Raw genomic sequence first — 72,089 nt, forward strand, 5'->3', positions numbered from 1 at the left:
TTACACAGTAATCAGTGCATTTTTATAGCACTGATCGCTGTATAAATGACAATGGTCCCAAAATAGTGTCAAAAGTGTCCAATGTGTCCGCCATAATGTCGCAGTCACAATAAAAATCGCAGATTGCCGCAATTACTAATAATAAAAAAAAAATTATAAAAATGCCATAAAACTATCCCCTATTTTGTAGACACTATAACTTTTGTGCAGACCAATCAATATACGTTTATTGCAATTTTTTTAAACAAAAATATGTAGAAGAATACATGTCGGCCTAAACTGAGGAAAAAATTTGTTTTTTTATACATTTTTGGTGGATATTTATTATAGCAAAAAGTAAAAAATATTGCTTTTTTTTCAAAATTGTCGCTCTTTTTTTGTTTATAGCGCAAAAAATAAAAACCGCAGAGGTGATCAAATACCACCAAAAGAAAGCTCCATTTTTGGAAAAAAAAGGATGTCAATTTTGTTTTGGTGCAATGTCGCACGGCCGCGCAATTGTCAGTTAAAGCGACGCAGTGCCGAATCGCAAAAAGTACTCTGGTCAGGAAGGTGGTACAATCTTCCAGGGCTGAAGCGGTTAAAGACTAAGCCTTTTTCTGACGCTTACAAGTTAAAATCAGTATTTTTAGCTAGAAAATAACTTACAACCCCCAAACATTATATATATATTTTTAGCAGAGACCCTAGAGAATAAAATGGCGGTTGTTACAATATTTTATGTCACACTGTATTTGTGCAGCGGTCTTTCAAATGCAATTTTGTTGGTAAAAATACACTTCAATTAATTAATAAAAGACAAAACAGTAAAGTTAGCACAATTTTTTTGTATAATGTGAAAGATGATGTTACCCCGCGAGAATCGTGCGAGAATCATGATCTTTATTCTAAGCAAAAAAATAGTGATTCTCATTAAACATGTGCACAGCCAAAAAAATTCGTTCATTTTCGTTTTCGTTTCATTAGTTTATTATTTTTTTAGTTTTTCGGGTCATTCGTTATGATCGCGATTCGTAAATTCGTTCATTTGTAAATTCGTAAATGCGTTCATTCGTACGTTCGTACATTCGTAAATTCGAACATTCGTTCATTTGTACATTCCTTCATTCGTACATTTGTACATTCGTACATTTTACATTTGTACATTCGTAAATTCGTAAAATTGTAAATTTGTAAATTAGAAAATTTGGAAATTTGTAAATTCTAAGTTTGAAAATCCAAAAACTCGAAAATTCAAAAATCTGAAATAGTAACTAACTATTAAATTATAGGTATTGTAATTTCCTTTCAAATTTGACTGTCAGTGAACGTACCAAATACGAATTTATCCGAAGTTACGAATTATCCAAAACAAATGCTGCACCTAAACAAATGGAACGGAACAAATTAATAATAAATAATAATAATAAAACGTTGTTATTATTATTATTGTTATTTATTATTATCAATTCATTACGTTCCATTCCGTTTTTTCGGATCATTCATAACTTTGGATAAATTTGTATGTGTTTCGTTCACTAACAGCCAAATTTGAAAGGAAATTACAATACCTATAATTTAAAAGTTACTAGTAATTACTAATAGTTAAGTTATTATTAGTTAACTATTATTTCAGATTTCCGAATTTTCGAATTTACAAATTTACGAATTCACTAATTTACTAATGTACGAATGCCCGAATTTACGAATGTCCAACTTTATTGAATTTACGAATATTCGGAAAAAATTCGTTAAATGGGTTTTCGTTAATTCGGATATTACCGAATTAACGAATTTGTCAAAATTCGTTAAAAAACGAATTCGGAACGAAACGTATTGCACATGCCTAATTCTCATTTTGGCCAGAATCGTGCAGCCCTACTGAGTAGTAATTACTACTTTAATTAACCCCTTAGCGCCGGCGCCTCCTTGCCCTTTTAGAGGTTTTAGACTCCGGGAGGCAGAGGCGGGAAGTTCAGTCATGTGACCACCCTGATTGGCTGTCACAGTGGTCACATGATCGGAAAGCCCCCAATTGCTACTTTCCATTACCTGCCAGCAACTGTGCTGGGAGCGCGCAGGGTGCGTGCTCTCAGCACCCCATTGTTTACATTTTGGTATACATATATGCTCATATCATCCAACTAGAGGCCACATATATGGGTACAGCCAGTGTAAAGAGGTTAAATAATCTACTGTATACATTTTATTTACACACCAATATTACCCTATGCATGTATCATGCACACAGGCTTTTTTGTGATTTGCATTCTTTAATAAAAAAGCAGAACTTAAAGTGGTTTTAAACCTTTGTTTTTTTTTTTTTTAAATAACAAACATATCATACTTACCTTCACTGTGCAGTTTGTTTTGCACAGAGTGGCCCCGATGATCGTCTTCTGGGGTCCCCTGGCGGCGCTCGCAGCTCCTCCCCACATCGGTAAACCCCCTGGGAGAAGCGCTCTTCCGGGGGTTACCTTGCGGGCGTGCTCCCAAGTCCAGCATTTGTGTGCATAGACACAGAATGCCGGACTCGGCCCCGCCCCCCAGTGCCCACGTCATTGGATTTGATTGACTGCAGCGGGAGCCAATGGCTGCACTGCTATCAATCTATCCAATCAAGAGCCGAAAACCCCGGGCAGAATGAAGGGCTCAAGTGAGTAAAACAGGGAGGGGCTGGGGGGCCAGTCATTGTCAGAAGTTTTTTCACCTTAATACCTAGGATGCATTAAAGTGAAAAAACACAAGGGTTTACAACCCCTTTAAAGCAGTTCTCCAGTCTCCTGTGTGAAAATTAAGAGTCAGCAGCTCCAGAAACTGTACTTTCAAAAAAACAACCACTCACCTGTACTATGATCCAGCGTCGTGCTCACCCGAGTCGGTTTCTGCACTGCAATTCGAGCCCCGGCACTAACATCTTAACTGTGGACAGCTGACCGTGATTGCTTGCAGCTTCGCAGCTGGCCGACCACTGCGCATGTGCAAGCCACGCTGCGCCTTGTGAATGGTCCCGCAGTCTCTTGGGACCTGTGATGTGTCCCAAGAGCCTACGGAGATAGGAGGGGAGAGGTGAACTTCCGCTCTGATCGCCTAGGCGGTTAGAGCAGAAGTGGGAGCGGATACCTGTCTAAATCAAGTACCCACTCCTCCCCCCCAAATAAACATGCCAATCTTGGGGGTGAGGATGAACAGCGGAACTTCCCCTTTTAGGTCTTCTGCATTAGGCAGATATAAAAGGCACAAATGCATGCACGCAGCTCTGTACTAATTTTTTGGATGATATTATACCCCCAGGCTCAACTGGCACAGGGATTTTCCAGCTTCTGGTTAATTCTGCACTTTACCCTTGACACACAAAGTAGCCATCACTTAACAGAAACATGCACAATTCACACCATCTGTTGTTGCCATTTTAATGTTTCATGAAAAATTTCTGTATCGTTTGCTGCAACTCCCTAACAGGTATGTAACTGTCAGGACCCAGGTCTGAACCTGCAATCTATTTTGTGTCTGGTGGTGTCTCTTCTTGCTGAGCCACCTGGGATGCTGGACAGCTCCTTGGACAATTCCTTGAATAATCCTGTCTTGAACCTTATTTCTCTTGAACGTTGAACCCTTTGCTTCTCCATTAAACTTCCTGTTTTAGCCATGCCTTTGCACTTCCAACCAGATTATTTGTGCTCTCTCTAGCTAATATCTCACTCTTGTCACTCCTGTTGCAGTCCACATCTCCACTACCATTTTTACCGATCTTTGTCTTGTTCCTCGACTACACTATTGCTTGATCCCAAACTGTGACCACTTGTTACTGACCTTTGGCTTGTCTACTCACTATACCTCTGCTTGATTACTACCTGCTTTATCTGCTACTGGACTTGCTGGTGGGGCAATCCTGGTAAAAACACACAGCAAAACCCATCTCCACCATGAAGAGAGCTGGTTATTGCTTAGACTTCGCACCTCGGGTAAGCCTGGGTCATACACCAGGGTGACCTGCTGCTGTACTTATCCAGCTGGTTGGTGGGAGCCTCTCTACTGCTTTAGCTACTGACTTCTGTGCCTTTTCCCTGACCGTGACAGTAACAGAGTTTACAATGTAGTAGCTTTTGTTCAAGGAGGCAATACATTCTTTTATTTGGGGTTAGAGCATTTGAAAATTCAGCGTAATTATTTTAAAATATTGTTTTAATGAACAGAAAAGAAAAATGGTGCTAGAAAATATTTACAGAAAAGATATTCCAAAATAGACAAAAAGTAACAGCAAAAAAACAGGATTATGGGTGAAAAGTACTTAGCAAGGTTCCCCTGGTCCTTGGTTCCATGCAATCAGCTGCAGAATAAGTTCAGTCTGATGTTTTGAAGTCATTTCCTCTTATAATTGACCCTTAGCATTGCTTTTTACACTATATTACCCAAAGTACTGGGACGTCTGCCTTTACACGCACATGAACTTTAATGGCATCCCAGTCTTAGTCCGTAGGTGGCCCACCCTTTGCAGCTATAACAGTTTCAACTCTTCTGGGAAGGCTGTCCATAAGGTTTAGGAGTGTGTCTATGGGAATGTTTGACCATTCTTCCAGAAGCGCATTTGTGAGGTGAGGCACTGATGTGGACGAAAAGATGTGGACCTGGTTCGCAGTCTCCGCTCGAATTCATCTCTGTTGTGGGAACAGTTTTGGGATGGCCCCTTTCTGTTCCAACATGACTGCACACCAGTGCACAAAGCAAGGTCCATAAAGACATGGATGAGCGAGTTGAAGGAACTTGACTGGCCTGCACAGAGCCCTGACCTCAACCCAATAGAACACCTCTAGGATGAATTAGAGCGGAGAATGTGAGCCAGGCCTACTCGTCCAACATCAGTACCTGACCTCACAAATGTGCTTCTGGAAGAATGGTCAAACATTCCCATAGACACACTCCTAAACCTTGTGGACAGCCTTCCCAAAAGAGTTGAAGCGGTTATAGCTGCAAAGGGTGGACCAACTCAATATTGAACCCTACGGATTAAGACTGGGATGCCATTAAAGTTCCATTAAAGTTCATGTGCATGTAAAGGCAGGCGTCACAATACTTTTGGTAAGATAGTGTAAGTCAAAGAAAGTTTAGTGTACAGGTTAGGCTGAAGCCTAAAAGAAGATTTTTTTTTTTTACCATAGACAAGTAAACAATACAGGTTATGGCTCTGCTGCAAAGCTAAGCAAGAGCTGACGACCTGACCTCAACCCGATAGAACACCTTTTGGATGAATTAGAGCGGAGAGTTGCATCTGCCATTTGCAGCCATCTTTTCAGGTCCCTGAAGAGAGTGTTTACAGAATTAAGATAAAGGCTTTAAAGTGTTTTAGGATTCTCCAGCAGACACTCACTCAGTGCAATTTATTCTAACTTTATCTATGTTCCTAGATGACAATCAGCATATTGTTTAACGGAATTACAATATGATATTAGAGCTGCACGATTCTGGCCAACATGAGAATCACGATTTTTTTGCTTAGAATAAAAAGATCACCATTCTCTCACGATTCTCGCGGCATAAAATCTTTCACATTATACAAAAAAATTGGGCTAACTTTACTGGTTAGTTTTTTTTTAAATTCATTGAAGTGTATTTTTTCCCCCAAAAAATTGCATTTGAACGACTGCTGCGCAAACAGAGTGTGACATAAAATATTGCAACAACCACCATTTTATTCTCTAGGGTCTCTACTAAAAAATATATATATAATGTTTGGGGGTTCTAAGCAATTTTCTAGCAAAAAAAAAAAAAAATGATTTTAACTTGAAACCAACAATTGTCAGAAAAAGGTTTAGTGTTTAAGTGGTTAAACTTCCCTCATTTAAACACCAAAGTGTATTCCTCTAAAGGTCAAATCATTACAATGTTTATACTTAAGTTCAACTGCTAAAGAATGTTGTGATACTTGGCAGAGTGCCCGTTTTTTTTTTCCTTTCTTTTAACGGCTGTCGGCTTTAGCAGAGCAGAGAGAATTCTCTGCATAGAAAGAATCGGGAAATACTTTGTCAAGATCGCAAGGGGGAAAAAAATTGCGATAATGATTCTTAACGATTAATCGTGCAGCTCTATATGATAGATGATATGGCTCTTATGCACATTCCACTTAGGATGTTTAAAGCGGTGGTTCACACAAAAATTGAACCTCCGCTTTTTGGAACCCTTCCCCCCTCTGGTGTCACATTTGGCACCTTTCAGGGGGGAGGGGGGTGCAGACAGGGCCAGACTGGTCTACTGGGATACCGGGAAATATCCCGGTAGGCCGCCTGCCCTGGGGCCGCTTTGAGCGGCGACTGCAGCGCTCTCCTCCATCTGTCCTCCGGCGCTCGTATATCACGGAGCTTGGTCTGTGTGCAAGGTCATGCCCCCCTAGACCGGCTCGTGTGATAGTAGATTGAATCAGTTTTTCCGCCTATCACACGAGCCGGTCTAGGGGGGCGGGACCTTGCACACAGACCCAGCTCCGTAATATACGAGCGCCGGAGGACAGAGGGAGGAGAGCGCTGTGTTACCCAGAAAAAGGTGAGGCTGACATTAGTGGGCACGGAGGCTGCAATTGGTGGGCAGAAGGGCTGCAATTGGTGGGCAGAGAGGCTGCAGTTGGTGGGCAGAGAGGCTGCAATTGGTGGGCAGAGGGACTGCAATTGGTGGGCAGAGAGGCTGCAATTGGTGGGCAGAGAGGCTGCAATTGGTGGACACAGAGGCTGCAATTCGTGGACACAGAGGCTGCAATTAGTGTGCAGAGAGGCTACAATTGGTGGGCAGAGGCGCTGCAATTGATGGGCACAGAGGCTGCAGTTGGTGGGCAGAGGCGCTGCAATTGGTGGACGCACAGGCTGCAGTTGGTGGGCAGAGAGGCTGCAATTGGTGGACACAGAGGCTGCAATTAGTGGGCACAGAGGCTGCAATTAGTGGGCACAGAGGCTTCAATTGGTGGGCAGAGAGGCTGCAATTAGTGGGCAGAGATGGTGCAATTGGTGGGCAGAGGCGCTGCAATTGGTGGGCACAGAGGCTGCAGTTGGTGGGCAGAGAGGCTGCAATTGGTGGACACAGAGACTGCAATTAGTGGGCACAGAGGCTGCAATTGGTGGGCAGAGAGGCTGCAATTGGTGGGCACAGAGGCTGCAAGTGGTGGGCAGAGAGGCTGCAATTAGTGGGCACAGAGGCTGCAATTGGTGGGCAGAGGCGCTGCAATTGGTGAGCAGAGAGACTGCAGTTGGTGGGCAGAGAGGCTGCAGTTGGTGGGCAGAGAGGCTGCAATTGGTGGGCAGAGAGGCTGCAATTGTTGGGCACAGAGGCTGCAGTTGGAGGGCAAAGAGACTGCAATTGGTGGATGACACAGAGGCTGCAATTAGTGGGCACAGAGGCTGCAATTAGTGGGCACAGAGGCTGCAATTGGTGGGCACAGAGGTTGCAATTTGTGGACACAGAGGCTGCAATTTGTGGGCAGAGAGGCTGCAATTGGTGGGCACAGAGAGGCTGCAATTGGTGGGCACAGAGAGGCTGCAATTGGTGGGCACGGAGAGGCTCCAATTGGTGGGCACAGAGAGGCTGTATTCATGGGCACAGGGAGGCTGCATTGGTGGGCACAGGGAGGCTGCATTGGTGGGCACAGTGAGACTGCATTCATGGGCACGGTAAAGCTGCATTTGATGGGCACAGTGAGGCTGCAATGGTGGGCACAGTGAGGCTGCAATGATGGGCACAGTGAGGCAGCATTGGTGGGCACGGCGAGGCTGAATTGATGGGCACGGTGAGGCTGCATTGATGAGCAGGGTGAGACTGCACTGATGGTCATGGCGAAGCTGCATTGATTGGCACGGCGAGGCTGCATTGATGGGCACAGGGAGGCTGCATTTGATGGGCAAGGAAGGGAATAATGACGTTATGATGTTGGGCTGGTATAATAATGCTATGGGGCTGGTACAATATTTTTTCCAGGGCTGGTTTTTATTCCCAGTCCGGCCCTGGGTGCAGATAAAAGAGATGCTACTTTGGGAGTGAAATGCTCCGAAGGCCTCAATACCACTCTATCGGGATAGAGAACTAGGTACGGTTCTGTTATCAGTAGTGCTTTAAGTTCCGAAACTCTTTTTGCAGATGTAATGGCGATAAGGAAGGTTAACTTTAAAGTCAGGTTCCAAAGTGAAATTGATTCAACCGGAAAAAAAGGAGGTTTTGATAATGCGTCAAGTACTGTAGAGAGATCCCATGCCGGAAAAGTGGGTTTCCTTGGAGGCCTGATTTTTAGGCAAGCCTTCATGAACTGGATCACCAGAGGGTGTAAGGCCCATCTAATGCCTGTTTTAGCCAATAGGGCAGAAATCTGGACTTTAAGGGTACTTGAGCTTAATCCTTTGTTAATACCCAGCTGAAGGAATTCCAGAACTTGCGGTGGCTCAGGTGATACTGGGTTCTAATTTTTTTGTTGAGCTAGCGAACAAAACCTATTCCAGACTTGTGAGTACGTTTTGTTGGTGGTGCTTTTTCTTGCTTGTAAAAGGGTTGAAATTACTTCCTGCGAGCATCCCTGCTCTAATAGCCGAGTCCTTTCAATTTCCAAGCTGTCAAGTGTAATTTCTCTGGTGCTGGGTGTAGAAATTGACCCTGAGATAGGAGGTCTGATGTTACTGGGAGAGGCAGTGGATGTTGCAGGCTGAGCTGTAGTAGGGTAGTGAACCAAGGTCTCCTTGGCCAAAGAGGAATTACTGCTATTACTGTGGCTGACGATCTCCGAAGCCTGGATAGGAACCTCGCGATTCAGGGTACTGGTGGAAAAATGTAGCCCAGCTTGAAATTCCATGGATGGGTCAGACAATCCATCCCCTCGGCCAACGGGAAAGCCGCTCTTGACAGAAATCTCCGACATTTGGTGTTCGCAGGAGTAGCTGCTAGGTCGATCTCCTGTATTCCCCAAGTTCTTGACAGGAGGGAAAAGCCTGTTGGCTCAATGACCACTCGTTGTTCGAGAGAAGTTCCCTGCTCAAATAGTCGGCCAGCATGTTCTGGGCTGCTGGGACATATACCGCTCTCAGGTCTACTAGATGCACTTGTGCCCAATCCATGATAGGACAAACTTCTTCCATTAATGTGCGACTCCTCCTACCCCCTTGCCTCTGAATATATGCTACAGCTACTCTGTTGTCCATTTGGATTACAACGCTTTTTCCCGTCAGATATGGAGAGAAAGCCAGAAGTGCCTGAAAGGCTGCTCTGAGTTCTAGTATATTTGAAACTATACCATGAGCTTGAAACTTCCACTGCCCCTGGGCTGCTAGATTTTGGTAATGAGCTCCCCATCCCGTCTGGCTGGCGTCCGAAGTGACCACCTCTGGCTGTGGAGGAACTAAAGGTTTGTACCTATTGAGGTTGCTGGATCGTGTCCACCACCACATGGATTGTTTCACATACCTGTGTATGTAGATCGTCTGAAGCATTGCTACTCCATTCCACTGCCTCAGAAAGGAATTCTGTAAGATTCTCGTGTGCCATTGGGACCACTGGATCATGGGCAGGGTTGCAGACATGGAGCCCAGGATACTCATACATACTCTGGCTGGTAGGTGTGTAGCTGAGATTAGCCTCTGAATTTTCTGGATCAGGGGCATGATCTTCTCCTGAGGAAGCTGCACTCTGTTCTGGATGGTGTCTAGTTCTGCCCCCAGAAATACCATCTTCTGTGTGGGCTGTAGCTTGCTTTTCTGCCAGTTCACTAGCCAACCGAAATCTTGCAGAGTTGAGAGTAAGATTTCTCTGTGTTGTATCAGGACCTGGCGACTTTCTGCTAGAAGAAGTATGTCGTCTAGATAATGGTGCACCCTCAGACCTTTTTCTCTGAGGTATGCAATGACGGGTAGAAGAACTTTGGTGAAGGTCCTGGGAGCCGGCGAGATGCCGAAGGGTAGGCACTGGAACTGGAAGTGATGTTGGTTGATTGAAAAGCGGAGAAATTTTTGAAAGGCAGGATGTACTGGAATGTGAAGATAAGCGTCTGATAAATCTACGGACAGCATCCAGTCGTCTAGATTTACTGCTAATAGAATGGATTGTAGACTTTCCATTTTGAAGGATTCTAACTTGATGTTTCTGTTTAGTCTCTTTAAGTCCAGCACTGGCCATAAGTCCCCCGTTTTCTTTTTTACAAGAAAAAGAGGGGAGTAGAATCCTCTGCCTCTTTGACATAGCGGAACCTCCAAAATGGCCCTTTTCTGTACTAATTCTGTTATGTACTTCAGAAGAATCCTTCTCTTGTCTGGAGAAGACGGGAGTTTTGTTGGAAGAAAGTGGTTTCTGGCAATCTTGCTCAGGAATTTCCACTTGTGACCGAATTTGATCGTGGAAATAGTCCAAGGGTCCTTGATGTTTTCTGACCATATTTGTGTGAATTTTTTGAGTCTGGCGCCCACCCTCAGAGGATGGGCGGGTGTACCTTCAAAAGGACTTCTGTTGTTCGCCGGAAGGGGTGGCCTTGGTTTTCCGCATCCTCAGAAAGGATGATTGTGTGTTCCTCCAGTTTCTTTTAAATTCTTTACCTGGTCTATAGGTTTTGGCTTCTCTGTACCTTTCGGGAAGATTACCCTTGTAAGAAGGACCTCTTGATCTCTTAGGCCTTCTGTCAGAGGGAATGAGGCCTGATTTTTCCCCCGTCACCTTGGAAATGGCTGCATCCAATTTAGAGCCGAAGAGATTCGAACCATCATAGGGGATCTTGCACCAATTTGTCTTTGATGCTGCGTCGGCAACCCAGGGTTTTAACCACAAAGCTCTCCTAGCCATCACCGAGGCTAACATCGCCCGGGCCGAGCACCTGATAACGTCCTCGGAGGCTTCTGCGATGAAATCGCCTGCCAATTTAAGTTCCTGCAGAGACGTAATCACTTTCTGTAAGTCTGCTCCTTCTTGGAGAGATTTTTCGATATTGACAGTCCAACTAGAGATGGCTCTACCAACTGCTGCTGTGGTGACTGCTGGTCTACATGCGCCACCTGCTGTGGAGTAGGCTTTCTTGAGTTCCAGATCAATCTTCCGATCTAGAACGTCACGGAAAGAGACAGCGTCCTCGATGGGTAGGGTGACATGTCTTGCCAGACGCATCAGGGAGGCATCCACAGTGGGAGCGTTAATCAAGGGATTGACTTTAGGTTCTTTTAAAGGATACATCTTGGCTAGTCTATTGTTCAGGCTAGGCCTCTTGTCGGATCTTTCCCACTCATCTAAATCGTTCAATTCCGCAATGAAAGGGAAGGTCTCTGGGTCCCTTTTTAGGTTTGGAAAATACTTCCGGATTTTCTGAGGTGCTTCCTCAGATTCTTCCCAACCTATGGCTTCCTTGACTGATTTTGCAAAAGGTTCGACCAGAGTGAAGTCAAACCCTGCTGGTACTTGTGGATCCTCGTTTTCTGAAGGGGATTCTGGTTCCATCCCTACCTCGATTGTTGAACGAGGAGGGGTCATGGAAGTACCTGGGTCTGACCTGGCCGGCAGGGGTGTTGCTGATTCCATTATGGATTCTCGCACGGATTCCCAAATTAGTTTGGTTACTTCTCTGACGTCAGATTCTCTTTCTTTTGTGGCTTCATTGAAGCACGTACGGCATGCTAATTTGTCTGGCAAAGCGGTGGCGCCACAAACCCAGCAGGTATTAACTGCGGGACGGGTATGTTGACTTCGCCCGTGACGTGATGAAGGAGATCTTCTATGATGTGATCGGCTACGTCGAGAGTGACTGCGGCGTGAGTGACCATGGCGGGAATGACTACGGCGTGAGTGCCTGTGACGAGATGAGGAGCGTGACCGGCTTCTGCGGGATTTTCTGCTTGAGTGACTTGATCTCTCTCTGCGTCTTGATTTAGACCTGGAAGGGCTGTCAGAAGGAGTCTTGTTAGAAGATATGCTCTCTTTTTTTTTCCTCTCTCTCTTCAATACTTACCACTGAAAGCGGACAGCCTCTTACCTTACCGGCCGTGGGTGGTCTGCTTGGGCAGTGGTCTCCATGAGCAGAGAGGAAGAGGGCAGGCAGGAACAGAAGAAGTTCTGGAAGGAGGGTAGAAATATATATATATGTGTATATACATACACACACTTCTCCTCTTTTTTTTTTTTTAAAAGACAAACAAAGAATTCCAGTAAAAATCAAAGAGGAGGAAATTAAGGGCACTTACCTGGCTCCAGTGGAGTAATTTCTGTGCAATGATGTGCAGAAACGAAGGCTGGAACCATAACCAGAATACTTTCTTTCAATCTGGAGTCCTCTTTTAAAAAGACCGCCGCCGTCGCGGCAAAATTACTCTTTGCGCATGCGCAGAAGCAGCGCGATGATTCCGGCGCCATCTTGGAAGCTGGAAAAGGCTTAGAACGGCCCCATCTTTGCCCATCGCGCATGCGCGATGCGAATGAGACACGCGGTGGCCATGACAGGCTTAGAATTAGCGCTGTGGGACTACAGGTCCCAGAGGGGAAAAAAGAAAGAATAAAAAATGTAAGAGAAGATACCAAGTCCACGGATCAGACAGTAGAATGATCACTGGAGGTGAAAGTGAAAAAGAAAGAAGGTAAAAGAGAAAGCGGAGACCACTGCAATTTCTGAAGCTTCTTTAAAGCTTACGTGCTGATGCCCCTGAGACCACCAGAGCGGGGTTCCCTCCATAGAAGCTCCTTTAGAGACTGTACAGGAGGGAATTCCAAACAGGAGAGGCTTGAACCTGCTGGGGCGATGCGGTAAGAGGCTCTGCGATGTCCATCCATCTTGTCAGGTGAGGATAAAAAAGAGAATGGTGGGGGTCATCTCTCTTCAACTTTTATAGCTAGACCAATCCTGTCAGGTTGTGTAGGCGTAGTCACAACCCAGTGTGTGCTGCCATGAAGGCGTCAGGAAAACTAGACTTACAGATGTGCACTGCTTCTACAATATTTAACGACAGGGCAACCATTTATGACCAGGATGCATTAGATCCTATTGTGGACTTTGGTAGAGGTTTTATGACTTTGCAATTTTACAGTGGGGCTTAATTAGAAGTCTTTGAAGATCCTGTGCTAAGTACTGTTTATGATACTGGTTTGTGTCAATGCACCTTAAAGCTGGTCAGTTGCCCTCAGAGACATTATATTTTGGTCTGACCATTTTTGTCTCTGACTGAATTTTAGCAAAATAAAGGCATTGAGTCTACTTGCTATACCTCTGCTTGATTACTACCTGCTTTATCTGCTACTGGACTTGCTGGTGGGGCAATCCTGGTACAAACACACAGCAAAACCCATCTCCACCATAAAGAGAGCTTGTAAACACTGGTTATTGCTTAGACTTCGCACCTCGGGTAAGCCTGGGTCATACACCAGGGTGACCTGCTGCTGTACTTATCCAGCTGATTGGTGGGAGCCTCTCTACTGCTTTAGCTACTGACTTCTGTGCCTTTTCCCTGACCGTGACAGTAACAGAGTTTACAATGTAGTAGCTTTCTTCAAGGAGGCAATACATTCTTTTATTTGGGGTTAGAGCATTTGAAGATTCAGCGTAATTATTTTAAAATATTGTTTTAATGAACAGAAAAGAAAAATGGTGCTAGAAAATATTTACAGAAAAGATATTCCAAAATAGACAAAAAGTAACAGCAAAAAAACAGGATTATGGGTGAAAAGTACTTAGCAAGGTTCCCCTGGTCCTTGGTTCCATGCAATCAACTGCAGAATAAGTTCAGTCTGATGTATTGTCATTAATCATTTACTCTTATGATTGACCCTTAGCATTACTTTTTACACTATATTACCAAAAGTATTGGGACGTCTGCCTTTACACGCACATGAACTTTAATGGCATCCCAGTCTTAGTCCGTAGGTGGCCAACCCTTTGCAGCTGTAACAGCTTCAACTCTTCTGGGAAGGCGTCCACAAGGTTTAGGAGTGTGCCTCTGAGAATGTTTGACCATTCTTCCAGAAGCGCATTTGTGAGGTGAGGCACTGATGTGGACGAAAAGATGTGGACCTGGTTCGCAGTCTCCGCTCTAATTCATCTCTGTTGTGGGAACAGTTTTGGGATGGCCCCTTTCTGTTCCAACATGACTGCACACCAGTGCACAAAGCAAGGTCCATAAAGACATGGATGAGCGAGTTGAAGGAACTTGACTGGCCTGCACAGAGCCCTGACCATAACCCAATAGAACACCTCTAGGATGAATTAGAGCGGAGAATGTGAGCCAGGCTTACTCGAGCAACATCAGTACCTGACCTCACAAATGTGCTTCTGGAAGAATGGTCAAACATTCCCATAGACACACTCCTAAACCTTGTGGACAGCCTTCCCAAAAGAGTTGAAGCGGTTATAGCTGCAAAGGGAGGGCCAACTCAATATTGAACCCTACGGACTAATGCCCCGTACACATGATAGGATTTTCCGATGGAAAATGTGCGATAGGACCTTGTTGTCGGAAATTCCGACCGTGTGTAGGCTCCATCACACATTTTCCATCGGATTTTCCTGATACACAAAGTTTGAGAGCAGGCTATAAAATTTTCTGACAACAAAATCCGTTGTCGGAAATTCCGATCGTGTGTACACAAATCCGATGCACAAAGTGCCACGCATGCTCAGAATAAATAAAGAGATGAAAGCTATTGGCCACTGCCCCGTTTATAGTCCCGACGTACGTGTTTTACGTCACCGCGTTCAGAACGATCGGATTTTCCGACAACTTTTTGTGACCATGTGTATGCAAGACAAGTTTGAGGCAACATCTGTCGGAAAAAATCCTAGGATTTTGTTGTCGGAATGTCCGAACAAAGTCCGACCGTGTGTACGGGGCATTAGACTGGGATGCCATTAAAGTTCATGTGCATGTAATGGCAGGCGTCACAATACTTTTGGTAAGATAGCATAAGTCAAAGAAAGTTTAGTGTACAGGTTAGGCTGAAGCCTAAAAGAAGATTTTTTTTTTTTTTTTTACCATAGACAAGTAAACAATACAAGTTATGGCTCTGCTGCAAAGCTAAGCAAGAGCTGACGACCTGACCTCAACCCGATAGAACACCTTTTGGATGAATTAGAGCGGAGAGTTGCAACTGCCATTTGCAGCCATCTTTTCAGGTCCCTGAAGAGAGTGTTTACAGAATTAAGATAAAGGCTTTAAAGTGTTTTAGGATTCTCCAGCAGACACTCACTCAGTGCAATTTATTCTAACTTTATCTATGTTCCTAGATGACAATCAGCATATTGTTGAACGGAATGAAATTACAATATGATATTAGAGCTGCACGATTCTGGCCAACATGAGAATCATGATTTTTTTGCTTAGAATAAAAAGATCACTATTCTCTCACGATTCTTGCGGCGTAAATCTTTCACATTATACAAAAAAATTGGGCTAACTTTACTGGTTAGTTTTTTTTTTTAATTCATTGAAGTGTATTTTTTCCCCCAAAAAATTGCATTTGAACAACTGCTGCGCAAACAGAGTGTGACATAAAATATTGCAACAACCACCATTTTATTCTCTAGGGTCTCTACTAAAAAATATATATATAATGTTTGGGGGTTCTAAGTAGTTTTCTAGCAAAAAAAAAAATGATTTTAACTTGAAACCAACAATTGTCAGAAAAAGGTTTAGTGTTTAAGTGGTTAAACTTCCCTCAACACCAAAGTGTATCCCTCTAAAGGACAAATCATTACAATGTTTATACTTAAGTTCAACTGCTAAAGAATGTTGTGATACTTAGCAGACTGCCCGTTTTTTTTTTCCTTTCTTTTGACGGCTGTCGGCTTTAGCAGAGCAGAGAGAATTCTCTGCATAGAAAGAATCAGGAAATACTTTGTCAAGATCGCAAGAGGAAAAAAATTGCGATAATGATTCTTAACGATTAATCGTGCAGCTCTATATGATAGATGATATGGCTCTTATGCACATTCCACTTAGGATGTTTAAAGCGGTGGTTCACACAAAAATTGAACCTCCGCTTTTCGGAACCCTTCCCCCCCTCCGGTGTCACATTTGGCACCTTTCAGGGGGGAGGGGGGTGCAGACAGGGCCAGACTGGTCTACTGGGATACCGGGAAATTTCCCGGTAGGCCGCCTGCCCTGGGGCCGCTTTGAGCGACGACTGCAGCGCTCTCCTCCCTCTGTCCTCGGGCGCTCATATATCACGGAGCTTGGTCTGTGTGCAAGGTCCTGCCCCCCTAGACTGGCTCGTGTGACAGTAGATTGAATCAGTGTTCCGCCTATCACACAAGCCGGTCTAGGGGGGCGGGACCTTGCACACAGACCTAGCTCCGTGATATACGAGCGCTGGAGGACAGAGGGAGGAGAGCGCTGTGTTATCCATAAAAAGGTGAGGCTGACATTAGTGGGCACAGAGGCTGCAATTGGTGGGCAGAGGGGCTGCAATTGGTGGGCAGAGAGGCTGCAGTTGGTGGGCAGAGAGGCTGCAATTGGTCGACACAGAGGCTGCAATTGGTGGGCAGAGAGGCTGCAATTAGTGGGCAGAGAGGCTGCAATTGGTGGGCAGTGGGACTGCGATTGGTGGGCAGAGAGGCTGCAATTGGTGGGCAAAGAGGCTGCAATTGGTGGACACAGAGGCTGCAATTCGTGGACACAGAGGCTGCAATTAGTGTGCAGAGAGGCTGCAATTGGTGGGCAGAGGCGCTGCAATTGGTGGGCACAGAGGCTGCAGTTGGTGGGCAGAGGCGCTGCAATTGGTGGGCACAGAGGCTGCAGTTGGTGGGCAGAGAGGCTGCAATTGGTGGACACAGAGGCTGCAATTAGTGGGCACAGAGGCTGCAATTGGTGGACACAGAGGCTGCAATTAGTGGGCAGAGAGGGTGCAATTGGTGGGTAGAGGCGCTGCAATTAGTGGGCACAGAGGCTGCAGTTGGTGGGCACAGAGGCTGCAATTGGTGGACACAGAGACTGCAATTAGTGGGCACAGAGGCTGCAATTGGTGGGCAGAGAGGCTGCAATTGGTGGGCAGAGAGGCTGAAATTGGTGGGCAGAGAGGCTGCAGTTGGTGGGCAGAGAGGCTGCAATTGGTGGATGACACAGAGGCTGCAATTAGTGGGCACAGAGGCTGCAATTAGTGGGCACAGAGGCTGCAATTGGTGGGCACAGAGGTTGCAATTGGTGGACACAGAGGCTGCAATTGGTGGTGCAGAAAGGCTGCAATTGGTGGGCAGAGAGGCTGCAATTGGTGGGCACAGAGAGGCTGCAATTGGTGGGCACAGAGAGGCTCAAATTGGTGGGCACAGAGAGGCTCAAATTGGTGGGCACAGAGAGGCTGTATTCGTGGGCACAGGGAGGCTGCATTGGTGGGCACAAGGAGGCTGCATTGGTGGGCACAGTGAGACTGCATTCATGGGCACGGTAAAGCTGCATTTGATGGGCACAGTGAGGCTGCAATGGTGGGCACAATGAGGCTGCAATGATGGGCACAGTGAGGCAGCATTGGTGGGCACGGCGAGTCTGAATTGATGGGCACGGCAAGGCTGCATTGATGAGCAGGGTGAGACTGCACTGATGGTCATGGCGAAGCTGCATTGATGGGCACGGTGAGGCTGCATTGATGGGCACAGGGAGGCTGCATTTGATGGGCAAGGAAGGGAATAATGACGTTATGATGTTGGGCTGGTATAATAATGCTATAGGGCTGGTACGATATTTTTTCCAGGGCTGGTTTTTATTCTCAGTCTGGCCCTGGGTGCAGATACCTGTATAATACAGGTATTTGCACCCACTTCCAGGCATAGACTCCCGCGTCCCGTCCCGTCCCCCCCCGCTGTCTGCTGGGAAACACACAGGTCCCAGAGACAGCAGGGACCATCCAGATTGCGCAGCGCGACTCGCGCATGTGCAGTAGGGAACCGGGAAGTGAGGCCGCGAGGCTTCACTTCCTGATTCCCTCACCGAAGATGGCGACGGCAGCACCCGAGAGCCGAGGGACAGATCAGCTTCAGGTGCCGACATCGTGGCATACCTGGACAGTTAAGTGTCCATATTTCAAAAGTCAGTAGCTGCAGTATTTGTAGCTGCTGACTTTTTAAAAAAAAATTTCGGCAGACCTCCACTTTAATGCATCTCATTCACCTACTGGTCATTGTTGCATAGGTGTTCTTGGAGTCTAACCAATTGGCATTTTCTCATACATCAGTGTAATCACTTCTTAGTATGTAACTCCCTCACAGTACTAGAATATGATTAGAGCTTGGGGTTGAGTTGTATGAAAGTAAGGTTTTAGCCCGGGTTCACACTGATGTGGTGTGGGACAGAACATTCCTGTGTGAATTACATGCGTTGTCTCTGGGGAGGGGTTTGAGCCATGGATTTGTATGGCTCAAATCGCACCAAACTGGTGCAGGATCCTTTTTTGGTCCGCACCAGAATCTACAGATCCAATTCTGTACATCACGCTGCGTTCTGCAAACCGATTGCGGGGTGTCATTAACTTAACATACACTCCGCAATCGCTTCGCATGGGCGGTTTGCAATTTAGATGCGCTGCCGAATCCAAAAGCTGTGAATTCATACCGCATCGCTTGTGAACCCAGGCTTATGTCAAAAAAACGGAAAATTGTATACTCACCTTTCCGTAATTTTCCTTTCCTGACGCATCTTCATGGCAGCACACACTGGGTTGTGACTCCGCCTCCACAACCTGACAGGATTGGTCTAGCTATAAAAGTTGAAGAGAGATGACCCCCACCATTCTCTGTATATATCATCTAAGAACAGGTTGGGAACCTGTGTGCTGCCATGAAGATGCGTCAGGAAAGAAAAATTACGGAAAGGTGAGTATACAATCTTCCGTTTTCCTGACGCCTTCATGGCAGCACACACTGGGAAATAACTCTTGTGAACCCAGGCTTATGTCAAAAAAATGACTTACAGATGTGCACTGCTTCTAAATTATTTAACGACAGGGCAACCATTTATGACCAGGATGCATTAGATCCTGTTGTGGACTTTGGTAGAGGTTTTATGACTTTGCAATTTTACAGTGGGGCTTAATTGGAAGTCTTTGGAGGCTTTGAAGATCCTGTGCTAAGTACTGTTTATGATACTGGTTTGTGTCAATGCACCTTAAAGCTGTTCAGTTGCCCTCAGAGACATTATATTTTGGTCTGACCATTTTTGTCTCTGACTGAATTTTAGCAAAATAAAGGCACTGAGTTCAGTATGACCTAACTATTTTCCACACTCAGTTTGGGGGTCATCAGACTTCACCTTCGTAACAATTTATACGTGATTAAGTGCATTTTTTTTTAAATGCAAGCAGTGTAAGTACCTGAATTTGACTTGGTATCAGTCTCTTGCAGTTCCTATAGAGAGCTCAAAAAGAATTAAGGAAGAAGCAGCACAAGGAACCAATCAGGTGCGTGCATGCGCTAATAGGAGGAGAGGAGAGAAATGTTTTGTGCTGATTCTGCTTTAAGGCTTGGCTTCCACTATTGCAACCCCAAAGGCGTGTGATTTTACCGCAATTTTTTGCTGCGATTTTACCGCAATGTTTTGCCGCGGCTTGAAGCAATGCCTGTGTATTCTTGAGGTCTATGGACCTCAAGTCGCATCAAAGTGGGACCAAAGTAGTGCAGGGACTACTCTGAAGTCACTGCAACTTGAAGTCGCACAGATATGAACGGTACTTATTGGAAATCATGGGGTACGACTTGTCATGCTACTTTTCAGTCCCAAGTCACATGAAAAGTCGCACTAGTGGAAACCGAACCTTACTGTCCAGGTACTGGGTGGGATAGGAAAAAGACGTGTAACTGAAACGGTGGATACAGGTACTCACATTTTTACACATAAAAGTACAGCCCGGAACTGAGCGCAGCATAGGTGTAGGGCTAGCATGACTAGGGTGGAGCTGTGAGGCGGAGATAAAGGGGTTAACTAGCCAGGCAGTGGGGGGAGTTTGGTATACTTTTAGGAGGGTGGAGCTTAGGGGCAGGGGTCAGTTGGGAAGAAGTAGGTAGTGAGGAAGGTGAATTTCGGCGGTGCAGGTTAGATAGTTAGCATGGGGGATGTGGAGCGTTTGTTGCAGCAGCTGCGGGAGGAGACGGCGGCTAGGGGGACCGAGTGGCTGCAATCCACCTTGGCATCCTTGCTTCAGGGTCCCAGCCAGGCATCCACTAGCACGCCCGCACAGCTCGCGGAACGGCCACGCGCTAGGAGGTCGCGACCTCCCGAGCGTTTTAGTCCTGCGGCCGACGGGGACAGGGGGAGGACTGGAGCCAGTGAGATAGAAGGGGAGCCGCCTGTGAAGAAGTCGTCGGCGGCGAGTACACGGTCACGGCGGGCGCGGGGGGGGAGCGCATCAGTGGGCCCTGCTCCCGCTCCTACAGCGGGGGAAGAGAGAAGGAGAACGGCGGCCTTGGCAGGCTCCCCGCCTGGTCGGAAGGCGGCTCGGCGGGGGAGAGAGGTCGCGACGGGTGACGGCTTGGCAGACAAGGCGGCCGGGGCCTGTATTCCAGAGAGGAGAGGCCGCAGCAGGCTGGCGGACGTTACAGGTGGAGTTCGGGGGGACCATGTCGCTTCACGGTCCAGGAACACGGCGAGGCGGGTTTCGCCAGCTCGGCCTGTAGCCCGGCAAGGCAGTGCCAGACCTCGTGTGGAGTTAGAGCGAACGGCGCAGGGTGATGACGTCACGCCTGGGCGCTCGGCGGCAACGGGGAATCCTGACCAGCGGCCTGGTGAGAGGGATCACGAGATGGCCGGGAGTTCCCAGGACAGCCTGTCTGAGGGTGAAATTGACGAGCGGCACACAGCAGAAGGACGGGAGACGACGCATAGAACTGGTGACACGGCTGGAAGTCCGGTGCAACGGAGGCAGCCAGGTGAGCGGGTTGTGGTACCTTTTTCCTCTATGGTTAGAAATGCTAGGCCCTCAAAGGGGGGGACAGTGGGGACAAATGATAGGGAGGCTGGGGAGGGTCCCAGTGCGGGTATACAGTCCATGGGAACGGCTGGGGAACAGGCTGGGGGGATGGTGCAGGTGTTATTAGCAGGTCTCAGGGAGGTGCTTGCACGCTGTGAGGCTAGCGCACGGCCGGTGAGTGGCATTTCCCCTGTGGCTGCGTGGGCAGTGCCCGGCATCGTTATGGGTCAGGGAGCTGCGCTGGCAGCCCCAGGCCCGGTGGTAGCTCCAGGAGGTACGGTATCGGTGGGGGACACGAGTGTTGGGGGGATGGGGGCGGCCAGTACAGGGCCCCCACCGGCAGCGCCGGTGGTGGCGGCTGCAGCGACCACAGTGGCTGTGGATGCGGCTGCGGCCGGTAAAGGGTCGGCTGGTCTGGATGGGTTGCGTTTGGCGGATGCTGCCAAATGTGAAGTATACGTGTGTTTTGAAGGGCCGTTGGGAGCGCACTTAAAGGCAGAGATTAAGGAGCGCATTTGGAAGGGGGAATACGTTGAAATTTTCTCTCTGTTGCCTTTGGAGAAGTTTAACCTGGACAAGGTTAAGCCGGATGAGAGCAAGAAAGAGGAAGAGGAGAAGAGGCGCTATCGCTTGATTCCACGTACGTTTGCAAATTGGTTGCAGGCGTTCGCGATTCTGGCGAGTGTGATTGGGGAAAAGGCGCCGGAGAATTGCTCGCCGCTCTTCTGTTACCTCGATTCCATCGGGGAAGCACAAAGAGTGTATGGTGGGACTGCATGGCTGCGCTACGATGAGCAGTTCAGGCAGAAAAAAGCGGTTCGCCCTTCAATAAGGTGGGATCACAAAGACATTAGTCTTTGGATGAAGCTGATGTCTTCTCCAAGGGGTTCTTTGCCGCCCTTTCAGGGTGGGGCCGGGGGTTCGGGGTTGTCTGGACAACCGGCCGGAGGGCGAGCGGGTTTCTGTTGGCAATTTAATGCGGGAAGTTGCAAATTCGGAGCCAAGTGTCGGTTCCGACATGAGTGCTCTTCATGCGGGGGCTCCCATCCGCAGTCCAGATGCTTTAAACACGGACGTGGAAAGGGAGGGGATGTTGGAAAAAGGGAAGACGCCGGTGAGGGTAGAAAGGATGGTTCCCTTTCTAAAGCGGTATCCTGATAGGGATGTGGCCCGGCTGTTGGAATTGGGTTTCAGGGAGGGGTTTCAATTGAATAGTCAGCTCAGGGTGGTTCCGCCAGCAGCAAAAAATTTGAAATCGGCAGAGGAGCACGCTGAGGTAGTTACGAAAAAATTGTTAAAGGAGGTGGCGTTGGGCCGGATGGCCGGTCCGTTTAGGGCACCGCCGGTACAAGATTTGGTGATATCCCCGTTGGGAGTGGTGCCTAAGAAGGAGCCGAATCAGTTTCGGCTCATTCACCATTTGTCCCATCCTAGGGGGGGGTCGGTTAATGATTCCATTGATCCGGACCTCTGCACGGTGTCGTATACGTCTTTTGATGAAGCAGTGGCATGGGTGCAGCGCTTAGGCCAGGGGGCCTTACTGGCTAAGACGGATATTGAGGCGGCTTTTCGCCTCTTACCAGTTCATCCGAAGTGTTGCCGATTGTTGGGTTGCCGCTGGCGGGGAGAGTATTTTGTAGATAGGTGCTTACCCATGGGGTGTGCTATTTCATGTTCGTTGTTTGAGCAGTTTAGTTCGTTTTTGGAATGGGCAGTGCGGGATACCTCCGGCCTGCACTCTGTTATACATTATTTAGACGATTTTTTGTGTATGGGGCCGGCGGGGAGCAAGGTTTGTGCATCTTTGTTGGGCACAATCCAACATGTGTTCGCCAATTTTGGGGTGCCCTTGGCTGTGGACAAAACGGAAGGCCCGGTCACCGAGTTGTGTTTTTTAGGGATTGTAATTGATACCGTGGCCATGGAGTGCCGGTTGCCACTAGATAAATTGGAAGGTTTGAGGCAGGAGGTTGCTGAGGCCATCAAGGGGAAGAAGATTCAACTTCGGGGGTTGCAATCGCTGCTTGGGAAGTTGAATTTTGCCTGCAGGATTATGCCCATGGGGCGTGTGTTTTGCCGGCGTTTGGCGGCTGCCACGGCGGGGGTGCGGGCCCCACACCACTTTATCAGGTTAGGGTCGGAACTCAAGGAAGATTTGAGAGTTTGGGATTCTTTTCTAGCGTCCTATAATGGATGTTCACTGTGGTTGGAAAAGGCTGTTTCCAATTTTGAGATGGAATTATTTACGGACGCGGCTGGGTCCGGTGGTTTTGGGGCCTTTTTTCAGGGTAGGTGGAGCGCCGGGGAGTGGCCGGAGCATTGGAAGGAGGAGGGTTTGGTACGTAATTTGGCGGCTTTAGAGCTTTTTCCCATCGTGTTAGCGATGGAGTTATGGGGCGAGGAGTTTCGGAATAGGCGGGTAAGGTTTCATTGTGATAATATGGGGGTAGTGCAGGCCATTAATAACAACACCGCGTCGTCGCCACCGGTGGTGCGCTTGCTGAGGCATTTGGTGTTGCTTTGTTTAAATAAGAACTGTTTTGTTACTGCTGTGCATGTTCCTGGGATTGAGAATACTGTAGCTGATGCATTATCTCGTTTCCAGTGGGACAGGTTTCGTCAACTGGTGCCGGACGCGGAAGTGCAGGGGAGTCCTTGCCCAGAGAGTTTGTGGAGCATCGTGTTACCACGGCACAATTGTTGATTCGTAGGTCTGTCTCGGCAACTACTTGGCAAGCATACAGTAAGGTGTGGTTGGAATGGGAGGCGTTAATGCGGGAAGTAGGTGATGATGTTGGTGGGGAGAGCAAGATACAGTTACTCCTGTACTTTATAGGACGGAATTTTGAGCAGGGGGTATCGGCGGCATATATGGCTCGCAAGTTGGCTGGTTTGGCGTTTATGTTCCAAATGGCGGGTAAGCGGGATGTTACAAAGGATTTTAGGGTACGGCGTGCTATGCGCGGATATCGCGCTGGTCGAGCGGCTGCCGACACAAGACGCCCGGTTTCATTTGCCGTGTTAGGTGAAGTAGTTACGCAGTTGGAGAATGTTTGTCGGTCTAGGTTTGAGTATGTGCTGTTTAGGGCAGCATTTATATTGACTTTTTTCGGGGCGTTTCGGGTTGGGGAATTAGTGAGTAAGAATAAAAGGGGGGAAGGCGGTGTGGATGTACAAGATGTACAGCTGCGGGGTGATGCTTTAGGTGTCTTCCTCAAGAGGTCCAAGACAGACCAATTGGGAAAGGGGGCATGGGTGGAGTTGCGGTCGGTCCCAGGTTCCCCCTTGTGTCCGGTGACGGCTGTGGGGGAATTCTGTAGGGTTAGACCTGCCGGGGGAGGGACGTTTTTTCGTCATGAGGATGGTTCGGCCCTGTCCCGCTTTCAGTTTCAGGCTGTCTTTCGGCAATGTCTGCGGGCGACTGGGCGAAAAGCGGAGGAGTATTCTTCCCATTCGTTCCGCATTGGGGCGGCTACGGAAGCGGTTCGTTGGGGTTTGGAGGAGCAGGTAGTACAGCGTATTGGGCGTTGGGAATCGGCACGCTTTAGGCTGTATGTTCGCCCTACCTTGTTGTAGAATGGGAGAGGGGGAGATTGTTGGTTTGTTGGGAACTGTATTACAGAAAGAGTGTTATAATTGATTTGCTATATTTTTCTCTGTGTTTTGTCTCTTGTTTTTTCAGGTGCAGCAACCTGCCTAGTATGGATCTTTGGACACTCTTATGTCTATTGGGGTGCCAGAAGGGCAGATGTCAGGAAGGACGGCAGGTTGTTGGGTTTGGCGGGGGAGGAAGGGACGGTGCGGTGGATCGGTTTCCCGGGGATGTTATGGTCTAGGGTTGTTCCGGAAATGCATAAGTTTGCTGGTCTTGATCGCCCTCCGGATGTAGTGGTATTACATGTGGGAGGCAATGATTTGGGAGTGAGGTGTGCTCGGGAACTGATTAGGGATATAAAATTTGATCTGCTGCGCCTGCAATCCAGCTTTCCTGACACTATATTTGTGTGGTCGGATATGGTGGCCAGGACAGCTTGGCGTTTGGCGCGCTCTGTGGCAGGATTGAATAGAGCGCGTGTGAAAGTTAATAAAGCGGTAGCAAAATTTTTTGTGAGGAATGGAGGTTTGGCTGTTCGTCACAGGGAGTTGGAGGAGGAGACGTGGCGCTTTCTGCGCTCGGATGGGGTACATCTGAACGCGATTGGCCTTGATTTGTGGCAGTTGGGATTACAAGATGGTGTGCAGAGAGCAGTTAGAGTTTGGAGGGCGACGCACACGTAAGGTTGTCACGTGTTCGTCCCGTGGCAGTAGGTATTGGGGGTCTTTGAAGGCGGTGATGAGTATAATTGTGGTTTAAAATGGGGGTTGGGCTCATACGGATGTATGGGCGTCCTTTCCCAAAAGAAAAATGGCAACATTGGTGGTAGGAAAATTGCATCTGGAAGGATTAATGTGCTTGTCCCTGAGCTTGCGTAATGCACGGCGTGGGGCCTTACATGGGGATACCGATGCAATGAGTTGGAAAAAGTTAGAGTTTGCCTTCAAAGATCTCCTAGAAAAATAAAAGTTGTTATGCTGTATAGTTGGTTTAATGTTATTTATAGATGTATTTATAAGCATTTAAGTTATATGTTGAAGAATGTTGATATTTCTGGTATTCTTTGTTATAATAAAAGGCTGCTATGGCCATTCGACTCCAAAAAGAGAAGTTTGTGTCGTCTGGTCATTTGGGTAAGGAGTAGATAGTGAATAAGCTGGGGTAATTAATGGAGCCTCACTATATGCCACATCCCATAGTCAAGTACAGCCCGGAACTGAGCGCAGCATAGGTGTAGGGCTAGCATGACTAGGGTGGAGCTGTGAGGCGGAGATAAAGGGGTTAACTAGCCAGGCAGTGGGGGGAGTTTGGTATACTTTTAGGAGGGTGGAGCTTAGGGGCAGGGGTCAGTTGGGAAGAAGTAGGTAGTGAGGAAGGTGAATTTCCCGCCCGCCCTCCCTATAGGTATGTAGTAGTGGGTTCCGGGAGCGTGGAAGGATAATTTTGTTTCTTCAGGGGGTGTTCAATTGTCAGAGTAGGGGTAATTATTTAAAAAAAAAAAAAAAAAAAATGTCGTAGCGGCAGTAGGTATTGGGGGTCTTTGAAGGCGGTGATGAGTATAATTGTGGTTTAAAATGGGGGTTGGGCTCATACGGATGTATGGGCGTCCTTTCCCAAAAGAAAAATGGCAACATTGGTGGTAGGAAAATTGCATCTGGAAGGATTAATGTGCTTGTCCCTGAGCTTGCGTAATGCACGGCGTGGGGCCTTACATGGGGATACCGATGCAATGAGTTGGAAAAAGTTAGAGTTTGCCTTCAAAGATCTCCTAGAAAAATAAAAGTTGTTATGCTGTATAGTTGGTTTAATGTTATTTATAGATGTATTTATAAGCATTTAAGTTATATGTTGAAGAATGTTGATATTTCTGGTATTCTTTGTTATAATAAAAGGCTGCTATGGCCATTCGACTCCAAAAAGAGAAGTTTGTGTCGTCTGGTCATTTGGGTAAGGAGTAGATAGTGAATAAGCTGGGGTAATTAATGGAGCCTCACTATATGCCACATCCCATAGTCATGTGTAAAACGGGTAAATGTAAGATGGCAAAGAGAAGAAGAGAGGGATCCCAGGATAGTGAAATATGTTTTTAAATAACTTGATTTATTTAATAAAAATGGTGGATACAGGTCCTCACATTCACAAAGTAAATTACAGTCATCGAACCAGGAGCGCCTGCGTCACTTCCGGTGTCTCTACGTCCCTACATGTATTGTCACGTGACTTCATCAGGGGATCGTGACCGTGACAATACATGTAGGGACGTAGAGGTACCGGAGGTGATGCAGGTTAGTTGAGCGCTTGTGGTTTGATAACTGTAATTTACTTTGTGAATGTGAGGACCTGTATCCACCATTTTTATTAAATAAATCAAGTTATTTCAAAACATATTACACTATCCTGGGATCCCTCTCTTCTTCTCCTTGCCATCTTACATTTACCCGTTTTACACATTTATGTGTAAAAAGATAAGTGGCACTAGATTGAAAAGGAACAGATTGCCATTCCAATATTGGAAATATACAAGCATAGGAGTTTCGACCATTACCAAGAACAATCTGTGATTAAAACACACATGCTGTTATAACACAGCCTTGAGGTAAGAGGCCATCCATCATCACAGTGCACAGCACGGAAGGGTGTCACCAATAAAGAAAAGCTCACTGCACTTTATATGGTGTTTGCACAGAAGAAAGGATGTCACTTTATCTTTTATTATTTGTTTACTTCATGGAGCACTTTATTATCTAGTACTTTTTTGGAAGATTGCGAATCACTCTTCAGAAGACTGTGAATTACTTTTCAGAGGACTTTGTCATTATTTTTATTTATTTCACTTTTTCGTTGTTTACTAATTGTTTACAAGTATAGAACATTAACTCATTATTCATTCATCTATATATATGGTATATGTGTGGCACATATTGATTTATTATCAGTCATTGTCCATTGTACATGTGGATATATTAGGTAATTTACCACATATTATTCAGAGTATATTATCACTCCAACGGTGCAGCACTATGTTTCATTGTTAATGTTCCTTGTGGTTATGGTATGACCTCTCAGTGCTTTGCATAAGTTATTTAGCTGTAGTTTTTTCTTTATATACTTACTTGATAATTTGTCCTACATGTCAACATGGGAATCAAAGGTTTAAAATAAGTTTGCAACTCTGAGCTTTTTTTATTTTTAATTGTTAACCTAATTCTTTTGGGTACCTCTTCTGGTCCAAGAGGTGGAGGGGGGATTATTATTATTATTATACAGGATTTATATAGCACCAACAGTTTACGCAGCGCTTTACAATATAAAAGGGAGACAATACAGTTATAATACAATAAAATACAGGAGGATTAAGAGGGCCCTGCTCAGAAGAGCTTACAATCTAATAGGGTGGGGTAGGTGGTACAAAAGGTTGTAACTGTGGGGAATGAGCTGATGGAAGTGGTAAAAGATTATTTAGAGACGTGATAGGCTTTCCTGAAGAGATGAGTTTTCAGGGATTATGATGTGGGGTTGTTTTTCAGGGGTTGGGCTTGGCCCCTTAATTCCAGTGAAGGGAACTCTTAAGGCATCAGCATACCAAGACATTTTGGACCATTTTATGTTCCCAACTTTGTGGGAACAGTTTGGGGATGGCCCCATCCTGTTCCAACATGACTGCGCACCAGTGCACAAAGCAAGATCCATAAAGACATGGATGAGCGAGTTTGGGGTGGAGGAACTTGACTGGTCTGCAGACCTCAACTGGATAGAACACCTTTGGGATGAATTAGAGCTCAGACTGCAAGCCATGCCTTCTTGTCCAACATCAGTGCCTGACCTCATAATTGCTCTTCTGGAAGAATGGTCAAACATTCCCATTCCTCCTCTACCTTGTGGACAGCCTTCTCAGAAGAGTTGAAACTGTTATAGCTGCAATGGGTGAAACCAATATTGAAACCTGCGGACTAAGACTGGGATGCCATTAAAGTTCATGTGTGTGTAACGGTAGGTGTCACAATACTTTTGGTAATATAGTGTATACATTGTACTAACAATGTTGATTTTCGTAGTCTTAACTCTACTTTTCTCCTACAATGGGTGTGCACTGTTTCTAAACATGACTGGGCAGTCCAATAGCCACTAGAGTTAGACCACAGTAATCAGCATCAGTCTGCTGATCACTGGTGCAATGCTTTCCAGGCCCCTAAAAATAAAAATTGTAAATGCACATTTTTTTTTTACTTGCATGTGCATTTATTATTTTTTTAAAAGGTGAATTATCATTTAAGGACTGGCCAGACACATCCATCCCTTCTGTAATACAAGTCTACATACAATACTGCCCCTGACTTCATCCCCCGTTGCCCTGCCCAAGTATACGGTGGAGATGGTGGGGATGGAGATTTTTGCGGCACCTCTCCACCTATTTCTTCAGCTGTGGTCTGCAGACTGGCACCTGCGTCTCTGGACCCGGCCTAAACACAAAGCTGTGGTCCGCAGGTATATGGACAGGCTAGGGTAGTATATATACAGTCTAGGGTAGTATATAAACAGGCTAGGGTAGTATAATTCAGGCTAGGGTAGTATACGGACAGACTAGGGTAGTATATATACAAGCTAGGGTAGTATACGGAGGGGCTAGGGTAGTATATGGATGGGCTAGGGTAGTATACGGATGGGCTAGGCTAGTATATGGATGGGGTAGGGTAATATACAGACAGGCTAGGGTAGTATATAGACGGGCTAGGGTAGTATACGGACGGGCTAGGGTAGTATACAGATGGGCTAGGGTAGTATACGGATGGGCTAGGCTAGTATACGGATGGGCTAGGCTAGTATACGGATGGGCTAGGCTAGTATACAGATGGGCTAGGCTATTATACGGATTGGCTAGGGTAGTATACGGCTGGGCAGTATACAGATGGGCTAGGCTAGTATACGGATGGGCTAGGCTAGTATACGGATGGGCTAGGGTTTTATACAGATGGTCTAGGGTAGTATTCGGATGAGCTTACGTAGTATACGGATGGGCTGGGGGTCCTGCTTGGTCCTGGCAGAACAGTGAAGGTGTACAGAGGAGTGGAGTGGACGTATGGCTGGAGGGGTCCTCATCCGATGAGCGGGATGTGGAGGGAACATAGAGAAGGGAGCTCCTTCTGCAGAGCAGGACTGGCTGTGAGTGGCAGCGGACACTCCAGGACAGACATAGAGCGAATTGCTACTTCCAAGTGCTGGAGGAAGAGCCTGTCGGGCTGTGTGCTGGGGCTCAGGATCTGTAGCCGGGATCGGTCCTGGGATTACCAGTAGGTCACTTGCACATACCAGCCCGTTGCATCGGTCCAGATACCCTGCTGTACCTGCTGTGCCGGTGATGATGAGGATGGAGCCTGCCGGAGCCTTGTGGTGCAGGTGCCTAGGCGGCAGTACTCCCTAGGCGGCTGCCAAGTTTGCCTAGTGGTAGCACCGGCCCTGAGCAGAGCACCACAATGCATAATACTTGGTGTGAAACTTCTATTAGGCTTTACTAACTTAAAGTGGTTGTTAGGCCACTCTGACATTACCATATTATCCTCTCTGTCTCCTAATCCTGTGTCCCCATGTGTGTGTGTGATTTATATAAAAAAGCTGATGATACCTCATTTCAGAGCGGCGCTTGGTGATCACGTGACCGGTCGACTTTCTCCCTTCCCCATCTGGTACGAGCTGACAGGCAGGGAGGGGAGGAGGACACAGGAGACAGAAGAGGACAGAGCAGGGCTTCGGATGGCGGAATCACATAAACTGACCACAGTGTCAGGGCTCAGCAGCAGTTTACAGGGGGGAGGGTAGAAACTGGTTCAGCCAGGTATTTCAGGTTATACAGGGGGCCAAATTACACAGCAAAAGCACTGTGCTGTATAACATGCTTTAAAGGGACAGGATCCATTTTTTTTTTTTTTTTAGGTTAACAAACGTTTTAAGTGAACTTTGTCACTTTAGCATAGCTTTTTTTTTTCTATAGAAAATAAATTTCTATTGATTTTGCTAAATTAAGCTGCTTTTTATCATCTCTATAAATAATATTCACACAATTGCATATAAAATATAAGCAGTATCACAGGATACGTAATCTTACAGACTGAGTTTTAATGCGTACATCAGATCTGCAAGGATGTGCACTTCAGGATGTGCATGGAGGTCCTTGCAGATTTCAACAATGTGCCTGCAGGGAACAGCGGAGCCTCCTGTCTGGCTGAAGAGGCCCTTCGCACAGTAATATGGAATGGTCAGAAAGGGCCACTCCACTTGTATTGTTCTGTTTTCTCTAGGCCAGGAAGCAGTTTTATAAGTCTCCCTTGAAACAACAAAGTGGACCAAACATATCTGATACAACAGTGTATTAGTTGATTTCTTTGTTTGCAAGGCAAAGCCAGTCACCATTGCCTCTACTGCAGAATGGCACCAAGCCACAGGTATGTTAATGGTATTCTATCACCTATCACATGTTTCCTGCTGCAATACAGACAGTCTAATTCCCGAATACCTAGACTGGGCTTCCCATGATCCAGATTCCAGTGGAACTCTCCTCATGCATGGTGAAATGCTGTGCAAAAAACATCTGCGGAAGTTGCGGGATGTCAGGTTGTAGAGCAGGGGAGTGAGACAAGCACTGAGATAATAGAAGCAATTGGTGATTGGTTGCAGTGTGATATAGGAACGGTAGTAAGTCTCCGTCCATTGATCCTTAGAACGCAGTATAGTCATCAGCCGTCGTGCCTGGAATGGCAGCCAGCAAACAGCTAGCACACCCACAATCCAACCTGAAAGTAGAAAATAATAGTTATTATACACATGCAGAAATAATGTATAAGGGAACAATTTGGGGTGTTCGTGGCAAATTCGAAAGCCACGGAACACCCTTTAAAAGTCTATGGGAGAAATTAAAAGTGCTAATTTTAAAGGATTATATGCATGGTATTGTCATAAAAAGTGTTTGGGGACCTGGGTCCTGCCCCAGGGGACATGTATCAATGCAAAAAGAAGTTTTAAAAACGGCCGTTTTTTCGGGAGCAGCAATTTTAATAATGCTTAAAGTGAAACAATAAAAGTGTAATATTCCTTTAAATTTCGTACCTGGGGGGTGTCTATAGTATGTCTGTAAAGTGGCGCATGTTTCCCGTGTTTAGAACAGTCTGACAGCAAAATGACATTTCAAAGGAAAAAAAGTCATTTAAAACTACTCGCGGCTATTAATGAATTGTCGGTCCGACAATACACATAAAAGTTCATTGATATAAACAGCATGGGATTTCCCCACAGGGGAACCCCGAACCAAAGTTTAAAAAAATGGCGTGGGGGTCCCCCTAAATTCCATACCAGGCCCTCCAGGACTGGTATGGATATTAAGGGGAACCCCGCGCCAAAATTTAAAAAAAAATGGCATGAGGGTCCCCCTCAAAATCCATACCAGACCCTTCAGGTCTGGGTTGGATTTTAAGGGGAACCCCGTGCCAAAATTAAAAAAAAAAAAAAAAAAAGGCGTGGGGTCCCCCAAAAATCCATATCAGACCCTTATCCGAGCACGCAACCTGGCAGGCTGCAGGAAAAGAGAATAAACCCAAAAGATTTTGGCTCCCAGTGTTTTTAGCAGCTAACACACCACATTGAATAAATGGTATATAAAACTAAAATAGCAAAGTGTAGCGCTGAGAATGAAAGTGCTCAAATACAACTCAAGCAAATATCAAAATTAACAATGAAATGGTAACACGTATAAATTATAAATAATGGTATGCACAATTGTGCACAATATGTGTATAATGAAAATAAAAAATGTGCACACTCAATGAAATAAGTCCATAAATAACGCTGGATATAAATCTGTTTCCAATCAAGTGCACTAAATCTTGCAGGTAGTGAGTATATATACTCGTGAAGAAAACCACCACCGGATAAAGGGAAGGCTTACCGGATCGTTTGAACACACTAGGGCATACGCTCTGTGTGTCAAACAAGCTTGTTATGAAATGGATGGACCATAGGTAGATGTCATCAGACAGGTGTATGCGGATAGCAGCCGTGTAGAATCATGGGGGGAATGGCACCACAGGCACACCAACAGCTCAAAGGTCCATAGACATGTGGAGAGTATTGGAAAGGAAACGAAAAGGGACCATAGTGTAATTCCATAAAACAGAGGTATATTTATTAAAATGAAAAACCACTCACATGAGTATAGGTAAAAACAGCGCTGTAAGAAAATGTAGGCAGCAGTGGGGACCATCCCAAAAGAGGGAAAGAGGGGGGGACGAGAGAGCGCCCCCCCCTCCTGAACCACACCAGGCCACATGCCCTCAACATTGGGAGGGTGCTTTGGGGTAGCGGCCCCCCAAAGCACCTTATCCCCATGTTGATGAGGACAAGGGCCTCATCCCCACAACCCTTGGCTGGTGGTTGTGGGGGTCTGCGGGCGAGGGGCTTTTTGGAATCTGGAAGCCCCCTTTAACCACTTCCCTACCCACATATAGTCATATGACGTCCACAGATGGGATCTCCCATCCTGGGTGGACGTCATATGACGGCCTCGGGGGTTCACGGCTGTCTAGGAGGCAAGCGCGCGCCCGCGATGTCCGCCGGGCACCCGTGATTGCCCGTTAACCGGGCCGGACCGTGGATCTGTGTGTGTAAACACACAGATCCACGTCCTGTCAGGTGAGAGGAGAGCGATCTGTGTTCCCAGTACAGCGGAACACTGATCGGTCTCCTCCCCTTGTACGTCCCCGCCCCCTACAGTTAGAAGCATTCCCTAGGAAACACATTTAACCCCTTGTGTCCCCCTAGTGGTTAACCCCTTCACTGCCTGTCACATTTACACAGTAATCAATGCAATTTTATAGCATTGATCGCTGTATAAATGTGAATGGTCCCAAAAATGTATCAAAAGTGTCCGATGTGTCCGCCATAATGTCGCAGTCATGAAAAAAAATTGCGATCGCCGCTATTACTAGTAAAAAAAAAAAATAAATACATTTTTTTTTTAAATGCCATAAATCTATCCCGTATTTTGTAGACGCTATAACTTTTGCGCAAACCAATCAATATATGCTTATTGCGATTTTTTTTACCAAAAATATGTAGAAGAATACGTATCGGCCGAAACTGAGGAAAAAATTATTTATTTTTTTTTAAATTGGGATATTTATTATAGCAAAAAGTAAAAAATATTGTGTTTTTTCAAAATTGTCGCTCTTCTTTTGTTTATAGCGCAAAAAATAAAAACCGCAGAGGTGATCAAATACCACCAAAAGAAAGCTCTATTTGTGGGGAAAAAATGAACATCAGTTTTGTCTAGGTACAACGTCGCACGACCGCGCAATTGTCGTTTAAATTGCGACAGCGCTGAAAACTAAAAATTGGTCTGGGAAGGAAGGGGGTGAAAATGCCCTGTATTGAACCGGTTAACAAGGGGACCCCCAGATCCCGCCCCCCTGTGTGAAATGGTAATGGGGTACAAAAAGTGTCAAAAATGTTAAAAATGACAAGAGACAGTTTTTGACAATTCTTTTATTTAAAGTCTTCTTCTTTCCATCTTCTTCAGGTCTTCTTCCTTCTTCCTTCCTTCTTCCTTTGGTTTCTTCCTCCAACTTCTTCTTCCTCTGGTTCTTCCTCCAATCCTCTGCTTCTTGCTCTGGTGTTCTTGTCCGGCATCTTCCTCCGCGGCGTCTTCTTCCCCACTTCGTTCTTGGGCCGCTCCGAATCCATGGGAGGCTCCCGCTGTGTGATGCTTCTGTTCTTCTGACACTTCTTAAATAATGGAGGGCGGGGCCACCCGGTAACCCTGCCCCCTCTGACGCACGGGGACTTGACGGGACCTCCCTATGGACTTCCCCTTGACGTAACTGGGTGACCCCGCCCCTCTGATGTCACGGGGAAATCCACAGGGAAGTCTCGTCAAGTCCCCGTGTGTCAGAGGGGGGCGGGGTCACTGGGTGGCCCCGCCCTCCATTATTTAAGAAGCGTCAGAAGAAGAGAAGCGTCACACAGTGGGAGCCTCCCATGGATGCGGAGCGGCCCAAGAACGAAGCGGGGAAGAAGACGCCGCGGAGGAAGATGCCGGACGAGAACACCGGAGCAAGAGCAAGAGGATCGGAGGAAGAACCAGAGGAAGAAGAAGAAGACTTTAAATGAAGGAATTGTCAAAAACTGTCTCTTGTCATTTTTAACATTTTTGACACTTTTTTTGTGAAATGGTAGGGGTACAAAAATTTTGTACCCCATTACCATTTCATACAGGGGGGCGGGATCTGGGGGTCCCCTTGTTAAAGGGAGCTTCCAGATTCCGATAAGCCCCTCGCCCGCAGACCCCCACAACCACTGGCCAAGGGTTGTGGGGATGAGGCCCTTGTCTTCATCAACATGGGGACAAGGCGCTTTGGGGGGCCGCTTTTCCAAAGCACCCTCCCAATGTTGAGGGCATGTGGCCTGGTATGCTTCAGGAGGGGGGCGCTCTCTCGTCCCCCCCTCTTTTCCTGCGGCCTGCCAGGTTGCGTGCTCGGATAAGGGTTTGGTATGGATTTTTGGGGGGACCCCACGCCCTTTTTTTTTAATTTTGGCATCGGTTTCCCCTTAAAATCCCCCACGCCATTCTTTTTTTAATTTTGGAGCGGGGTTCCCCTTAATATCCATACCAGACCTGAAGGTATGGATTTTGAGTTTGGTTTGGTTCGGGGTTCCCCTGTGGGGAAATCCCATGCCGTTTTCATCAATGAACTTTTATGTGTATTGTCGGACCATGCATATAAGCCTTTAAAATTAGCGCTTTTGATTATTCATGTTTGAGTCCCATAGACTTTAATGGTGTTCGCGTGTTCGAACAAATTTTTTGCCTGTTCGCATGTTCTGGTGCAAACCGAACAGGGGGGTGTTCGGCTCATCCCTAACCCCAATATATATTCTTCACACTCAGATAAAAAAGGGTTATTCACATATACCAATTTATGTTGAATTTTCCTTAAAAAAATGGAGCTTTCCTAAAAATAATTTGTTCTGGTTCTCTGTGCCTTCTAAAAATAGAAGCTGTGAAAAAAAGACTTATTTTAGAGGTGCAGGACCTGGGGCTTTCAACCCTATAATGTTCCACTGATTTATTAAGGTTTTTGCTGGCTGCTGGGGGGATCTATTTTTGCATGACGATCTATTGCTGCTGGTGGGGGATCTTTTGTTACTGGAGGGTCAATTGTTGCTGGAAGGGATCTACTGTTTAGGGAGGGGTGTACTGTTGCTGGCTGCTGGAGAGTCTATTGATGCTGGCTGCTTGAGATCTGTTGTTGCTGGGGGCAGGGGGTGTACTGTTGCTGGCTGCGAGGGATCTATTGTATTGCTTTTCTTGTCATCAATAGTAAATTCCATACAACTTGCTTAACACCACAAAATTATACTTGGCTCTATATTTTGTAAAAGGGGCCATACTGGGAGCTGTGTAGGGGGTGGAACCAAGGGTCCATGCTCAGAGGTGGGTTGGGGCGGAACCAAGGGTCAGTGCTCAGAGGTGGGTAGGAGCCGAGATAAAAAGTGAAAAATATTTATGCAGGCAGGAAAAGAGGATTGTGTTTGTAGGGGGAATTGGAGGCGGGGGGGGGGGGTTGTGCATGGATGGGGCATTTGGGGAGTGGGGTAAGATTTCTTCTTCAAAGGAAGAGGATTTGTGTTGGAAGGGGGGTTGATGACATGTGCTGGGAAGGGGATGGGGAGAGTTTGTTCTGGGAGGGGGGATTTGGGCGATGGAGTAGGATTTGTTCTGGGAGGGGTGGAGGATTTATGCATTTTACCCAGGAGGGATAATTGTGCAGATTAAAAAATGATATAGAAAACCAGCACTGGAGCATATATGTTATAAATGAGCAGCCCCTTAAGCAAATTGTAACACCAACAGCAAAGATGTAATCATGTATAGAAGCAGCGCTAAATCAATACTTGGTAAATAACAGGTAAATAAATCAATATTTGTTAAAGAATCTTATGTGTTGTTATAATAACACCAAACTTTTTTTCATACCAAACATAAAGTGATATCAAACTAATTTGTGAAAAAAAATTCAGTCCATTTGGGGAGTGGGGTAAGATTTCTTCTTCAAAGGAAGAGGATTTGTGTTGGAAGGGGGGTTGATGACATGTGCTGGGAAGGGGATGGGGAGAGTTTGTTCTGGGAGGGGGGATTTGGGCGATGGAGTAGGATTTGTTCTGGGAGGGGTGGAGGATTTATGCATTTTACCCAGGAGGGATAATTGTGCAGATTAAAAAATGATATAGAAAACCAGCACTGGAGCATATATGTTATAAATGAGCAGCCCCTTAAGCAAATTGTAACACCAACAGCAAAGATATAATCATGTATAGAAGCAGCGCTAAATCAATACTTGGTAAATAACAGGTAAATAAATCAATATTTGTTAAAGAATCTTATGTGTTGTTATAATAACACCAAACTTTTTTTCATACCAAACATAAAGTGATATCAAACTAATTTGTGAAAAAAAATTCAGTCCATAAAAAGCCCATCAGTGAGGGTATGGGCGTAGCATAAGCGGTTGCAGGGGTCACAATCGCAACCCCGCCCCAGCTCCCTGCAGCCTCCCTGTCATATTATCATATCCTCCACAAAATGCAGCTCTGATCTGCCCTAGGGGGTCTAGTACTGGGCTTCTACTTTGCCTTCAACAGTCCACACCCCTCTATTCCCATTGGCTGGGGAGAAGCTGTGAGCCATTTCCTGAATGGAGAGGAGCACGAGGTGAGAACAGCCCAGGATGGGGAAGTGTCTGTGCTGTGTGCTGGCAACATGGTTTGGTAACCAAGCTCAGCGAGGCAAGAGGAGGAGAGTGCCGCCCTGTAGCCATGATGGGACCGATGTCACTGGTGAGGTATGACACTGCTCAGTGTCTCCTAGTCACCACCTGGGATTCTCTGTACCCCCCCACCCAGGGATGTCAACTTACCCCATTTCCCTGACCACTGGGGAAAAGACACGCACCTCCGGGAGGTGACCTACCTGCCAACACTGACAGAGAAACCTTCAGAAATGGCTAAAACCAATCCCTTAACACCTCCTCGGGGGGCCCCTGAAGGGCTGCCGGCTCCAGATTTTGGGTCATATGGCTTTGCACTCCCAGATCTAAGTTGCCCCCCAAAAGCCCCCTGACCACCCCCTCCACCCTGCATGCAATGCCCGGCTGCTGAGCGCCTTTCCTAGTACAGCAATCTATACTGTTCCTCCTCCGCAGGGCTGAAATCACAACAACCAGATAGCCATGATCTGCACAGGGTGTATCTGCCTACTGCAACTACACTGCCGTTCTGCTTAGAGAATTTCACAGGTCAGAAGGGCAACTTAAAAGCCAGATACACCCTGTGAAGACTGACAGACTGTGTGTAAAGGAATGTGATTTCAGCCCTGTGTATTGTGTGTGTGTGTGTGTGTGGGGGGGGGCTGTATACAGTGCTGGGATGGGAAAGGAGCTCTGCCAAGTGACCTGCCAGGGGTCGCTGTCCTCTGCTTCTCCAGCGTTAATCCCTGTCCTTTGCTGTAAAGAGGAACTCTGGTAACTCAAAACTCTTAAGCTACTTTGAGTATCTTGGCGTGTGGTGGGTCTATCTGCACGCACGTTTGAAGTAGTGGGAGGGGGGCCCAGGTCATCTTTCGCATCGGGGCTCACAAGCTTCAAGCTACGCCTCTAAGTGAGGGCATAAAGAAAAAAATGTGTTGAAAAACAGAGTTCAGAGAGGAGCAATTGATGCATAATTCAGTTACTCAATGAGTGTCCCCACGTTCCCAATATTCAGTGCTACCACCACCAGGTGACACCAGATACAGTGGGGACGGAAAGTATTTTCACTCTTTGTTATATTGCAGCCATTTGCTAAAATCATTTTAATTCATTAAGTTCAGCAAAGGGTCTGAATACTTAGGACCATGTGATATTTCATTTTTTTCTTTTTTAATAAATCTGCAAAAATGTCAACAATTCTGCGTTTTTCTGTCAATATGGGGTGCTGTGTGTACATTAATGAGGAAAAAAATGAACTTAAATGATTTTAGCAAATGGCTACAATATAACAAAGAGTGAAAAATTTAAGGGGGTCTGAATACTTTCTGCCCCCACTGTAAATGAGCCTCTTACTGTATCCTGTGGACCATCATATAATATTGTCAAATGTGCATGTTAAATTCCTTAGGATGGGAAGACTCCAAACACCAGTATGTGTCCAGTCAGGGTTGAATCATCAGCATAATGAAAAATAAAATGCATATACGCCCATAGTGTCATATTTAAAATTAGTTGCGTCACAGCCCATGTGACTTCATCAGGGCTTTGTGCACTGGTCCAAATCATTTAGTGGAGGGGGGGATTATGGTCTGGGGTTGTTTTTCAGGGGTTGCGCTTGGCCCCTTAGTTCCAGTGAATGGAACTCTTAAGGTGTCAGCATACCAAGACATTTTGGACAATTTCATGCTCCCAACTTTGTGGGAACAGTTTGGGGATGGCCCCTTCCTGTTCCAACAGGACTGCGCACCAGTGTACAAGGCAAGGTCCGTAAAAACATGGATGAGCGAGTTTGGGGTGAAGGGACGTGACAGTCCTGACCTCAACCCAAAAGAACACCTTTGGGATGAATTAGAGCGGAGACTGAGAGCCAGGCCTTCTCATCCACATCAGTGCCTGACCTCACAAATGCGCTTCTGGAAGAATGGTCAAACATTCCCATAGACACACTCCTAAACCTTGTGGACATCCTTCCCAGAAGAGTTAAAGCTGTTATATCTGCAGAGGGTGGGCCAACTCCATTGTGAACCCTACGGACTAAGACTGGGATGCCATTAAAGTTCATGTAAAGGCAGGCGTCCCAATACTTTTGGTAATATAGTGTATATTATAATGTGCATTACACACCAAAGTATTTAACAGTCTCAGCAATAGCTGGTTGCCAAGCAGCCCCTGACTATTTCAAGTTCTTCTTTAAAGTAGTATAAATAAAAGTGTTAGCTTTCTGTTTATTTTCAGTGTGCGCAAAAGCATACAGTATGTAATGCATTTTTTTTTAATGATTGTGCTGAGGTTTATATGTGTTTGTAAGACTCTGTGGCACAGCAATCAAACCATATGAGGAAGCCCGGGTTTTGTTTACCTGTGCCCCTTAAGCCCCTCCCACTGTTAACAGTTTGGCCATACCCACTGTTTGCTACCATGTGGTGCTGACACCCCATTACTACTCTCCCTGGGGCTTCCAAAGGTGCCTCAGTTTTCTTACAATCCAAGTAATGCCCCTCGTGCCGATGAAAATTGTCCTCTCCTGGCAATCATAATTTAACCTCACCCACTTTTTAACCACCGACTTGGAAATGCAGGGAACCGTCAGACTCTTATGTGCTGTGTTGATCACCTCTAAATAGTATATTCAAAGAACAGTACAAAACTGACACCCAAAGGCACCAAAAAAAAACTGACAGTAAAGAATTCTGATTTTATTTGAACAAAAAGTAGATAACTGAGAGTTACCATACTCACACGGTCATAAAAAACTCATCACGTGTATCTAACATAATATGACTCAGGGTGTAGCTAAAACAAACCTCATCCATAGGTCATACGCCAGACATAGATTCATAAATCTTTATATTTGTCATCAGTATGACCTAGGGATGAGGTTTGTCTTAGCTACACCCTGAGCCATATTATGTTAGATACACGTGATGAGTTTTTTTATGACCGTGTGAGTATGGTAACTCCCAGTTATCTACTTTTTGTATAAATAAAATGAAGATTCTTTTAAGTCATCTTTGTTTCTGTCTTTTTAGGTGCTGTGAGTGATAATGTGTACCTACCTTAGTTTTTGTACTGTTCTGTGAATACACTATTTAACCACTTGTTTACTGAGCACCCTTCCTGCCCAGACCAATTTCCAACTTTCAGCGCTATCGCACATTGAATGACAATTGTGCAGTCATGCAACACTGTACCTATTTGTAATTTTTATCATTTTATCATCAGATAGTTTTCATTTGGTGGCATTTAATCACCACTGGGTTTTTTATATTTTGCTAAACAAACAAAAGACAGAAAATTTTGAAAGTACAAATAAGTCATTTTAATCCTTCACTGATGTGCGCTGATGAGGCTGCCTTGATGGGCAATGATAAGCTGCATTAATGGGCACTGATGAGGTTGCACTGATGGGCACTGATAGGCTGCACTGATAAGCTACATTAATGGGCACTGATAGGTGGCACTGATGAGGAGGCACTGATGGGCACTGATAGGCAGCATTGATAGGGAGCACTGATGGGCACTGATAGGCAGCACTGATGAGCACTGATAATGAGGCACTGATGGGCACTGTTAGGCAGCACTGATGGGGAGGCACTGATGAGGCTGCACTGATAGGTGGCACTGATAGGTACTGATAGGCAGCACTGATGAGGAGGTACTGATGAGCACTGATATGCAGCACTGATGGGCACTGATATGCTGCACTTATGGGCAGCAATGATGGACACTGAAGGGCAGCACTCATGGGGCTGCTTTGATGGGCGCTGATGGGGCTACACTGATAATCAGGGCACTGATAGGGCTGCAGTGCCCCGATTATCTCTGCACATGTCCCCTGTCAGGATTGTCAGTTACTGGCTCTCTTCTCCTCGTGCTGTGACAGCGCGTGAGGAAAGGAGAGCCGATAACCGGCAATTCTGTTTACATTGTGATCAGCTGTGATTTGACACAGCTGATTACATTGTAAAGGGCTGCTGTAATTGGCCCTTTACTACGATCTGTGATCGGCTGTGTCTGAAGGAGGGGGTGCGCGAGGGGTGGGGTTCCCAGGAGGATATCCATGGACACCCTCCTCGGAAAAACGTAGGTAAGGAAGTGAAATTAGAAAGACATGGGGTGGGACTTTGCGTGTGCCTCAGTGGAGTGTGAATAATGATTTATAACACAATGTTTTTTAAAAAAGATATACAAATTCTTTATCATCCTTAGACGGGGATAATTAAAACATGACAATCTGAATAAAGACACAATTTCACAATTTACTGTTAAGTTGACCAAGGTTGTGCGAATCCTGGGAATATCAGAAGCGTGGCCTACACGTTTCATGGGAACCCGCTTCGTCAGGAGGTGAGGGGCCTTTTAGAACAGCACAAACAGCATGTAAATATTACAGATGTCCTAGAGATACAAAATTGCGAAATTAGCTAAATCATACAATAATATTCGAAAAAATCTTAAAAGTACATATGTAAAGAACATAGAAAACATAATACGCCGTTGTATGGTGTTTTATAATTACCCGTTGGTACAGAATACTAATATAACATAATGATATTCTTTTTAACAAAAGTGCAGTTACATGTCATGTTTATTTAGGTCCAGCGGTGTCCTATAAACACAGTGATACTTAAACAAAAAAAAGCAAAACCCACAAAGTGGATGTTCAAATTTCAATTACAAGGATTAAACATTATTAATACTACATAGAGCCACTTGTAGCTTACCTTCAGGTTGTGTGCATGGCATATCGGTCCGGGAGGGACAGTGACCCTGGGGAGCCCGTGGGGATGCCTCGCCAAGCCCCGCCAGAGAGAAACGCAGGGCAGACCCCTCTGTATATAAAATAATATAGTGTGGTATGGTAATATGCAATATGATAGTGAAACCGTGAGTGAAGATAGGAAGTGGACTAATTGTGAACTGAGGGGAGGTGAGAGAGGGGAGGGGAAGTGTGGGAATGATGGGAAACAAGACAGAGGGAAAAAGAGGGGGGGGGGAGAGGAGGGGAGGGGAGAGGGGGGAAAGGGGAAAGAAAAAAGGGGGGGGGGGAAGGAGGGTGGGGAAGGAAAGAGGGGGGAGGGGAGGAGCGAAGGGAAGGAAAGGGTGAAACTGAAGGGGAGAAAAGGGAGGGGGGGGAGGGGAAGAATGAGAATTCTCATTTCTCTCCCCTCTCGCTCCCTTCCCCCCCCTTTTTATTTCCCCTTTCCCCCCTCTCCCCTCCCCTTCACTTTCCCTTCCCCTTTGCCCCCCCTTTTTCCCTCTGTCTTGTTCCTCATTTTCCATCATTCCCACACTTCCCCTCTCCTCTCTCACCTCCCCTCAGTTCACAATTAGTCCACTTCCTATCTTCACTTACGGTTTCACTATCATATTGCATATTACCATACCACACTATATTATTTTATATACAGAGGGGTCCGCCCTGTGTTTCTCTCGGCGGGGCTTGGCGAGGCATCCCCACAGACTCCCCAGGCTCACTGTCCCTCCCGGACCGATATGCCATGCACACAACCTGAAGGTAAGCTACAAGTGGCTCTATGTAGTATTAATAATGTTTAATCCTTGTATTTGAAATTTGAACATCCACTTTGTGGGGTTTTTTTTTTTTTTGTTTAAGTATCGCTATCGCTCGTTTATAGGACACCGCTGGACATAAATAAACATGACGTGTAATGCCGCGTACACACGGTCGGACTTTCCGGCATACTTGATCCGACCGTGTATAGGCTCCGGCGGACTTTTCCGGCGGACTTTTTCCCAAAAGCCCGCCGGACCTAGATTTGAAACAAGTTTTAAATCTTTCCGTCGGACTGAGTTTCTGGCGGAAAGTCCGCTCGTCTGTGTGCTGGTCCGACGGAAAGCCTGCTCGTGTGTATGCTGGTCCAACGGACCAGATACGACGCGAGGGCAGGGTATTGCATTTCGCGCTCGCTGCAATAAGAAAAACTAATTTTCCTATTGCGACGAGCGCGGGGCATACCAGGCCCTTAGGTCTGGTATGGATTATAAAGGGAAGCCCCTACGCCGAAAAAACGGCGTGGGGTCCCCCCTAAAATCCATACCAGACCCGATCCGAGCACACAGCCCGGGCGATCAGGAAAGGGGTTGGGGACGAGCGAGCGCCCCCCCCCTCCTGAACCGTACCAGGCCGCATGCCCTCAACATGGGTGGGTGGGTGCTTTGGGGGAGGGGGCGCCCTGCGGGGCCCCCCCACCCCAAAGCACCTTGTCTCCATGTTGATGAGGACAAGGGCCTCTTCCCAACAACCCTGGCCGTTGGTTGTCGGGGTCTGCGGGCGGGGGGCTTATCGGAATCCGGGAGACCCCTATAATAAGAGGGCCCCCAGATCCCGGCCCCCCACCCTATGTGAATGAGTATGGGGTACATGGTACCCCTACCCATTCACTTAGGGAAAAAGTGTCAATAATAAAACACACTACACAGGTTTTTAAAATAATTTATTAAACAGCTCCGGGGGGGTCTTCCTCTGGCTTCGGGGGTCTTCTTCGGTCTTCGGGGGTCCCTCCGGTTCCTCTTCTCCCGGTGTTCCAGTTCTTCGGTCGGCTCCTCCGCTGTCTTCAGGCCGCTCTCTTGCCAGCGGAGGTCCGGACTTCTGGGCTTCTTGGCTTCTTGTCTTCTTCCCTCTTCTCTTCTCCAGATGTTGACACGACGCTCTCTCCGGCTGGACTGCTCTCTGAGGGCTCCTTTGTGACTTATATAGGCGGAGACCCCGCCCCCTTATGATGTCACAGTCCCTGGGCATGCTGGGACTGTGACGTTTTAGGGGGCGTGGTCAACATCGGCGTAGGGGGGCTTCCCTTTAAGATCCATACTAGACCTAAGGGCCTGGTATGACCCGCGACGGGGCTCGCAAGGTGTCAATCTCGCCAATAAAAGCGGCAAGATTGACTTCCTTTTCTAGTCCCGTTGCACCTGAGTCACGTTCAAAATTAACGGACTTGTCCATGTGTGGGCAAGTCCGTTCATTCTGAAAGTCCGCCGTAACTCCGGCGAAAGTCCATCGGAAAGACGGACGGACTTAGCCTGCCTTAAAGTCCGGTCGTATGTGGGCAAGTCCGTCCGTTTTAAAGTCCGGCGCACCTGGCGGACAAAGTCCGTCAGAAAGTGTGCCAGACCAAGTATTCCAGAAAGTCCGATCGTGTGTACGCGGCATAACTGCCCTTTTATTTAAAAGAATATCATTATGTTATATTAGTATTCTGTACCAACGGGTAATTATAAAACACCATACAACGGCGTATTACATTTTCTATGTTTTTTTTACATATGTACTTTTAAGATTTTATCTAATATTATTGTATGATTTAGCTAATTTCACAATTTTGTATCTCTAGAACATCTGTAATATTTACATGCTGTTTGCGCTGTTCTAAAAGGCCCTGACAAAGCGGGTTTCCGCGAAATGCGTAGGCCACACTGCCGATATTCCCAGGATTCACACAACCTTGGTCAACTTAACAGTAAATTGTATCTTTATTTAGATTGCCATGTTTTAATTACCCCCAACTCAGGATGATAAATAAAGAATTTGTATATATTTTTAAAAAAACATTGTGTTATAAATCATTATTCACACTCCACTGAGGTACACGCAAAGTCCCACCCCATGTCGTTCTAATTTTGTCTCTACTAGGGATGGTGCCTCCGTGTGAGTTATAATTATTCCACGCTTACCCCCACCCCCATTTACGTAGGTAAGAAAGTTGTTGACCACACTTTTTTGTCACGGCACACTACGAGCGCCACAGGTCGCCATCTCCCTGAAATGTCCCTCTTTCTCAAGTTCTAACATTAGTAGGTATAAGAAGGTACTTTCTGAGTTAAAGCAGATGTTCACACAAAAATTGAACCTCTGCTTTTCGGAACCCTCCCCCCCTCTGGTGTCACATTTGGCACCTTTCAGGGGGGAGTGGGGTGCAGATACCTTTATAATAAAGGTATTTGCACCCACTTCTGGGAATAGACTCCCGCGGGAGTCACGCCCCTTCCCGTCCCCACCCCCCGCTGTCTCCTGGGAAACACACAGGTCCCAGGAGATAGAGGGGACTAGTTAGGACGTGCAGCGTGACTCGTGCATGCGCAGTAGGGAACCGGGAAGTGTAGCTGTAACGCTTCACTTCCTAATTCCCTCACCGAGGATGGTGGCGGCAGCTGCCGAGAGCCGAGCGATTGATCGGCTTCGGTTGCCGACATCGCTGGACCCTGGGACAGGTAAGGGTCCACTTATTAAAAGTCAGCAGCTGCAGTATTTGTAGCTGCTGGCTTTTAATATTTTTTTTTTAGGTGGACCTCCTCTTTAAGAATAAATACTTTTATAGAATTTTTCTTTTTAAAATCAGAGTTTAGTGTCACTTAAGGCCTGGTTCACACCTATGCAGGTTACAGTTTGCATATTCCAGGTGCATTTTGCGTTTTTCGATACACATTTTTTTTTCCATTTAAGTCTATGGAACCAAAAGCCAGAAAAAAGTCCCTGGCTCTTTTCATAAAATGGACAGATGTGAACTACATCCACAGGAAACCATGTTATATGGACTGTAGTGTGTTTCTGCAAATACACTAAAAAATGCATAGGTGTGAACCAGGCCTCAACGGCTATAATATGCAAGCATGAACTATATGACTTGCCAGAAAATGAACTGCCTTATTTAGAAAATGTTCTTATCCAGAGATTCCTGTCAAACAGCACAGACAGGTTTTGACATTTTTTTCTGTCGCAGTTAAAGCAATGCAGCTTGGTCAAGGACTCAGGCTCGATTCACATCTATGCATGTTGCTTTTGAGCGTTTCTGGAGTTTTTTTTGTGATGCTTGCCGCGTTTTTGAGCAGCGTTTTTGCAGAGTTTTTACAGCATTTTTGCCACGTTTTTGCCGCGTTTTGCGTTTTTTTTTTCACAGTTTTTTTTAGACTGTATACAGTCTAAAAAAAAAAAAGAAACAAAAACGCAAAACGCATCAAAAACGCTGTAAAACGCTGCAAAAACGCTGCACTTGCATTTTTGATGCTGGTCCATTGAATTCTATTACATGCAAAACGCTGCATTTTGCATGAAAAAAAGTCCCTGACCCTTTCCAAAAACGCAGAGGTACAAAAAGACATTGATGTGAACATGTTCCATAAGAACCCATGTTAAAAAATGTTTAAACAATTCTGGCATCCACCTCTAGTTCCATCAGGTACAGCTTTCCACACCATGATGGAAATAGAGGTGGATGCCAGAATTGTTTAAAAATGACAAGCAGACACCCCAATTAAGCAATCAAAGAACCACAATCATTGGGACTACTTTTATATCTCTACTCAAATAGTCTTTTTAATGTCTCTCCCTGTTTAACCACATCACTAATTAATTATCTACACTGTCTATTTATTTTTTTATTCACTATTTATATTACAATGATGGATCATTGTTCCTGTATGTACACGGTATAGAATTTCAATTTTATTTATTTATCTGTGCAAGATCACGCTTATATATTTTTTATATAGTTATTTATAAGTTTATGAGCTTTTTGAAACACTTGGAATAGTAGTGGAATCTCACACTGTTTTGGATTTTATGTGCGGGATGCACAGTAGTGCATTTTATATTTATTTTTTACTGATCATTATGGAAGCGCTTCAATTATTTTTTTATACGTTTTTATGAAGGGATATTGAGCACCTTATATTGATAGCAGCCTTTCTCATATATATGATTAGTTTCACTTTTGGCTTTTTGGTTTTTCATTCAATAACCATCACAGCACTTTGTTTTTTCACATTTATCACCAGTGCTCATCATTGCTGCCAATCATTGCCCATCAGTGCCTCCTTAGTGTCACCTATCAGTGCTGCCTATCAGTGCCGCCAACCAGTGCCCATCAGTGTCATCTATCAGTGCCCATCAGTGCCCACCAGTGCAGCCTCATCAGTGCCACCTATCAGTGCCTCCCTATCAGTGCACACCAGTGCAACCTCATCAGTGCCCATCAGTACAGCCTATCAGTACTCATGAGTGCCTCCCTATCAGTGCACACCAGTGCAGCCTCATCAGTGCCACCTGTCAGTGCAGCCTATCAGTGCCCATCAGTGCAGCCTATCAGTGCCAATCATTGCAGCCTCATCAGCACACATCAGTGAAAGAGAAAAATTACTTACTTACAAAATGTTATAACAAACTATGAAAAACATTTTATTTCAAAATATTTGATCTGTTTTCATTTGTTTAGCAAGAAATAAAAAAACCGTGGTGATTAAATAGCACCAAAAGAAAGCTCTATTTGTGTGAAACAAATGGGTACAGTGTAGCATGACTGTGCAATTGTCATTCAAAGTGTTGACAGTGCTGAGGCTGCATTCACACCTGAGCGTAGCATCTTTAAATGTTTTTTCGTGCGTCTTGCGTGCGTTTTTGAGCTTTGCTGTTTTTTTATTAGCCTATGGAGAAAACTATCATCTGTTGCATCATTTGTTGCTAGGTATTTCAGCTTTTTAAGCTTTTTTTTTTAGTTTTTATTTCTTTTTTATTTATTATTATTAATTTGTTATTATTTTTTTCATTAGTGTATGGGGTTAGAGTTAAGGTTAGGATTAGGAGTTGAGGTTAAGGTTGGGATTAGGTGATAGGGTGTCACGTACCTTGGTTGGAGGCTGAGTTAACAAGGGGGCTTTCCTTGCAGCTCTGGACCGAGCACTCCTGAATGTGGTGACAGAGGTACAAGGCTCAATAAGCAGAAGCACAGGTGCCTGTAGTTTGATAGCAGGTGACTGCCACAGTCAGGGACGTAGTCAGGGTGAGCTGGAGTCGTACACAGTAAGATAACAGGGTGGTCAGGAGGCGCCTACGTGTCAGTGCACACTGGATATTAGCCTGAGCTTGTCTGTGTGCTGGTACATGTGCATGAGCATTAGCTGTATGGGAATGAGCAGGAGCTGCAGAAGAATTTTTATTAGCTGTATAAGATTTAGTATTAGCTGAACTAGCTTCCTAACATAGAGTTATTTTTTTATTTTTTTGTTAGGGTGTTAATACTATTACTAATAATAATACATAAATAAATAAATGTAAAATAAATATACAAATAAATACAAATAATTATAAATACATAATAAATACATTCAATAAATGAATGCTAAATAATAGTAAATAAATAATGAACCCCTTACCCTTAAAAAATTTAATTTAATTAAATTTAAAAAAATAACGAAACACCCTATCCCTACAAAAAAAAAAATAAATACATAAATTACTATTATTATTATTTTTAATAATTTTCATTTTTTTTTTTGGTTGGTTTTGGGTGCGAATGGCGCATTTCTATTAATTTCTATGGGAATAAAAATGCACCAATAACACTCAAATCTGCCCGATTCGAGCTACAAAAAAAGCTCCGGGCATTTAGCTTTGAGTCCAGGCATTTAGCTTCAGGAGACTTGGAGTGGAGATGTGAACCAACTCCATAGAAAATAATAGATTTTTTTCTCCTCCAGCGTTTTGGAGCTTCAAGCTCCTAAGCGCTGAGGTGTGAACGGGACCTGAAAGCTGCAAAATTAGCCTGGGCAGGAAGGGGGTAAAAGTGCCAAGTAGGCAAGTGGTTAAAGATGGATTCAAATACTTGTTCAGTACCCTTATTTGTATGGATCCATTACTCAGGATGGCCTAAAGAAATGCTTCCAGTGATAGAAGGTATAAAAAAGAAGCAGGAGAAAGGATGATAAATGTGAAACCATATTGGAACTAAAGGTGAAGAAAATTATAGAAGAGGTAGGGGAGGGGATCTGGGTGAAAGGTGAGGAAGACAGCCTTAGTTGGAAATGTTGTGTGCATGCAAATTAAAATGTAATTTCAAAAGGAATATATGCATAGCTATGTGTATACAGTAGGTCCAAACCAGGATCTCATCAGTGTTCATACAGATAATCCATGGGGTCCATTTGTTCCAGAGTGAGTTGTATCCATCCCATCATGCTAATAGGTTATTGGTTTCTCTATTCTCAGTCATCATATGGCATACTTCCTCTATCTACCGTATTTCTGGATCCATGGGGCTATGGTAGAATACCAAATGACCGGGGACAAGTTCTCTTGCCACATTTGAGTTTGACCATGATGGAGGTGTCTTTCAGGTGGACTGACCTTTTTAAAACTCATTTGCTGTTCTGAGCTTCGAAATGCGCACACGGTTCTATTCTGACCAATGCACTACATTGCAGCATGTTGCGAGAAAATGAAAATGTGTTCTCAATGCTCTTGGTTAAGGACATGGCAATGCATAGATGGATGTAAATGCAAAGAAGATACATGAGAAATGCATAAAATCATTTTGAACTATTAACCTTCTTTGAGGAGGTGAGCTGCCATCTAGATAAAGGAAGGCCCGTAGATGTGGTGTATATGGATTTTGCGAAAGCAATGGGGTGGGCAACTACATGGCAAATGAGGTTCAATGTAGAAAAATGTAAAATAATGCATTTGGGTGGCAAAAATATGAATGCAATCTATACACTGGGGGGAGAACCTCTGGGGGAATCTAGGATGGAAAAGGACCTGGGTGTCCTAGTAGATGATAGACTCAGCAATGGCATGCAATGCCAAGCTGCTGCTAACAAAGCAAACAGAATATTGGCATGCATTAAAAAGGGGATCAACTCCAGAGATAAAACGATAATTCTCTCGCCCTACAAGACTCTGGTCTGGCCGCACCTAGAGTATGCTGTCCAGTTCTGGGCACCAGTCCTCAGGAAGGATGTAATGGAAATGGAGCGAGTACAAAGAAGGGCAACAAAGCTAATAAAGGGTCTGGAGGATATTAGTTATGAGGAAAGGTTGCGAGCACTGAACCTATTCTCTCTGGAGAAGAGACGCTTTCAATATACAAATACCATACTGGTGACCCCCACAATAGGGATAAAAGTTTTTTGCGGAAGGGAGTTTAACAAGACACGTGGCCACTCATTAAAATTTGAAGAAAAGAGGTTTAACCTTAAACTACGTAGAGGGTTCTTTACTGTAAGAGCGGCAGGGATGTTAAATTCCCTTCCACAGGTGGTGGTCTCAGCGGGGAGCATCGATAGTTTCAAGAAACTATTAGATAAACACATGAACGACCGCAACATACAGGGATATACAATGTAATACTGACATATATGCACACACATAGGTTGGACTTGATGGACTTGTGTCTTTTTTCAACCTCACCTACTATGTAACTATATGTAACTGCGTATGTATCTTTATGTGTTGCTGTAAATATTTTTGAATATACATTACATACATATACATCCCAACACACAAAATGCATTAGTATGGACTGTACCACTGAAAACATTGCAGAGTGGAGCAGTCTAAACAAGCCTGAAAGTATACGTGAATGCAATTTTTTTTAATTTTCTTTAGTCGTGGATATGGTGGGAAGGAACTTATTGGTGTTTGTGTCCTCAATGGGAAGATTCACCACTGTTTGCCATGGTGACCATTGTTAAACAGAAAGTAGGGGAAAACCAAAATTTTAGGTTTGATTTATATCACTTCCATAGCATTTACATGTTTTGGCACGTATTTAATACATTCAACTTGACATGCACTGATATTCTTTATTTAATGCATTCCCTTAATGCATTGATGGTGTTTTTTGTTGTTGTTCACAGCCAGAGCCATAATATTTTTTTCTTTCTATAACGTGTGTTGCAGCACACTATGGTGTTGTAATGCACAGCAGTGCTTTTAAATGCAGCATATTACATTTTCACCCAGCAAATACTAGTGCATTGTGTGTATGTGAACTGAGTCTATTGGAAGCATTTTGGCTTGTTATTGCATTTGGTTTGTGTTGTGGCTCAACCCATGTTGTTGGAATAGAGCTGTCACCAGAACAGGAGATGAGACTAAAGCCAGCCATCAATTATCCGAATCTCAGCTGGTCCAGCAAGGACTGGCCAAGATTTGATCCATCTTTGGGCAGGCTGGTTGTACTGAAGCCGATCCATTGATTGACTTTAGTACAACTAGCCTGTCGCATTTCTTGCAAGCGATCACGGCCAACAGCTATAGCTGCTGGCAGTGACCATTGTGTTCTGCTGGCAGGGAAGGCTCCCCATGCTCCCCGCTGGCAGAACACAGTAGCGCTGCAGGAGGGATTCTCCCATCAACATGGTCAGTTGAGCAATTTCCTTCCAGGGGTGGTAGGAAAGAAAACTGCATAATCTATGGGCTGCCTATATCTTCCAACATGAATACTAGTTACCCTGACTACTGTATAAGATGGAAGCCCTCCTTAGATTTCCTCTCACTTCCTGTTGAGTCTTTAGGACAGGTGAAAGGAAACCTCCCCAACTGAACACATGGAGAAAAATAATCTGACAGGGTTTTTACCCTTCCTTGCTCTTTCCAAAATAAACTGAAAAAAAAATGTAATTTGACTAGTACTCACCGAGAAGATTAGCATTTTGCCGGCGCACTGCTGTATGACCACCAGAGAAACGGCCCAATAGCTGAATGGATCCATTGGGTCCTGTAACTTCTAGACTTGTATTACCCTGCAAAGCTCTCCTCATTCTCCAGCAAGTTACAACCACCACCATCAACACTCCTAGATACGTTAGGAAGGATATGCAGACACTTGCAGTAAAGAGTCCCATCCTCTGTCGTAATGGAGTGCACACCTGCACTTCAAAAGGCTCCTCCTTGATAGCTTTCACATTAATAGTTTCCAAGCCTATTGAAAACAGCATGGGCAGCCCAGCCAAAAAAGAAGTTACCCAAAGTAAGCATACCCGAAGGCGCAGCCTTGAGGACTGACGCAGATGGAGGCTTAGCGGTTGGCAAGTAGCACGGTGTCTCTCACAGCTTAAGGACAACACATTAAAAATTGCAGCATAACAGAGCACTTCCCACAGGTAGTAGAAGCCAGAACAGCCAACCGCTCCAAGTGGCCATGGGAAGGGGCTCCAGATGCTGCCATATAACTCAGCTGGAATGCCAAGTGCCAGCTGTAAAATGTCACAGGATGCCAGGCTGCACATGTGATGACTGAGGGAGGTCTGGACTCCACGTCGACCACGTATGCTCTGCAGTACTCTAATAATTAGAGTGTTCCCTAGGATTCCAACCAGAAGCAGGAGGATATAAACCAATGACACTAAAGTCTTGGCACAGTTACTGAGCCTGACTGGTGTCTCTGGAGCTGCTCTTATTGGAGGCATTGGTATAGGAAGATTCAGGCTGGCAGTAAAAAAAACCAGCTCCTTAATCCAGAAAAAAACTGACTTGGACAGTTCATTCAAAGACTATATCCTTATAGCATATCAGCCTGCGGTAAAATAAGTCTTCCTATTACAAACCTATATGTCCAAGGTAATTATCAACCAGACCGTTTCCAGTTCATGTCCCTTTCCTGCAGAAAAAACCTTGTACAATTAGTTGCTGGGGTAATCTAGAGTCAGCTGCAGCTTCTCTTCTCTTCTCTGGGACATCAGCATCATTCTGTTGCTGTATTCTTGCCGAGAAAGGCGTCACTTCATCATATCAGCTCATTGCTGAATCTTCCAATAATGATGGATTCATTTCTGATGTTTTTCCGCCGGCATGCCCACTTTGGTTGTCTGAAGTTTTTGTGCGTCAGTCTATTTCTATGGTTCTGCTTTTTGCTTCTTCTGTTTATTCTTTAGATCTTTTTAATTTAACACCCTGCTTCCTTTACTGAGCTTACTTCAGAGAGGGGATAACAGGATGTTAGTGTTAGAGGTTTCAGAAATAAAAGTTACTCGCTAGGTCATAGATCCTTCACACAAGTGTGTTTATTTGGTCCATTGCCCTCACAATTATATCCATATTGTAAAGAAATACTGTAGGATATACTTTACAGCCAATGACCATTTTACATGATTTTGCATGAACCCTATTCTGAAAAAACTGTTTTACAGCAATGCAAAGATTGGTGATGATGTACAAAATGTAAGGCTGAGGGAGTGGAAGTCATGAGCAACATGGTTCCTCTATGGTTTCCTGAGTCACTTGGGCAGTGATCAGATTGGATGCTGGTCACCCACATGACTCTGGCAGCCATCTTCTATTTAAGACCCTGGCCCCTGGGTTTGGTTCGCATTTGCATGTCGGTAATGTAGGGACAGGTCCCCCGTCGGTCAGGGACAGTATTAGTGGCAGGGAAAGGTTCCAGACGAGTAGTGAAGCTTAGGGCTCTGCAATCTACTTGGACATCCACTTGTGTGGGCACAGAACAGCCAGGCCGCATTCTGCCCCTCCAGACAGACGCTGTCAGTTAAGCTGATACCTTCTCCGCTACACGCTGTGTTGGCATCTGTAAGAGTTCCCAGTTGGGCCTTCTCCCACAGGGTTTGTTGTGAACTGTTTTGCCTTTACTTTAATACAAGTTCTATTATCTGCACCTGGATTGTGTGTGTATTATTGCCATTGCACCCACTCACATACAGATGAAGGTTTAGGAGGCTTCTGTCAGGTCCCCTGACTTTCTTGCACACAGGATAGTCTCACAAAGGACCACATCAAGAATGTTTTGGAGACAGGAACCAAATTTAGCAGAAGAAGAGAGTGTGGCTGCAGGAGATAAGGACAGTGGGCAGCAAGAGAGAAATGTGTGAGTTACCTTCCCATGTTGTATAGGTATGGGATGGTGGCAGATGGCAAAAAAGGGGTTCAGAGAATCATATATGGGCTAGTATGTGTAGCAGAAAAGTGACAAGGAAATGACTGCAGGCATTATGTGCAGGACAGGGGTGCAGAGGAAATGACATCGGGCAGTATGTGCAGGGGAAGGTGCTGTGGTGGGTGGCCAGGGGATCAAGGTGTAAGTGAGGGCACAGATGAGCATTGCCATAAGGTCCCAAGCTCTCCAGCCATAAGTTTCACACTGAAGTGGTGAGCTAGGAACAGGCAGGAGATAATGATAGTCAGCAGTGGAGAAGAGTGTGAGGTGGCAGAAGGGATGTATGCAGGTCAGGTGGTAGTTGATTTGGTAGGGAGGACAGTGATGGAGGGAATTGAGAGCAGCAATATTAGGCGGAGTACACCCATCTCCACCCCTTCTCCCCATGCTCACAAACACACACTCACAGACACATTCCAGAATGATGCCCCCGTATTTGTGTGGGTTTGGTGTGATAGTGGGCCTGATAGTATTGGTGAAAGAGAGGGTGGTCGAGGTGTTGCTAGGTGTTGTAGTAGGTGGTTAGGGTGGGGGGTAGGGGTGATGGCATGTGTAGATTTGAGGGAAAAGAAGGGGCTTGGCACTGGCATGGTGACAGGCTTTGTGATAGGTGGTGAGAGCAGAGAAGTGGTGAGAATGGGTTAAGGATTAGGGTTAGCAGGCCTAGTAAGGAGGTGGCAGGTGTAGTATTACATGGTGAAGGATGGGTGTAAGGGTAGTACAATAGTAGGCGGTGACAATGGGGGGAAAACGGGTGCTGTGGTAGGTGGTATGAGCAGTGTGAAGAGATGCTCATACCACCAACCAGGGTAGTGGCATCATCAACGCATGATGATGGATGGTAGCAGTGCAAGGGAGATGAGTGTGTTGGTGTTGGCAGGTTTCATGGTGAAGGGGGAACTGTAGCTGTAGCATGGTGGTAGAGAGTGGTGAGAGTGGAAGGAGTAGCAGGCATGGTAGTAGGTTGTGGGAACACAGGGGTGTGGCATGCATACTGGTGAAGGGGTGGCACAGTGGAAGGTGGTGAGAAGGGGTTTGTTGTGGTAGTAGATTGTGAGAGCATGAAGGATGGCAGACACTGTGGTAGGTGATGAGAGTGTGTGGGGGGGGGGGGAGGTATTGTGGTGGTAGTAGGCATGGTAGTAGATGGTGACAATGAGGGGTAGTTTGAGGTGGCAATTGGTAAGAAGGGGGGGGGGGGGGTTATGGGATGGTGATCCCTCTTCTCACTCTCTTCCACACTAGCGCACAAGCTGGAAGCTGACATTCCCTATTCAACCCAAAGCTGCCTTGTCCAAGTTCCCGCACATTCATGACTAGTTATCCCATGAATGTTCATTAGGCGGCCTCTCTCTGCTGGAACTATACTGCTTACTACTTGGCAAGATATCACTCCACATGACAGAGCAGCCAAGGAACCAGGTACTTTAGCTGCAAGTGATGTGTAGGGGAGTTGTGGGCAGTGTGTTGGGGGAGCCAGATGCTGAAGTTCAGAATGGTGTGCGGGGGTGTTGGATATTGCACGGGGGAGCTAGCAAAGATTGGATTGGGCAATAAAGAGGAAGAGTTGGAGAGCATGAGACCACTGGAGGGTCAGACAGAAAGGAAGCAAATCAGTAGACCTAATAATTTAAGTTAAGACAGGTTTTACCTGTATATTGACACAGGTACCTGGCTTTTAATACACAATCTGCAGTGCATATAGCACACTACGTGCTAACCCCTGCCATTTTTTCTTTATAAATTCTCTGTGCAAGCAATTTAAATTTGGCAGTTTCTGGTCCTATCTAGACTTAGTCTCAGGAGGACCATATAACTGCGTCAGACCTGCTAAATGACGCAATACTTTCTGCCTTTTTCACCAAAAACGTACATAGCACAATGCTGCACTCTTGCCACCTACTAATGAGACACAAGCCACATTAACACTGTCAGCATCTGGGTTATAACAGCTTCTATATTCAGACACAATAAAACCCATCCCGCACTCCATAGCCATGAGTACTTGTGTTATAGGTTCTGTGATTTTTCAAACTTACATCAACACATCTGTTGTTCTTCAGGAGTAAACATCAGTTTCTGGTGGGAACATTTCTAAACATATGTCATTGTTCTATCAGGAACTAGTTTTGTTGTCCTTTAACACAATGGTGAAATACACACTACTGTATATTTGGGCAAAGTGCACATTTTTAGCTATTGCAATTGTTTTAGATCACCCTTTTTCAACTGGGGTACCATATTAGTTTATCAGGGGTGCCGCAGCACCCTGATTGAGAAAGGGTGTATTTCTGGGTACACACTGATAGTTTTTTTCGTTCAATTGAATTCTAACAGCGGAACTCTGCGGCCCAAACCCCCCCCGCCCCGTCAACATTCACAGATCAGCACTCGCAGCCATTGGCTGCACTGCAACCACTGATCAGATGCTAGTTTTCCAGCATGTCCCTTTGACAAAATCCAGTCATTACCTCCTGTCAGAGAGACAGCTGTACACACTGGACGAAAATCATCCAGTTCCTGCTGAACCGGCTGATTTTCGGCAAGGGTGTACCTAAATTTGGAGCCCACTACTGCTGGCTTTTGGGCACCATGTAGAAAGCAAAGTGGCAGTGGGGTTCTGGGCATTGGAACACAATGTTTTCCAGCACTCACACTAAAAGAGAGCCTGTACTGTGGATGGAGTTATCTCCACCCACAGTACAAGTAAAGTCCCGGCCTGGGGAGCAAGAGACCGGCATGGGAGGCTATGATGAGTAAGTGATCACCTATAGGAGAAGGGATGGGGTTTTACCTTTCATTGCAATGACCACCAATGTGGGGGGGGGTACATTTTACTGTCATGAATACCATTGCAAGCTGGTGGGGGGATAGGAGTTTAACTTTCATTGCCACTGACCACCGCTGTGGGTTGAGGGGGGGATGGACTATAACCATCAATGCAGGGGGATGGGGGTGTTAACCTTCACTGCCACTGACCACCAATGCAAGGCGGGGGGGTTAAATTTTACTGCAATTGACCACCAATGTGGAGGGTGGGGAGTTACATTTCACTGCCAGTGACTACCAAAGTTGCAAATACTGACACTAGTTCTGGGGGCTATTATTGCTTTCACTTGGGCAATATACAGCCTCCTGACTGTGAAGTTTGTTCCTGGATCCAGTCTCAGCAACCTTCTGTGTCGCCATCTGCTGGCTTACACCTTCACACAGATTATCCTTGGATCCTCTCCCACCTTCCATGGAACTCCATCAACCATTCAGGATTCAAGCTTGTTTGACCCAATTGAACGTATGTTTTATTGGGTTCAAACGTTCCGGTAAGCCTCCTCACTGTCGGTTGTAGTGTTTCTTCAGTCCAGATGTTTTCTGTATTTTTGATATGCTTTAATATGAAGTCGCATATTTATTGAGGACTCTTATCCCAATATTTCATATGATACATTTCTTGAGAAAGTGGTTGCGATATCCTGACCGGACATTATATGACGTGGTCAGGATAACAAGCCGCTGCGTGCCCCCCGCGGGCGTATATGGCGGAGATTGTTGACAGAGACTCTTTACCACGTGATCAGCTGTGATCAGCTGTGTCCAATCACTGCTGATCACGATGTAAATAGGAAGAGCTATTTATCGGCTTTTCCTCACTCGCGTCTGACAGATTCGAGTAGAGGAGTGCCGATCGGCTGCTCCTCTGACAGGGGGGTCTGCACTGATTGTTTATCAGCGCAGCCTCCCCTCGGATGCCCACACTGGACCACCAGGGATGCCACCAGGACCACCAGGGATGGCCACCACTGATGACCACCAGGGATGGCATCCCTGGTGGCCATGGGTGGCAATGTGTGCCCACACATAATGCCAATCAGTGCCCACCAGCAATACCTGCCAGTGCCTCCTAATCAGTGATGCCAAACAGTGCCATCTATCAGTGTCAATCAGTGCCACTCATCAGTGTCCATCAGTGCCATCTATGCCCATCGGTGCCCACCTATCAGTTCCCATCAGTGCCGCCTATCAGTGCCCATCAGTGCCACCCATAAGTACCCATCAGTGCAGCCTTTCAGTGCCCATCTGTGCCGCTCATGAATGCCCATCTATGCCATCTATGAGTGCCCATCTGTGCCGCCTATGAGTGCTCATCAGTGCTGCATATCAGTGCCGCCTATTAGTGCCCATCAGTGTTGTATATCAGTGCCCATCAGTGCCACCTCATCCGTGCTCATCAGTGCCACCTTATCAGTGCCCGGAAGTGCAGCCTTAGCAGTGCCCATCAGTGAAGGAGAAAACTTACTTATTTACAAAATGTTATAAAAGAAACAAAGAAAAAAATTTTTTTTTTCAAAATTTTCGGTCTTTTTTATAATAATAAAAACCGCAGAAGTGATCAAATACCACCAAAAGAAAACTCTATTTGTGGGAAGAAAATGATAAAAATTTTGTTTAGATACAGTGTAGCATGACCGCGCAATTGTCATTTAAACAGCGACAGGGCTGAAAGCTAAAAATTGGCTTGGGCAGGAAGAGGGGAAGTGCTCAGTACTGAAGGGTTAAGTATTGGGGTGACCAGTGCATGTTTGAGCGGAGAGGGAAAGGTGCCGGAGGAGAGGGAGAGGTTGAAGATGTGGGTTAGGGAGTTGAGGATAGAGTGGGAAGGTGGTTGCAGTAATTGTGAGGTGACAGGGTCCAGGGGACAGGTGGTGAGGTGGGCCATGGAGTGGAGTTTGTCAACTTCCCCAGTGGTAACGGGCAGAAGGAGGAAAGTATTGAGTGCGGTGTTGGGCCTGATGTGTTGGGTAGGGGAGGAAGGTGGATGCTGGATATCTTCTCGCAAATTGTGCCGATTTTGCTTTTGAAATGGTTGGCAATCTCCTGAGTGGTAAGAAAGTTGATGAGTGGGGGCAGTGGGGGGGGGGGGGGGGTGAGGTGAGGAATTAAGGGTAGAAAAGAGTTGACGAGGTTTGGATGAGAGGGTTGTGATGAGAGGGTTGTAATAGGTTTGTTTAGCAGTGTGGAGATAGGAGTTATATTTGAGAAGGGCAGATTTGTAGAGGGTAAAGTCTTGCAGGGATTTAGATTTACGCCACACTCACTCAAGAGCACGGCTGTGTCTCTTGAGACTTCTGGTGTCCTCAGGGTTGTGGCAAATGAAGCCTGGTTCTGTGTGCTAAAAAGAGGAGCGACTGTGTCCAGGGAGGATGACAGCGTGTTGTTGTAGATGGCAGTGGTTAGGTCTGGGCAGGACAGGAGGGCAGGGTTGAGGTGGCAAAGGTTTCTGCAGGTAGCGGTTTGCAGGTTGGCAGCACCGTAGTATTATGGGGGGCTGAGGGGGGAGCTGCACACTGAAGGTTTTTTACCTTCATGCATAGAATGCATGAAGGTAAAAAACCTTCAGCCTTTACAAGCACTTTAAAGGGCAAACACCGGCCATTTTATTAGGTACACCTTGCTAGTATCGGGTTGGACCCCCTTTTGCCTTCAGAACTGCCTTAGTTCTTCATGGCATAGATTCAACAAGGCGTTGGAAACATTCCTCAGAGATTTTGGTCCATATTGACATGATAACATCACACAGTTGCTGCAGATTTGTCGGCTGCACATCCATGATGTGAATCTCGCGTTCCACCACATCCCAAAGGTGCTCTATTGGATGAGATCTGGTGACTGTGGAGGCCATTGGAGTACAGGGACCTCATTGTCATGTTCAAGAAACCAGTGGTGAGATGATCTGATCTTTGTGACATGGTGCATTATCCTGCTGGAAGGAGCCATCAGAAGATGTGTACACTGTAGTCATAAAGGGATGGACATGGTCAGCAACAATACTCAGGTAGGACGTGGTGTTTAAACGATGCTTAATTGGTACTAAGGGCTCAAACTGTGCCAAGAAAACATCTCCCACACCATTATACTACCACCAGCCTGAATCATTGATACAAGACAGGATGGATCCATGCTTTCATGTTGTTTACCCCAAATTCTGACCCTACCATCTGAATGTCACAGCTGAAATCGAGACTCATCAAACTAGGCAACGTTTTTCCAGTTTTCTATTGTCCACTTTTGGGGAGCCTGTGCCAAATGTAGCCTCAGTTTCCTTTTCTTAGCTGACAGGAGTGGCACCCGGTGTGGTTTTCTGCTGCTGTAGCCCATCTGCTTCAAGGTTCAGTGTATTGTGCGTTCAGAGATGCTATTCTGCATACTTTGGTTGTAACGAGTGGTTATTTGAATTACTGTTGCCTTTCTATTATCTCGAACCAGTCTGCCCATTCTCCTCTGACATCAACAAGGCATTTTCCTCCACACAACTGCCGCTCACTGGATATTTTCTCTTTCTCAGATCATTCTCTGTAAACCCGAGAGGTGTTTGTGCGTAAAAATTCCAGTCTTTTTTTAAATACTCAGATCGTCTGGCACCAACAACCATGCCACGATCAATGATGCTCGGTTAGAACTTCAGCAAGTCGTCTTTGCTACGTCTAGATGCCTAAATGCATTGAGTTGCTGCAATGTGATTGGCTGATTAGCAATTTGTGTTACCAAGCAATTGAACAGGTATACCTAATAATGTAGCCGGTGAGTGTATAGATACCAGTGCAATAAAACACGTTACAAAAAAGTCCATATACCACTCAATAAAGTGTCCATATCCAGTATTCTGTTGTTATGCAACTGAAACAGTGCTATAGTGCTCTGCAAAAAAGTTCATCAAAGGTGTCATAAAATCTTCAAAACCATTAAGGAAAAGTGCAGCACTGCTATGCAAACAATATTTTCAAAACGTGTCCCCAATCTTCAGACAAGGTGCCCCACCACATTTGCCACATCAGAGAACTCAGCAGGTCACCATGACCACCCACTACAGGTAAGTCATAGCGTGTTGGTATCAGAGGGTCCACAATGATTCTGACGTTCCTCCACTCTCACCGGGGGGGGTTGTCCCTCCTCTATATATTTTATCCAGCTATCCTCTCACATACTGTAGCTCATTCAGACGTCACATGAAAAAAGTAAGGGGGGGTCGGCATAGTGTATAGCATTAAATGTTTATTTACATTAAAAACACAATGTTCCTACTCTCATATGGTGTGCTACACCTTGCACCAAGCAGTTTCACAATGCAACACTTTAAAATCCACTGCAGTGTATCCCGTGGTAACTCAATTGTATATCGTGTGTACCAAATGTCACTGTTTTTTTTTTTAATTAAAAGTCAATTTTACTAACTTTTTGTGTCTACTCTTTGTTTTAGGTCTATTGTTCAGTGCAATACCTGTTTGCATATGAAAGGTGAGCACACAGGGTCAGATGTAGTTGCATTACATAGTTACATAGTTAGATAGTAGGTGAGGTTGAAAAAAGACACAAGTCCATCAAGAGTATATGTCAGTATTACATTGTATATATCCCTGTATTTTGCGGTCGTTCAGGTGCTTATCTAATAGTTTTTGAAACTATCGATGCCCCCCGCTGAGACCACCGCCTGTGGAAGGGAATTCCACATCCTTGCCGCTAAAGAACCCTCTATGTAGTTTAATGTTAGACCTCTTTTCTTCTAGTTTTAATGAGTGGCCATGTGTCTTGTTAGACTCCCTTCCGCAAAATAGTTTAATCCCTATTGTGGGCTCACCAGTACGGTATTTATAAATTGAAATCATATCCCCTCTCAAGTGTCTCTTCTCCAGAGAGAATAAGTTCAGTGCTTGCAACCTTTCCTCATAACTAATATCCTCCAGACCCTTTATTAGCTTTGTTGCCCTTCTTTGTACTCGCTCCATTTCCAGTAATCCTTCCTGAGGACTGGTGCCCAGAACTGGACAGCATACTCCAGGTGCGGCCGAACCAGAGTCTTGTAGAGCGGGAGAATTATTGTTTTATCTCTGGAGTTAATCCCCTTTTTAATGCATACCAATATTCTGTTTGCTTTGTTAGCAGCAGCTTGGCATTGCATGCCATTGCTGAGCCTATCATCTACTAGGACACCCAGGACCTTTTCCATCCTAGATTCCCCCAGAGGTCCTCCACCTAGTGTATAGATTGCATTCTTATTTTTGCCACCCAAATGCATTATTTTACATTTTTCTACATTAAACCTCATTTGCCATGTAGTTGCCCACCCCATTAATTTGTTCAGATCTTTTTGCAAGGTTTCCACATCCTGCGGAGAAGTTATTGCCCTGCTTAGCTTAGTATCGTCCGCAAATACAGAGATTGAACTGTTTACACCATCCTCCAGGTTGTTTATCAATACATTTCATAGGATTGGTCCCAGGATAGAACCCTGTGGGATCCCACTACCCACCCCTGACCATTCAGAGTATTCCCCATTTATCACCACCCTCTGAACTCGCCCTTGTAGCCAGTTTTCAATCCATGTACTCACCCTATGGTCCATGCCAACGGACCTTATTTTGTACAGTAAAAGTTTATGGGGAACTGTGTCAAATGCTTTTGCAAAATCCAGATACACCACGTCTACGGGCCTTCCTTTATCTAGATGGCAACTCACCTCCTCATAGAAGGTTAACAGATTGGTTTGGCAAGAACGATTCTTCATGAATCCATGCTCATTACTGCTAATGATACAGTTCTCATTACTAAAATCTTGTATATAGTCCCTTATCATCCCCTCCAAGAGCTTGCATGCTATTGATGTTAGGCTAACTGGTCTGTAATTCTCAGGGATGGATTTTGGGCCCTTTTTAAATATTGGTGCTACATTGGCTTTTCTCCAATCAGCTGGTAACATTCCAGTCAGTAGACTGTCAGTAAAAATTAGGAACAATGGTCTGGCAATTACTTGACTGAGTTCCCTAAGTACCCTCGGGTACAAGCTGCAAGGTGCAAGTATTACATGTACTGTATTTATTTTAAAATCCAATGTAAGATTAAAAAGAATAAATATTTCAATGACATAAAACAACATTTTAAGTATTCCTTAATTTTCTTTAATTTAATTCCTTAACTGACATCCTTCTTTATGTGGCACTTTTTGAATGCAAAAGAGATGTTTATTTCTCTTACAAACTTTTATGGGGGAAAGAGGGTTAATTAGCAAACTCCGAGGGTTCAATAGGAGGACAGACGTGCAGGGAAAGGCCTCCAGCAAGAAGCCACATCTGCACGTGCAGGAATGCTGTCTCCTATGGCAACAGTCTTTAACAGTTCCTAACACAAAGCGTAACAGTTCTTTCACCTACACTACAACTTCTCCTTGTAGTTCTTCAATACACTGAGCTCCCGGCCTCTCACTAGACCCTCTGATTCACTACCACTGAACCCTTTGAGCCCCTCCAATCTTCACGGTGGTATCATCCTCAAGCGCCACCCCGCGTTTCTCTGCTGGGTCCCTAGCTTGGCACTCCCGATACTTCTCAAGCTTCACCCCACTGGCCTGCTCGGTCAGTGTCTTGATACACAAGGCTGCTCTGAAAGCATCACCTCCGCTGGCTGGGTCTCTGACTTGATCACCGCCTGAATTTTCCCGATTCTCCACCATGCCCATTCGGTGAGAATACTGCTCCGGCACTTGTAAACAAAGAAAGTACCCCTAAGCGGACTGCTCCGGTACTTGCTTCAGTTACTCACTGTGGTCCCTGGTAATAAGGTGGTTGGTCCCTTAGTGGTGACAGCTTCCCTTCTACCTCCGACCACTGACAGGTTTTCCGGCCAGCAAAACTGTCACTTTTGGTAAGACTGCAAGCCGCAATCCCAACCCTGCGCTGCTCTCTTACTTCTGAATAGGCCCTTACACATCCTAGCTGCCAGATGCCCCCGGGATAGGCCCAATCTCCGGCCTAGCAACCTGGGGCAGGCAGCCATCTAGGTGGCACAGAACGTAGATCACCTGATCACCTAATTTATAGGCTCTCCCAGCAGGCCGAGGGATTCAAGAAAACCCCTACCCATTGGCTGAGATACCCCATATACCCATAACCTGACCTTGGGTTGCCCTTCTCATATCTAATACCACCAAGAACCTAGTGGTAGAAGAGAAAAATGAAACAAGGCCAAACTTAAGGAGAAATCAATGGATCTCTAGCAATCAACCAGGATAAATACTCCTGGCAGATTATTTTGTGAGGAGCATCCCTGCCTAAACTCTAGGGTGCTACATCCTCCCCCTGCCCAAGAAAATTATGTCTCCGAGTTTGCAGAAAAAAATATTTTGAGCTCCCAGGCCTAAGAGCGAATGTCCTGGCAAAAAAACTGGGATGAGTGGGGAAACAGGGAAAGAATAACAAATAACAGTGTATGTTATACACATGAGATAGTAGATCACATATGACAAGAAAATATCAAAAAAGACATAAAACAACATTTTAAGTATTCCTTAATTTTCTTTAATTTAATTCCTTAACTGACATCCTTCTTTATGTGGCACTTTTTGAATGCAAAAGAGATGTTTATTTCTCTTACAAACTTTTATGGGGGAAAGAGGGTTAATTAGCAAACTCCGAGGGTTCAATAGGAGGACAGACGTGCAGGGAAAGGCCTCCAGCAAGAAGCCACATCTGCACGTGCAGAAATGCTGTCTCCTATGGCAACAGTCTTTAACAGTTCCTAACACAAAGCGTAACAGTTCTTTCACCTTCACTATAACTTCTCCTTGTAGTTCTTCAATACGCTGAGCTCCTAGTCTTTCACTAGACCCACTGATTCACTGCCACTGAATCCCTTGAGCTCCTCCAATCTTCACGGTGGTATCTTCCTCAAGTGTCCCCCCGCCTCTCTGCTGGGTCCCTAGCTTGGCACTCCTGATACTTCTCAAGCTTCAACCCTTTGGCCTGCTCGGTCCCTGGCTTGACACACAAGGCTGCTCTGCAAGCGTCACATCCGCTGGCTGGGTCCCTGACTTGATCACCGCCTGAAGTTTCCTAATTCTCCACCGTGCCCGTTTGGTGAGAATACTGCTCCGGTACTTGCTTCAGTTGCTCACTGTGGTCCCTGGTAATAAGGTGGTTGGTCCTTAGTGGCAACAGCTTCCCTTCTACCTCCAACCACTGACAGGTTCTCCGGCCGGCAGAACCATCACTTTTGGTTGGACTGCAAGCCGCATACCCAACCCTGCACTACTCTCTTGCTTCTGGATAGGCCCTCAGACAGCCTAGAAGCCAAACGCCCCTGGGATAGACCCAATCTCTGGCCTAGCAGCCTGGGGCACATGACACATGTCCGCTCAGGCAGCCGTCCAGATGGCACAGAACGTAGATCACCTGATCATCTACTATATAGGTTCTCCCAGCAGGCCAAGGGATTCAAGAAAACCCCTACCCATTGGCTGAGATACCCCATATACCCATAACCTGACCTTGGGTTGCCCTTCTTATAACTAATACCACCAAGTACCCGGCCATCTAGTGGTAGAAGAGAAAAATGAAACAAGGCCAAACTTAGGGAGAAATCAATGGATCTCTAGCAATCAACCAGGAAAACTACTCCTGGCAGGTTAATTTGTAAGGAGCATCCCTGCCTAAACTCCAGGGTGCTACATCTTCCCCCTGCCCAAGAAAATTACGTCTATGAGTTTGCAGAAAAAAATATTTTGAGCTCCTAGGCCTAAGAGCGAATGTCCTGGCAAAAAAACTGGGATAAGTGGGGAAACAGGGAAAGAATAACAAGTAAGAGTGTATGTGGCGTACCACATGAAATAAACATGGTATTAGACACATGAGATAGTAGATCACATATGACAAGGAAATATCAAAAAAAAGTTATGTACAATTTTAAATGTAAGCAAGAGCAATGGTATTGCTTCCTGACTATCTATCTAATATATACAGTAATAACAAAATATAAAAAGGGTTAGGGCTGTTGTACAGTTAGATCCCTAGGCAAGGAAGACGTGCCGACTCAGCAACACCTGAAAGAGAGTAAACAGCAATGCAAATGCATCCTTTCCTATGGTAACATGGTGCAGTATATATACATAAGTGATTGAATGGTTTTCAATTGTCCTCAGCCGAAGAGAGCATGGCAGTGTAAATACACCCTATAAACGTCTACATTATTTACATAATGAAAGCAGGTCCCATTCTCGCTGAGAATGCCACCCCCTTTCCTAATCAGCATAGAACTTCAGTAGTGGTTTTATCAAGTAACAATCCTGATACATAGATGAGTCCATTATTTGAAGAAAATAGGCAATTGCTCCTTTCTCACAGCCTATTCTAGCTAACTACACACCCAGTGTTTATGGTATGTCTCAGTCCATCAATTCCACTTGGGGTGGACAACATTTCCCAGCAGTTCCCTTTCTTCCTTAAAGGCAACCCCGGGCACAAAAAGGCATGACTGCACTTCATGCAACAAGCAGCCAGGCCATGGTGCAAGGGACCACACTTAAGGACACATGTCCTCTTGCAAAGATATCTTCAGTCTGTCCACATGACAGCCAAAGACAAAGAAACTTTCCTTACTATTTGCAAACAACAATCAGCTGAAGTTCTCAGATCGCTCTTCAGGGTGGAACACCCCAACAACTTAAATTTTAGCCAACAGGCTCCGGTGATCACTCCATGTAACTGCCAGCAGCATTCAGTCCAGCACAGTCCTGGCAGTACAGCTATCTGGAATGTTCACTGAACTTTTGTGCAGGGGAAAGGAAGTGGTTTCAGCAGAGCGCTCTTTAACTCCACAAGTGCACATTTGTAATCCACAAAAGAGATTACCTCGGTATCTTCACGACAGTTACCAATAGTACCCGGGATTGGGCAGGATCAAGGTTTTTCCTTTAGTGTTCACTGTGGTGACAAAACGTTTAATGTTTCTTTTATCCAGTCTGTGAATGACTACGCTATCCAGATTGATCTTTTGGCCATAACTCCAGGTATTCACTAAGGAATGGTATTTTTCAGCCACCTTAGGAGACAGTTTAGGAAAATCCAGGTAAAGAGGGATCTGCAGGAAGCTGCACACAGCCTCGTCCACTCACTGAGCCTCTTTGTCAAAGATCTCGTTTTCCAGATGAGCTGGTATATATGGATACAGATATCTGTATTCTGACGCTACCTTCTTTATTATAATTCGCTGTATTTTGAACAGCCGAGGCAGGGTCTTAGAGTCTCCGTACCCGGGTAGGACCCGTTTGTCTGGGGCACGCTGAACTGAGCATCCAGCAACCATATCCATATCATTAAGATCTGCTTTAAGGTTAGGCATGGGTGTAATAGGGCAGACATTGGGAACCCCTTGAGCCCCATGGTTCCCCTCAAAGGACCTGGCAATGCTGATCAGCGAAGCTGCATTAGCTGACAGTGTAATTTGCACACTAGCGGTAGTAGTAGCAGGTGCTTCATCCTCCTGCACATTACTTATTAACTCTTCATCACTCTCACTTCTCACTGGCTTACCCGACTCCGGTACTTTCCACCTGAGTGTTTCGGACATCAGAGCAAGCAGTGGGGCCCGACCGTGGATCAAGGAGCGATCAGTGCGCTGGGTCTTAGGGCAGTCACCGAGGCAAGGGCAGCAGCCTCTGGCATGACTCTGGTGATGACAGGTGGGCTCAGGATATCACTCCCAGCCAGGATGGTGACATTCCTGTCCCAATCCACCTGCAGGATCCGCGGAGGTTGAGTTGGGGAGATAACCTCAAACCCTCCGCAGCATCCACAGATGATCCAAGGCCTCAACTGTGTGGTCAGGCCGGAACATCTCTCGCAGATCAGTCCCAGAGCCTCGTAGCCTCCTGCCGTATACAGGGCAATCTTACCCCTCGGTGTATACCGCACTCCGATGTCGGTCAGGACAGGTTTTGCATCGCTCGAACCGAAACAAACACCTGGAGTGTACTTTTTTCAATCCGCCATCTCACTCACGAACTGCGCGGTTTTTCTCTTGAACCCACAATCAGACACACGTGGCAGCACTTCCCTATCCTCCTTTGCAGAGCGGGAACTCCTCCCCCTGCCGACCGATTGGTGCAATTGTTCTCTGGGAACTATGGCGCCTGCCTTCTTCATGCTGCGGTGTGCCAAAACTGTACTGGAGTCTATTTTTTAATCTGTATTAACCCTCACAGCGCTGACGGGAAGTGTAAAAAGACCTCTGAGCAGTGAGACTTGTTGGTTCTTCCCCACATTGATAGTACACATGACAACACAGTCCATTAGAAGTGTAAAGATTACTTGCCACCTTCCCATGGAGCCAGATGAAACCCAGATGAAACTGAGGACAGTTGCTAAGGGCAATGGCTACAGAGATAACGCCTTAGCCCCACGTTGGGCATGAAATGCAGCAAGGTCTCCGGCCTCCTTCAGTCTGATGAGAACCTCCAGAGCCAGAGATAGCTGACATCCTTCTGTATGTGGTGGGTTGTGAGACACTTCTTGAATGCAAAAGAGACTCCGGGACTTAAATAGGAGGACAGCCGTGCAGGGAAAGGCCTCCAGCAAGAAGCCACTTCTGCACGTGCAGGAATGCTGTCTCCTATGGCAATAGTCTTTAACAGTTCCTAACACAAAGCGTAACAGTTCTTTCACCTTCACTACAACTTCTCCTTGTAGTTCTTCAATACACTGAGCTCCCGGCCTCTCACTAGACCCTCTGATTCACTACCACTGAACCCTTTGAGCCCCTCCAATCTTCACGGTGGTATCATCCTCAAGCGCCACCCCCCGTTTCTCTGCTGGGTCCCTAGCTTGGCACTCCCGATACTTCTCAAGCTTCACCCCACTGGCCTGCTCGGTCAGTGTCTTGATACACAAGGCTGCTCTGAAAGCATCACCTCCGCTGGCTGGGTCTCTGACTTGATCACCGCCTGAATTTTCCCGATTCTCCACCATGCCCATTCGGTGAGAATACTGCTCCGGCACTTGTAAACAAAGAAAGTACCCCTAAGCGGACTGCTCCGGTACTTGCTTCAGTTACTCACTGTGGTCCCTGGTAATAAGGTGGTTGGTCCCTTAGTGGTGACAGCTTCCCTTCTACCTCCGACCACTGACAGGTTTTCCGGCCAGCAAAACTGTCACTTTTGGTAAGACTGCAAGCCGCAATCCCAACCCTGCGCTGCTCTCTTACTTTTGAATAGGCCCTTACACACCCTAGCTGCCAGATGCCCCTGGGATAGGACCAATCTCCGGCCTAGCAACCTGGGGCAGGCAGCCGTCTAGGTGGCACAGAACGTAGATCACCTAATTTATAGGCTCTCCCAGCAGGCCAAGGGATTCAAGAAAACCCCTACCCATTGGCTGAGATACCCCATATACCCATAACCTGACCTTGGGTTGCCCTTCTCATAGCTATTACCACCAAGAACCTAGTGGTAGATAGGGATGAGCTTCGTGTTCGAGTCGAACCCATGTTCGACTCGAACATCGGCTGTTCGATCGTTCGCCGAATTGCGAACGTTATGGGCCGTTCGCGCTAAATTCGTGTGGCGCGTCACGGCCCATAATTCACTGCGGCATCGCAGTGCATTGCTGGCTGATGATTGGCCAAGCATGCACTATGACCCGCATGCTTGGCCAATCACAGCGCCGTCAGTAGAGAGAGCTGTAATTGGCCAAAGCCAGGGTGGCTTTGGCCAATTATGGCTCAGGGGATTTAGTACACACCCCACACTATATAAGGCCGCCTGCACGGCGGCCCTGTGTAGTGTGTGTTCCGGTGTGCTGAGAGATAGAGAGAGAGAGAGACAGTGTCATTTGATTTGAGTTAGATAGATTAGGCAGAACAGTCAGTCAGTTAGCTGCACTTACAGTGTATTGTGTATATATATGCATCCCAGGTGTTGCATATATATATATACACTGTATTCAGTTTAGCTAGATCCGTTCCTGTTATCTTCTATCTAGACTATTTACATTTAATGCAGTGCGTCCTGCTCACAGTGTTCAGCTAGATCCGTTCCTGCTATTTACATTTAGTGCAGTGCGTCCTGCTCACAGTGTTCAGCTAGATCCGTTCCTGTTATCTTCTAGACTATTTACATTTAGTGCAGTGCGTCCTGCTCACAGTGTTCAGCTAGATCCGTTCCTGCAATTTACATTTAGTGCAGTGCGTCCTGCTCACAGTGTTCAGCTAGATCCGTTCCTGCTATTTACATTTAGTGCAGTGCGTCCTGCTCACAGTGTTCAGCTAGATCCGTTCCTGTTATCTTCTAGACTATTTACATTTAGTGCAGTGCGTCCTGCTCACAGTGTTCAGCTAGATCCGTTCCTGCAATTTACATTTAGTGCAGTGCGTCCTGCTCACAGTGTTCAGCTAGATCCGTTCCTGCTATTTACATTTAGTGCAGTGCGTCCTGCTCACAGTGTTCAGCTAGATCCGTTCCTGCTATTTACATTTAGTGCAGTGCGTCCTGCTCACAGTGTTCAGCTAGATCCGTTCCTGTTATTTACATTTAGTGCAGTGCGTCCTGCTCACAGTGTTCAGCTAGATCCGTTCCTGCTATTTACATTTAGTGCAGTGCGTCCTGCTCACAGTGTTCAGCTAGATCCGTTCCTGTTATTTACATTTAGTGCAGTGCGTCCTGCTCACAGTGTTCAGCTAGATCCGTTCCTGCTATTTACATTTAGTGCAGTGCGTCCTGCTCACAGTGTTCAGCTAGATCCGTTCCTGCTATTTACATTTAGTGCAGTGCGTCCTGCTCACAGTGTTCAGCTAGATCCGTTCCTGCTATTTACATTTAGTGCAGTGCGTCCTGCTCACAGTGTTCAGCTAGATCCGTTCCTGTTATCTTCTAGACTATTTACATTTAGTGCAGTGCGTCCTGCTCACAGTGTTCAGCTAGATCCGTTCCTGCTATTTACATTTAGTGCAGTGCGTCCTGCTCACAGTGTTCAGCTAGAGCCGTTCCTGCTATTTACATTTAGTGCAGTGCGTCCTGCTCACAGTGTTCAGCTAGATCCGTTCCTGTTATCTTCTAGACTATTTACATTTAGTGCAGTGCGTCCTGCTCACAGTGTTCAGCTAGATCCGTTCCTGCTATTTACATTTAGTGCAGTGCGTCCTGCTCACAGTGTTCAGCTAGATCCGTTCCTGTTATCTTCTAGACTATTTACATTTAGTGCAGTGCGTCCTGCTCACAGTGTTCAGCTAGATCCGTTCCTGTTATCTTCTAGACTATTTACATTTAGTGCAGTGCGTCCTGCTCACAGTGTTCAGCTAGATCCGTTCCTGTTATCTTCTAGACTATTTACATTTAGTGCAGTGCGTCCTGCTCACAGTGTTCAGCTAGATCCGTTCCTGTTAAATTCCTACTGACAGGCAGGCTTGTCTGGTTACAGTATATAAAGCTACCTGAAGAAAATTACAGGTGTTCTATTTGATCCTATTAGTACCACGGTCAGGCAGCTAGACTATTTACATTTAGTACAGTGCGTCCTGCTCACAGTGTTCAGCTAGATCCGTTCCTGTTATCTTCCTACTGACAGGCAGGCTTGTCTGGTTACAGTATATAAAGCTACCTGAAGAAAATTACAGGTGTTCTATTTGATCCTATTAGTACCACGGTCAGGCAGCTAGACTATTTACATTTAGTACAGTGCGTCCTGCTCACAGTGTACAGCTAGATCCGTTCCTGTTATCTTCCTACTGACAGGCAGGCTTGTCTGGTTACAGTATATAAAGCTACCTGAAGAAAATTACAGGTGTTCTATTTGATCCTATTAGTACCACGGTCAGGCAGCTAGACTATTTACATTTAGTACAGTGCGTCCTGCTCACAGTGTTCAGCTAGATCCGTTCCTGTTATCTTCCTACTGACAGGCAGGCTTGTCTGGTTACAGTATATAAAGCTACTTGAAGAAAATTACAGGTGTTCTATCCCAGCTTAGTGCAGCTACAGGCCATTAGTATGTCTGGAAGGCCAAGAAGGAGAGGCAGACAGTCACAAGCCAATAAGAGAGGGCAAGCAGGCTCTGTGTCTAGTGCTGGTCGTGGAGACGGTGCATCCTCATCAGCACGTGGCCATGGGACACGCTTGGCCTTTTTTTCGGCAGCTGGCCGTGTTGAGCCGCAACATGCGGAAGACTTGGTCGAGTGGATGACCAAGCCGTCCTCATCCTCCTCATCCTCTCTCACCCATGCCCAGGGTGCTTTGTCTGGCAAAGCAGCGGCCTCTTCCCTCAGCTCAATGTCATCAGTGACTCCTTCCCTAGCTCCACCATGTCCTCATGAGGATTCCCTCGAACTGTTTGACCACAGTGTTGGGTACATGCTCCAGGAGGA

At 45.8% G+C, this 72,089-nt stretch overlaps 1 protein-coding gene across 1 annotated transcript; it reads right to left on the reverse strand.

The window, feature by feature from the left end:
* Nucleotides 1-27,601: 27,601 nt before the first annotated feature.
* On the reverse strand, nucleotides 27,602-52,851 carry LOC141114427 (G-protein coupled receptor 39-like). The gene is made up of 2 exons (XM_073608095.1): nucleotides 51,663-52,851; nucleotides 27,602-31,227 (listed from the first exon to the last, which is right to left on the reverse strand). The coding sequence occupies exons 1-2, from the start codon at nucleotides 52,432-52,434 to the stop codon at nucleotides 30,899-30,901; spliced, it is 1,101 nt and encodes a 366-aa protein (XP_073464196.1). The 5' UTR covers nucleotides 52,435-52,851; the 3' UTR covers nucleotides 27,602-30,898.
* Nucleotides 52,852-72,089: the final 19,238 nt, after the last annotated feature.

Source organism: Aquarana catesbeiana, linkage group LG12 (assembly GCF_042186555.1).
Source record: "Aquarana catesbeiana isolate 2022-GZ linkage group LG12, ASM4218655v1, whole genome shotgun sequence".
Lineage (NCBI taxonomy): Eukaryota > Metazoa > Chordata > Amphibia > Anura > Ranidae > Aquarana > Aquarana catesbeiana.

Excerpts from the sequence above, each read along its gene's own strand:
- LOC141114427 (XM_073608095.1), bottom strand. The coding sequence starts at position 52,434 with ATGCCTCCAATAAGAGCAGCTCCAGAGACACCAGTCAGGCTCAGTAAC. Across the intron at positions 31,228-51,662 it reads GCAAAATGCTAATCTTCTCG|GTTGGATTGTGGGTGTGCTA; the intron begins GTGAGTACTAGT and ends TTCTACTTTCAG.